Genomic DNA, 72,089 nt, shown 5'->3' with positions numbered 1-72,089 from the left:
GCAGTTTCGGCATAGCGCGTGAGATGATCCATGGCGACGATGATCCAGCGGTGCCCCGCGGCAGTGATGGGAAGAGGGCCATAAAGGTCTATTCGAACACGGTCGAATGGCCGGGCGGGACACGGTAAAGGTTGCAGAGGAGCAGGTGAGCGCGGTGGTGGGTTCTTGCGACGCTGACATTCCAGGCAAGAGCGTACGTACTGGCGGACGAAACGGTACATGCCCCGCCAATAATACCGAAGGCGTAGGCGGGTAAATGTTTTCAGGAGACCGGCATGAGCGCATTGCGGGTCATCGTGGTAACTGGCACAAATGGCGGAGCGGAGATGCCTTGGAATCACGAGCAGCCATTTGCGACCATCGGGGAGGTAGTTCCGACGGTACAGCAGCTGGTCGCGCACGGCAAAGTGATGGGCTTGACGTCGGAGCGCTCGAGAAGGGAGGCGCGCTGAGCGGTTGGCTAGGAAATCCAGAAGAGAAGTAATGCAAGGATCCTTGCGCTGCTCAGAAGCCATATCAATAGTGTCGAGAGAAGGTGTGAGGCCAGAAATAGATGGTGGGTCAGGCTCAGAGGTCACAGGGGAGCGCGAGAGAGCGTCGGCGTCGGAGTGTTTACGACCGGAACGATAAATGACCCGAATGTCGTAATCTTGTAAACGCAGAGCCCAACGAGCGAGGCGGCCAGATGGATCTTTGAGGGACGACAGCCAACAAAGGGCATGGTGATCGGTAATGACATCGAACGGGCGCCCGTATAAGTAAGGACGAAATTTTGTGATCGCCCAAATAATCGCTAAACATTCTTTTTCGGTGACGGAATAATTAGTCTCCGCTTTTGTGAGCGCACGGCTGGCGTAAGCCACGACGTACTCATTGAAACCAGGTTTCCGCTGAGCTAGAACGGCACCGAGACCAATGCCGCTGGCGTCTGTGTGCAGTTCTGTTGGCGCGGAAGGGTCGAAATGGCGCAAGATCGGAGGAGAGCTGAGGAGCTGGCGCAGCGTTCCAAAAGCCTCGTCGCATGCAGGGGACCAAGCCGACAAGTCGTGGCTACCAGCGAGAAGTTGCGTCAGCGGGGCGATAACGGCAGCAAAATTCTTGATGAAACGGCGAAAGTAGGAGCAAAGGCCAAGAAAGCTTCTGAGTGCTTTCAGAGATGTGGGCTAGGGGAAATCAGCAACTGCGCGGAGCTTGGCAGGATCCGGGAGTACACCATCCTTGGACACGACGTGGCCTAGGATAGTCAGTTGTCGAGCGCCGAAGCGACACTTTTTCAAGTTTAGCTGCAGGCCAGCGTCACTGAGACAAGCGAAGAACACTCTCGAGGCGAAGAAGATGAGACGCAAAACGCAAGCGCAAGCGCGCACCCGAGCTTCGTCAGCTTCGTCTTCTGTCTTCTTCTGTCATCTTCCTCTCCTTCGGCAGCGCTAGCCGCTGAGGCAGCAAACCCCAATTCTCTTTATTACAGAATAATTAACTAAAATTCACTGATAAACTATTTATTTTTGTTTTATAGGTCAAGGTTATGTTGCGAAATTGATGGCCTTCAGCATCGGGGTTTAGCTAGTGACGTCTCCGAGCGTGATATTGTCGCTGAAATACAATTCGCTTGTTTATCGTCAAATACAACAACTGCGCGTGTATTTGATGCATAACAAATATGAGGAACGCTTTTTTTATAAATATGGAATGTGGCAAGGACAACCCAATGAGCTTTCAAACATGTAATTTTGACTTTCCATATTTCGAACCACTTTGCAGATGTGGAAAAATTAATATACATCTCACCTGAAATAAAGCCACCAATTTTCTGGCTAAACTAGCCATTTTTTTGGCTAGTTTAGCCGCTTCTTTTGTTCCATTGTTGTATGCAAAATTTTTATGGGTGGTACTATTTTGAATTGATGGTCATCTGAGATACGAAACCAGCAGCTCAATGTGCAGATCTTTTTTTACTATTGGGCCCGATGAAGCATTTGACTCCGTCGAAACCTCAGGAGTACCACAGGCATTGCGCAATATAGAAGAGCCATCAGTCATGGTACTAGAAAATATATATAGTGTCTATAAAAGGATTATAGCGATTGATAGGGAAAGTGATGAAATACCAATCAGGAAGGCAGTCAGGCAGAGAGACACGACCTCTCTACTACTATTCACCGGCTTTTATACAGGAGGTATTCAGATAATTGGCTGAGGAATAGTTGGGCACAAAGTTAATGGAAAATATCTTAGAAATCTCCGCTTTGCTGATGACATTTCCTTCCCATGTAACTAAGGGTCCGAACTTGAAAACATTATCTAGGACATTGACAGACAAAGCCGAACGGTGGTAATGAAACTCAATATGAAGAAATCTAATTTAATGTTCAACATTCCCGGTAGACAGCTACAGTTTACGATACGCACGAAGCATTTGAAGCGGTAGGAGAGCACATCTACATATAGCGTAGGTACACAGCCTAGATCCGGATCGCGAGAGTGAAATAACATGGAGAGAAATATTGTGCGCATTTGGCAGGCACTTTCAAGTGATGAATAGCAGTGTATCAATACCCCTGAAGAGGAAAGTATATAGGAGTTATATCTATGTCCAATATTTTCGGACAAAAAGTTTGAAAATCAGAAAATTGTAAGACACTCTTATGGAAATATTGAAAATAATGCTCCATTCTTTTGATATGTAGCAAAATCTTTCTTTTAAAGGGTTTCCACCGATCGCAACGAACAGTCAAGACTGCCATACAATACCAATGGGGAAGCTTTTGACGATAGCAAAAACGTTTGCCAATCGAAAAAAAGAAAACGATGCCGCCGGCTGATCTGCAGATATAATGATATTTATAGTGAAAACGTTCATTACATGAAAAAATTGTCTTCATAAATGGTTTCCCGCTGAAAAATGATTTTGTACAGAATTTTTCGAGGCACGGTACTCACCTATTGGCAGAAACGTGGAAGGTAACAAAATGGGTCAAACTTAAGTCAGGGCAACGCAGCGTGCTAGAGAAAGCAAAATTATAGGTGAAACGTCAACAGACAGGAAAATGGCAGATTCACTGAACAAACACGAGTTAATGGTATCGTAGTCGAAATCAAGAACGATTTGACATTTCCAGATCATACATTGCGCATGCATAACCCATGCTTCTCGAGATAACGGGGTAGATTGCAAGAGAAGCTAGCGTAGCAGAGGTTGTCAGGGGGTCAGATGGGTGGATGAGGTTAGAAAGTTTGCGGGGATAAGTTTGTCGCAGCTGGCACATGAGAGGGTTAATCGGAAGGATATGGGAGTGGCCTTTTTCCTATAGTAAACGTACTTATGCTGCTGATGATGATTCTGACGAAGAAATTGCCCTTTCCGACAGTTAAACTTTATTACCCTGTATAGGCAGCTTCCTCTTAGGCTGGAACCCTTAGTTCAAAACCCCCATTGGCACCACCCATCTTGCCCGCTGGATCAGCCGTCGCTGATCCTGCCGGTCTGAGCTAGTGGACGCAGTCTCCCCGGAGAAAATTGTGAGTAGAATAACAGGCAAGTAGCCAGGAGGGTGAGTTCATTCGCAGGTGCCATGGTAGACTGCGGCTTTTGCTTCACAGAAGGGTCAGGAACGGGGATGCTGTGTGGGGTGAAAGAGCGAAGTGCAAATAGACAGAGGGAAGAATTATAGGCTTTTAACACTAGCAAATTTAAGGTCGTTCTAGTCGAATGACCTTACCATCTAATGTCATTAATCGGCTGCTACACGAGAACATGTAATGTCGTTAGGTTCGAATGACATTCGCCATCTAATGAGTTAGGGGAACTCTTTCGCATTCGATCTCGAACCGAATGCGTTGTCTGGACACCAGATACGCAGCAGAAAACCAGCGAGGCGAAAAAAATAATGCTTAGTTCTGCTGAAAAATGGTTAATGTTGGTGAGAATCTGTTCACACTAGAGGCTGCCGTGGATAGATACTCACTCTCAGGCTCAGCAGCAGCCAACAGCCGCGGCCGAGCGCGAAGCAGGGTCTTTCCCGCGACCGTCGGTCATTTTGGGTTGCGTGTTTCTTGCTGGTTGCCGTGCCGTGTTCGTTAAGCTCGAAAGTACTTAAAGACGTCACTGAGCCATTCACCTTTTGCAAGCAATTTCCATGCTCCGCGCGTGTCCGCGCACCGCCATGTCATCCATTTTGTTTGTTTACATTTAACGGATTTGTGGTTTACTTTGTACTCGATTTGGCTTTTGATGGCTAGAGTGCTGCATAATGGCCGGAAATAATATTATAAGCGTATAATACTGCACATAAATTTTCTCACCGCTTTTGAAACACTGCACAACAATTTCGAACATCTTTTATGCGTGCTGATGTCTTTGAGTTGTACTATTTTTTTTTCACTGATCGCCAATGCCATCATTTTCTAATGACATTATTCTTTTCCGTGTAGCACTGAAAGAGACCCAACGAGATTCGATACATCGAATGCCATTAGGTTCGAATGACATTAAATTTGCTAGTGTGACAGGGGTATTACATTGCACCTGCCGCCATATGCGACGGCCTGTCCTTTTAAAGGAACTGCTGTCCGTATTCCCAAAAAGCAGTCGATAGCAATGGCTGTTGGCGAATAACAACTTTCGCGGCGCATTAGTGGAAGCCTCTTTGTAGTCTTGTCGAGTGCAAACAGCCAAGTGTGGCCCATCGCTGGCGTCCCTCTTTTCTTCCCAGGCCAAAAAAATGGCGGCCAAGGCGGACCCGTGCGGTGAAGACATCGGGGTGCGCCCGACCGCCGCCGTCGGCGTGTTGGACGAATCGCAGCCTGTGCTCATCGCTCGGCCATCGCCGTCCATCTTGGCTCTCAAGGAACAGGTCCGTCCATGGCGGCGTATGCACGCTTGCGGTGATTACGCTGCTGCGAAATTCTTGTGACGATTAACGCAAGATGTATTTCTAAATGATAAAGGATAAATTTGATATGTGTTACGATTTGTCCTGAAATGGGTGTTTTCAACGAGATCACAGTTGTCGTGGCACAGCACAGTTTCGTTGTGTCGCTCTTTACACTTCCGCTATACTCTGTTGGCATTCAGCGGTCTGAACTGCCAACCTCGGATACTTGTTCCCATTTCTACCCCACAGCTCTATAATACTGACCACTGCTCTGCCCTACGAAACAGACCCTTTCCACGTTAAGTAAATCAAACATATGTCTTCAAGAGCACGCATTGTGGACTATGCAAAGTGTGTGCCACACAAACACGGCCGCTCCCGTTTGGTCACCTCCGCAGTAACGGTGAATCCGACATGCCTTGGCAGCATAAGCCGCTATGGCCGCGCATTTAGTATCCACGCTCAGATATACCACCAGAGCAAGTTTTGATTCGGTACATGAGTTGCTGTCTGCAAGGTTTCTGTATGAAACTGCATAGGCGGAGTCGAGACGCGCCACCGAAGCGAACACTGTCCCCCTGGCGATGTTCACGAGCCTCACACGCAACTCAACGACTTAACGCGGTGTCTTTTACCACACTGAGCATTCGTCGCTGAGGGATGCAGTAAATATCTCAATAAATTCGTAAAAACGGGGCACTTCTAGGCTGTTTCATGTCTGACCGAAGTTACGCTTACATCAAATACGTACAGTGCATGAATGAATGGAAATCCAGACTCCATGCGCGTATTGAAATGTAAAACGCATAAGTGTCGTAGTTTAATGAGTTGTACAGTTTCCCAAAAGTATGTGGTGTTTTGCTTCAAGCATGGTAATATGATTGTGCCATGATCGTTGCAGAGTGTAATACTAAAGTATTTATCGAACTGAATGGAGTCTAAGGAGATATTAGTGATGTTATAAATGAGAGTTAATAAGTGGTTGTCGGCGGCGACGAAATGAAACAACTGAATGCTATTTATAATCGATATTCGCCAGAGATCCCACCATCACTGCACCGGTTAGTGTCGTCTTGAAGGTGAGCTATGTTGAGCAGCTATAAGAGGGATGCGTTATGCTCAGCGCTATTATGTCCTCTGTTCTCGTGTCGTTGCCTTCTCGCACATTTTCTTTTCATTAAACACGGCTGCTAGAAATTTCACAATCCTGGCTAATATATCGGGACATTAATTTAAGTGCGCAGGTTTCAGAAGCAGGCTTTTCATCAAGTTTTCGCCATTCTTGCGTAATTTTATCTCGTCGAAACGTCTGCGATAATAAAAAAAAATCTCAACAGAAGCAAGTTTAGTAATATTTAATAATCGGCAGTCCATTACGTTCCCACCAGCAGATTTTTTTCGATCATGGATATAATTCGTACAGCGGCGTACAATCCGCGATTCGAGTTATTAATGCAAAAACATTTTATATCCCATTAGCACACGAGCCAGCGTCCGTCACCTTCCATGGCACAAAATTCCACAGTGACGTCACCACGCTCTCGTATGACGTCAGGCGTATGCCACAAGGTAGTGACGTCTACTACAAAGAAAAAAAAAAACAATAAAATTTCTTCCCAAAGCGCCGGGATTTGACTCATGTACCTTGACCACTGCGAGGCGAGCACGCAACCCATATGGCACAAAACCACGTGGCATATTGGCTAATCTTGGCGAATATAGGTGAACCCTGTGTATGGGTTTCCTTACAACTGTATGCTAATGAGTAGGTGTATATCGTCAGAAAGTAAGAAATCTTTAAATCAATCTCGCAACAGAGCTCACGTTGAGACGGTGCTTTCGTATTCAAAGGACGTGGGTGGCCTTAAAGGGACAGTGAGGAGAGCTCTAGTAATATTTTTTTTTAAGCAAAATCCGATAGTTCGGCATGTCATGGCTTTGTTGCCACTTGGCCGGCAGCGAAAGATGCATTTATTTCTAAGAAATTTGGATTCGAAGTAGAAAAAGTTTTTCCCGCCGCTCTGATTCAAAGTAGGGATTTTCTTATGACGACACAGGACTAAGTGGCGTGAAACATGACGTGCACATGACGTAACGCAGCCTCCGTGATTCCTGCGGCCAGCACAGCAGCCTAGCAGCAGCCGAAAAGAAAGCTACCGTCGGCCGCACGTTGAAGGCATCTATCGGCTATTGCGGCCGTCGCTTCGTTTACGTTTGCACCGGCGCTTTGCCAGCGTTACGATGGATCCCGTTCTCGAAGTCGTCAACGAAGTGCTCGCAAATAGACACCTTTAGCATACCGTGTACCGTTAGCGGAATACCGGGAGCCCGCCTATCACCGGTGAGCAGGCGCTGATTGGTCCCGAGCAACAATGTTTTGTCCCATGACGTCATCACGCTTGTACTTGCGAGTTTGGCCTGTGGCGGAGATACCTGTATTTTGGTTCTCACTCTTTTCTACGTTACAAGAGCTTTGTTGTCAGTATGAGTGGCATTTTTGTAATCAAGGGCTGGTATTCTGTCGATACAAGCCAACTTCAATTTCTCCTCAGTGTCCCTTTAAGTGCCCTCCGTAATTGTTGATGCTGTGTAAAGGTCCTTATCGGATTTGCGTTAAAAAAAGTGGCTAAGTCTTGGTTTTATGCTTGTTGGTGCTCGCTGGCTGCTTCCCTGGTCACATTCGTTGTTGCGATAGTGCACATGTGACACATGTTATTTAGGTGCCAAAATTAGGTGAAGCATGTAAAAGCAGAGCAGTTAGCCATAAGAACAGCAGTCAATTCGCATCCTGTGCTGCATAGTAGCGATTCCGAGATCATTGGTTTGAAATTAGCTTCAGTCCATTTGTGGTTATAGTGAGCTAGAACGTCTGAGAGCTAGAGCATACTGTATTTTCCGAGAAACTAAAGTTCAACGATCCTTCTTTACCTTTTATTAACACATTCCAATTACCTTCGACTGATGTCTCAGGAAAAGCCGCTACAGGAACGGGAATGAAAGCTTGCAAGCCGCACTTTATAGCACGTAGTTAACCTTATCGTAGAGACGAACTGTGTTACGGAGAATTCGGCATGTTCCAGGTGTAATATGAAAAACTAGCATAAAAAAAACTGCAATAAGGAAGTCGCAGTTCATACGATCTCCGTATGGCACGATAAAAAGTCACTTCGAAACAGTACAGAAACGATGTCGAAACATGCACAAATAAAATATAGAGAGCATACTAAAAGGACCTCTAAAACCGTACTGAAAACGTGGAAAGCAAGCTGTTTCTATATTACTGCGTTCCCAGTACTGCGACCATTTCTCAAAGCCACGGGGCATTCGTTGTCCGAAGCCTTCACCCACCTGCAGAAGCTTCAACCCACCACACAGTGAATGAGTGAAACACAGTGGGAATGCGCACTGCGTTAGCAGTACTGCGCTTCGTAGGGCGTCCAGCGTGAGTAACAGCCTTGAGTGAAGCCAACGCAATCAGCATTCTTAGAGTATGACAGAGCAACCAGCGTTCTTTGCGTTAAAGGATCGACGCGTGCGCGTAGCGTGGAGAGCATGACGCACTGCTCGCCCGCAGACTCTTTCCAAATTGCTACTCGCTCTGTTCTCCTGTGTTTCAAGCGCGCAGACTTGTTTGCTTCTCCTGCCAAAGCGAATGTGCAAGACGTTCAAGACGTGCAAGAGTTGAGCGGAGCACCACAGAAGAGAGTTTTAGTATGGCGTGCGTACACATACGCAAAGGCATAGCGAACGCTATAAAATAGCGTCATTCGTACTGCGCGTGCTCGGAACAATTTTTCAAATCCAGGTTTTACGTACGTTCGCGTTACGCACGCTGTTTTTCGAATTTAGCGTGCGTGCTCTTGCGTACGCTAGCAAAAACAGCGTTGTCAACATGGCGGCCCCCACGTCAACCGCTTCAGTGAGAATTCGTCAATGTTTTGGTTTGGTTTGGTTTGGTTTATTGGGGTTTAACGTCCCAAAGCGACTGAGGCTATGAGAGACACCGTAGTGAAGGGCTCCGGAAATTTCGACCACCAGGGGTTCTTTAACGTGCACTGACATCGCACAGCACACGGGCCTTAGAATTTCGCCTTCAAGAAATTCAGCCGCCGCGGCCGGGATCGAACCCGCGTCTTTCGGGTCAGCAGCCGAGCGCCGTAACCACTGAGCCACCGCGGCGGGGCGTCAATGTTTTGGGTTTTTAGGCATATTCATTGCCTTTAAATGGTACACGTGCCAATAGCAATACGAATGAGGGATAAACTAGCCCTATTTTCAATTCTGTGTAACGATCCCGCCGTTCTTAGCCCTATACTAGGATGCAACTTAAAAAAAAACAGCAGTTGCTAACACTGGGCCGCGGTCCGCGGCGTCCTGTATTACTCCGCTGGCCAATCGCAACTGTAAACGAAATCACCTTTTCAATGTTTGACTATATCAAACAATCAAATCCGTGTATAAAAATTCTAGAGCTCATAATTTTTTTCTTGTCATAAGCTTCTTGTTTACGTAACAAGAAGCGTTTAAGCAGCGGACTACTTTTTCGTCGTGGAGTAATTCTGTGCGCGAAGGCTGAATGTGGGCGGAGCTTCACTTCAGACTCAAGTTGTACCCGACTATGACAAGACACCACTTATAGTGAATTGGCTTGATTTGTGTTTTTGTGCCAAGGTAATCATAGCATTGCCAAATGTCGTTTCGGTGGTAGGCAGAAGGGCCCGAAGGAACTTAACATGGTGTTATTAAAAACCTTGCAAAGTTCAGCGGCATAAAAAAAAATAAGCCCTGGCTCGACTGAGCTGGCCATGGAACTGGCTGCATACGCGATACGACTTGGATAACCTTGGCTAAGTGCGAAAAATGTGTCACGAAATATTTCCACGTCATAACACCAGATGGCGCCACTGAGGCCTGCGCTAATGTTCGGGTCGGCATCATCATCATCATCAGCCTGACTACACCCACTGCAGGGCAAAGGCCTGTCCCATGTTTCTCCAACTAACTCTGTCCTTTGTTAGTTGCCGCCACTGTATTCCCGCAAACTTAATCTCATCCGCCCACCTAACTTTCTGCCGCCCCCTGCTACGCTTGCCTTCTCTTGGAATCGACTCCGTTACCCTTAAGGACCAGCGGTTATCCTGCCTTCGCATTATATGCCCTGCCCAAGCCCATTTCTTCCTCTTGATTTCAACTAAGATGTCATTAACAAGCGTTTGTTCCCTCACTCACTCCGCCCTCTTCCGATCTCTTAATGTCACACCTATCATTTTCCATTTCATAGCTCGCTGCGTTGTTCTTAACTTAAGTTGAACCCTCTTTGTTAGCCTCCACGTTTCTGCCCCATAGGTGAGTACCGGTAGGATACAGCTGTTGTATACTTTTCTCTTCAGGGATATTGGTAAGCTACCATTCATGATCTGAGAGAACCTGCCACATGCGCTCCACCCCATTCTTATTCTTCTAGTTATTTGCCTCTCATGATCCGGATCTGCGGTCACTACCTGCCCTAAGTAGACATATTCTCTTACTACTTCCAGCACCTCGCTACCAGTTGCGAACTGCTGTTCCCTTGCTAGGCTGTTGAACATTACTTTGGTTTTCTGCATGTTAATTCTTAGCCCCACCGTTCTACTCTGCCTGTCTAACTGATTGATATCGCTTTGCAGTTCTTATCCTGGGTGGCTTAGCAAGGCAATGTCATCAGCGAATCGCAAATTACTGGAGAATACCTGAGAATTAATTGAGAATACCTGAGTAATTCGGGTCGGCATATGATAAACTAAAAGTGTTCATGCTATTTCCACTGTAACCACCCGCTAAATGCTCGCGTATAACGTACGTAAGCGCTCATACGCTATACTAAACGCCTCTAGTCTTCACCGCCAGCGACACAGAGAAGGACGACTTCGGCATTTGCAAACGCAGAGTTGTCGTATCACATTCAGTGATCGTTTAGATTCTTTTTTCACAGTGTCTCGAGGCGTTTTACTCTTTACTTTTTAGTGTTAAACGCCGCCGGCGCGCGGCTTCATCGCTTTATTTGTGATGCCAGACGCGACCAGATTTATCTCGAAGGATCGTAGCCAGGATAAAGTGATTCTACGTTGTACCACACTATCGTGGTTACATTGCACGCCGTATTTGGAAAGTTTACTATAAGATTTAAACTTAGCACGGCCGAGAGCGGCGGGCATTCTGTTCGACGACCGCCGAGCACGCTTGTTACTACGCCGCCACCGGGTGATTCAGTTCATTGTGGGCGCAAATCAGCCCCAATAAACAGTTTGTTTTGGGAGCTTTCTTTCGCTGCCGTCCTCACTGCCTGCACTGCCGTCACCACTACGTGGAAATATTATATGGACTTCGTGTTCCCGTAAAAAAAAAATTCAGGGGGGCACTTTGTTGACCTAAAGTGCTGGGAGGCGAAACCCTTTAGCGCGGTGTTGCTGCTTGTGTCACTGATGTGTGGTTAAGATGTTAATTAAGTACACAACTGTTTGTGAATCTTAAACGCTGTAGACACTGGAGGGCTTTTGGAGGCATCCGTCTGATTCGACGCCGTTCTGCAAACACTCTCCAGCGTCCTGGACAAGGAGAACTACATATGCGTTGGCAGGAAGTAGCGTAGCCATTAGCACGCTCGACTGCTGAACGGATGGTGGTTCGTTTATCATCGTGCACAAAGATTTTTTTTCTGATCTGACTAGAAATAGCGTGACAACCTTCTGCTGACAACCTTCTCTCGACAACCTTCCGTCGACAACGATGACGCATTAAAGGCTTGCGCCTTAATACACATGTCCAGCTCATATGGGACGCTTCAGTAAGGAAGGCGCGGTAACTGTCTCACTCCCGGTGTTGTCCTGGACTGTGTCTTTGAGGAACACATGGGACGGAAACAGTGACAACCAGGGGATGGAAAGGAGTACACGCACAGGGCCTATGGGGAATGCGTGGTTGTTTCTCACCACTGACGTACTCAAACCTGGCGCAGATGAAGCGCGCCGCCCAGCGGGCCAACCTGGAGGAGAAGAAGGCGGGCAGCAGCGGCCAGCCGTCTGTGCTGACCGCGTCCGACGGTTCTGCGCCCAAGAAGCAGCCCGCCAAGCCGCCGGAGGTCCACAAGTGAGGAGGGGCACCATTCACTGACGCGCACTGCGCCACGCGTGAAATGTGAATAGCTATTAAGTTAAGGACAACGCAGCCAGCTATGGAAAGAAAGATGACAGGTGCAACGTTAAGAGATCGGAAGAGGGCGGAGTGGGTGAAGGGAACAAACGCGGGTTAATGATATCCTAGTTGAAATCAAGAGGAAGAAATGGGCTTGGGCAGGGCATGTAATGTGAAGGCAAGATAACTGCTGGTCCTTAAGGGTAACGGAGTGGATTCCAAGAGAAGGCAAGCGAAGCCGGGGGCGGCAGAAAGTTAGGTGAGCGGATGAGATTAAGAAGTTTGCGGGGATACAGTGGCGGCAACTGACAAAGGTCAGGGTTAATTGGAGAGACATGGGAGAGGCCTTTGCCCTGCAGTGGGTGTAGTCAGGCTGATGATGATGATGATTGAAGCGGTAGCTTCACTACGAGAGGGCTCGGGCTGAGATCGCCGTGCGTTGCCGGTGACCTTCAAGGCTCAGCCAAGGTCAAAACTTCAGTTTATTAGTTTGGAGAACCGGTGGATGGTCAACGGTCAGACAATGGTCAAGCAATTGGACAGGTCGAGAGTCAAGGTTAAGGCCAAGATCATTGTTAAGAAAAAACAGCGCAAACACAGGACACCGGGAACGTACAACACAGGTGCTGTGAAGTTTAGTCGAAACGGGCATACAGAATAAATAGTCTCGAGGCAAGCTGTCAGCTGAGACAACGTCAGGGGCGGTGTAAAGGGCCGGATACAAGCGATAAAATCGTAAAAACTATAAAATTTTAGCAAGGAACGATGCCTGTGGGAAGAGTGACACATAAGAATATGAAAACAAGATGCAAGTGAAGGATGGAAAGTGGGCTTGCGGTTGAGTAAAAAAGGAACGTGGCTAGCGCTATATGCAAAAGGGTTAAATAGTTAAAAGTGTTCTACGAGTGATAGGATCACTTCTTCAGATAGGCAGTCTCTTTCGATAGATAGATTGATGGATGGACTACTGACACACGTGTCACCACGATCTTAAATTAGGTAAGCTTCATGTATCTCACGTGTGCGCTTCCCGTGATATCAATTCAAAATCTTTGTCTTGTCGAGGGCTAGCATGCAAGAGCGTTTCTTGCAGTGAATGACAAGGCTGCAGCCTGTGCCGGTCTTGAGTGACTTCGAGTGCTTCGTCAGACGCTTGTTGATGCACCTTCCTCTTCGTCCAATGTAGGACGCACCACACGATAGCTATATCTCATATACAGCCGAGGTCACTCAGGATTTTAGATATGCTGCCTTGTGCTTGATCTCGCACGCGCTTTTCGGCTGATCCTCTTGATTGACTCTGTTACAGAGGACTCCTAATTTGTTAGGTGCCGAAAAAGCTACGCGTATTCCGTGTTTCCTGGCTATTTTCTTGAGTCTATGGCTTGCCTCGTGTACGTAGGGAAATACCGCTGGTCTTGGCCGATCCCGGATGCTGTTGGCGCGGCGAAAAGGGGCGAACCTTTCGCAGTCATTTCTCTACCAAGCTAGCGAGGAGTGACAGGGGGAACCCCGCGTCTGTCACCGTCCGACTTGCGCCTGGAAGCTGCTCGGGATGCAGTGATACCATGATATTTGAAGTGCGTTCCTTAGAGCTGATGTCGCGATGCTGCGCTTCACTACTTTCGAGTGCGGCGACGAAAAGCGCATGTGTTGTACGCTCCTGCGTCCTGTGTTCGCGCTGTTCCCTCTTAACAGTGTCCAACCAGCTACCCCGGATAAGGCGTCGTTTAACATCCCAGGAATATCGCAACTTTATGATAGCCCTTTTCAGAGCACCTTTAGGTGGCCAAACACAATTTTGCAGGGAAGCTCTATTACAACTAAAGCGATGCCACTTTAATCACTCTGCCTTGACCGCCCACAGCTTTAGAATGGACCGTTTTCTTGCATAGCTTGTTCATTCATGCTTGGGCCCTCTGCAAGGTAAATGCCTCTTCCAAGCCGGTGGGTTCGGATCCTACCGGCGGCATGTGGTTGTTTTTTCTTCTGCTTTTCTAATCAATTAGCTTTCAGCGATAACATATTCTGTAATATTCTAAATTGATCCACACCACAAAATAATTAAAAAAATTAAAAATTCCCTTTGCACCTGGGTTTCTACGGCTGTTGGCTTCTCTCATATGTATGTATAACGAGCCCCTCAATCCCCTTTCCTTGTTCGCTTTATTTCTCTTATAGTGTATTTTAACTGTTTTTTGTCCCATATACTGGTCCATGAAGAGTGTGTATATCAAGAATATATAGGCCATTTTCATAAGGGCTCAGCTGTGGTCGTGGGTGTCACAGGGTCTCCGACCGGACCTCGGAGCGCACCAGCGACAAGAGCAGTGACAAGAACGCTTCGCGCGCCTCGCCCATCTGGTCGGCGAGCACCTCCGGGCGCGAGTGGACTGGCAGTGGCGCCCCTGGCGGTGGCTTCGGCGGTGGACTTCGGCTGCTCCTGCTGGGCGACGAGGGCGACTCGTTGGCGTGCGTGTACGCCGTGCTGGCCTTCGTCACCCTCGCCAGCGTCGCCATGATCGTGGCGGCCGTCGTCTCCCCGGAGACGGTGCGCAAGATCTTCGCCTTCCTGCTCAACATGGACTCCGCCGTGGTCGTGGCCGCCGCCGCCAGTGCTGCCAACACGTCCAGCGGCGAACGCCGGCATGAGTGAACACTCTCCTATTCGCGATGCTCTTTTGCAATTCATTATCCTCATCATAATTTGTCTACATTTTCCCGCTCGAGCATTAGGTAATAGGGAGGCAGAAAAATATAAATGTTCAAACATTAATAGCTGATGGACGTTCTGCGAACTCGTTTGAATAAATAAGCAAATAAATAAAATAAGAGGGCATGTTTCAAGAACTGTTCGCAAAGTCATGTGTGTTTTAATTTCGTGGAATTCTGTGCTGTCATTCATTGGTGGAAACGTGGTAACTAACACTAAGAAATACAACGGACCACGAAAGGATACTGACGGGACGGAAAAGCATCAGCAAGAGTCTTTGTTCTGTCATTTGCGCAGTGAGGTTACGTTCACGAAAAGCGTTCCACCCCGTGATAGTAGTTCGTCGGAACGATAGAAATAACTTGTTCCAATGTGGCTCTCAATGTATGAGCCCAGACCGCGCTTGCTGTGACAGATCAAAACTAGTGTTCTCATTGACGCAGGGGTGTCACTGCCTTTCCATTGGACAGTCCGCAATGTTGTCATTCCTTTTTGATGTCGTCGCCCCTGCTGTTAGCCTATACCTGTGCTCTTTACAATAAATGTTTAGTTGAAAGTCAGCATCTCTCCCGTCTTTAGTTCGCTGTCGTCTGCCGTTTAAGCTGCCCTATTTTTCATCCAGACCGAACCATGCTCAGCACCCTTAGATATAATTTCTATTGGAGGAGGTAAGCACTCCTGTAGTGATAGCCCGGACTAGGAAACATAAAATATGCTACGTTCCTCGTCTCCTGCAGCAAATCACAGAAAATGAAACTCGGTAGCATCTTGCCTAACGACACTACAGCGAGCTATGGGAGAGAAAACGCATGTAACGATGAGAGTTAGAGCGGCGGCAGCGTGGATTTGGGACGAACACGGGTAGCATGAAGAACAGAGTAAAGCGAAGCAGTTCTTCACCACGCTTCTTCAAGATATACGTGATTTGGCTGCGTACGCGTAGCAGGCAGCCGGACGATGGACGAACGAACGACAGACGGAAAATCAGAAGAACTAAACTTTATAATAACACTTCAGCAATAGCACAGAAACACATATACATGACAGTTGCAGTAGCGTCACACACTGCAGCCAGAGGTGCTGAGGTTAAGCGATGCGCCACTCCCCCGCGATAGTAGGTGCTGCCACAGAAGGGACTTGTGCGACCCAGGTTGCTGTTCCCTAGGAACCTCTAGTGGGTAGTCATTAATTTCACGTCCCCTGCCATGGTGCGCAGTTTGCTCACAATTAGGTGAGCAGGGCTTCAATCCTTGGGCTTCAGTTTCCCCGCGACATGTTTCCTCTAATGCTCACGCATAATAAAAAGAAAAAACACTGCGCCAGAAGCGCGACAAAGCAAAACCAGCAATACACGAAAATTTCCTTGTGCCTTGTTTGCAGTGCACATTCTCACCTTGTGATATATTGTACACTCGGTGAATACATACAGCATGTCGGCTGATTAAAGTTTAATGTTAGCATCCGTCCTGTACACCACCAAGTCCGCGCACATGTTCCTTCGCGCGGCTTTGATATGGCAAAGTTCGACATCAATGTCGCGAACAGTGTGTCCATAATGTACAGCTAGCAAAATGAGCTAACATTCCTTCAGCAAAGGTAACTTCACTTTGATAAAACTTTTTCCGCACCACTTGTGGCGCTCGATTTTTGACACTAAAAGGCTGAGTCGTAAACCACAGTGCGTTTTTTTTTCGGACTGTCTGCAAACGGCATGCACGCGGTCGCAGTTGCTCCCTTCGCGCTGCTCACGGCGTCTAAATGCTGCTATTGCTCGCACGGGACTAGTTTTGGCTATGAGTGTAGGTGAGAATTACTAGTAGTAGTTTCCTAATTTGGCCCGGCAACACTGATCGCCCTTTTCATCCGCCGTTAACTTGGTAACGGTACCCATTGCTCTGACAGCCTGCGCTTTCTTCCTTGCTTGATTAAGGGGCGATGAAGGTCTTAAAAACTTGTTTTTTTATTTGTCGTCATAACTAGTTAAAACTTGGCACGCATTCTGATTTTAAATATGCATTTAGATTTCAAATATCTCTCCACGAAAAAAAATGAAATGAAAAATAACATCCCAATTAGCCCATTTCTTACGGGCCTTTATAATAATTTATCAGTTAAAACCCTTTTTTAAGAATATGCAGCTATCTCCAAAGGTCCACCGCACATCCTAAAGCATTCTTTTTTCCTTTAAATATGATATATTAGCAATTAGGCCAAGTGTGGACTAATTACTGCCACATCATTTTTTCTTTCCAACTTTGTTATTTATTTATGATCAACAAAATGACTTTATAGACATGTTTTTAGCTTTAGGATGTACTTTCGGCCTTTGAAAATGTCTGCTTAATATTAAAAATCTTTCTTAAACTTATAAATTACTAATAAAAAGGACCGTAAGAAATTATCTAATTGGAACAATTTATTTTGCCATATATTTGTTTCCAGCTGAGATATTTGAAATGTAAATGCATATTCGAAATCAGCATTCAATAATATATGTAGGTGCTAAGTTTCAGAAAGATATGTTAACAAGTAAAGAAAAAGCTTTTAAGACCCTCATCCCCCTTAAGCCTAATCAGCTAACATAACTTCCCTTCGTTAGCAATGCTGGTGGTCGAAAAGCCTCTCCCTCATCCAGAAAAGCCTAGCCGTCGACATAATGGAAGATTACAGCTCTTCAAGAAGCCTCGGCAAGTAGAAAGAACAGCGCGACCACAAGTTTGTCGCCGAGTGCTACATTCAGCTCGCCTACATCGAAACGTCATCATTCATCATACGGTAAGCTGCAACATTTTAGGACTAATTATAAACTCCAAACACTGCAAGACAATCTTCCGCATGCACTCAACAAATATAAACATACCATAAATTTGCGACGGTGTTTTGTTAATATCTGATGTATTTTTTTTTACATTCATTACTTTTGATTCTCTAGGTGCACTATGATCTACAGAGACAATTTTGTGCATTTCTCTAAAATTTTGGTTATTTCATAGAACTTGATGTGTATATTGTGCTTTAATGTGTGCATATATGTCCAAATATCTATTAGTGAACACTAAGTACATGTTTGTGATTCTATTGCATGTGTATTTCTTAATTAGGTATTTTGCACTAGACGAGCCCAGAAGCTATAGTTTTAACCACGCAATTGTATTTATTCAGTGTAGTTCATTGCTTGTATTCTATAGTGTGTACTTTTGTTCTCCATTTGTTGTATCTTTCTTATGTTTATTTCCATAACCTTATAAGTCGAAGCCACTGCTATCTGACGGTTTTCCGGGCCCAGTCAAGCTGCGAAAGCAGCTTTTTGCTGGAAATCCGTCTAGTGTCTAGTTGTTCTGGAGAAATAAATTCAATTCAATTCATTACTGCGACTTTAGCTCGTGTCGCAGAAAATCCGGCGTTGTCTTTGGCGTCGTTGACCGCAGGCACAAAGTTCATGAAAATCCGCCAAGAAGCAACCTAGGAGGCAGATGGGCGACCTAGGTCACGTGACATGGCGGCGTCATCGCAACCTACCAAACGGGTTGTGAGCAAACTGGCAAACTGACCACCGTGGCAGGTGGCACTGAAATTAATAATTGCCCGCTCAAGAAAAGCAACCTGGGTCGCACATGCCTGACGTTGGCGCCACTTGGCATTTTCACGGCAGTGCCGCATCGCTTCGGCACCATTGCGTCAGGAGTTTGGTTTATGGGGTTTAACGTCCCAAAGCGACTAAGGCTATGAGAGACGCCGTAGTGAAGGGGTCCGGAAATTTCGACCACCTGGGGTTCTTTAACGTGCACTGACATCGCACAGTACACGGGCCTCTAGAATTTCTCCTCCAAAGAAATTCCAGCCGCCGCGGCCAGGATCGAACCCACGTCTTTCGGGTCTTTCAGGAGTGGTACGAAGACTTCCAAGCAGCTATGGATGTAAGTTAGACAATGGCCAATTAAGTATATATGGACATTAACCCATTGAAGCCATCGCGTTATACCCTTCAGACGGAGCTTAATTGTTTCCTTCATTTTTTGTTGTTTTCGAGTACTTTTGATAGGGCGTCCGTCATAGCCTGCGTCGCTTTGGGATGTTAAACCCCCCTAAAACCAAAACTTTTTATAGCATACAGGTACAGTTTTTGTCAAAAGTAACCAGGCTGCATGGTTTCCTTGTAGCTGATACAGTGGAGCCCTTGCAGCTTCCTAGAAGCTGAAATGGTCGTTAAAGGTAAGGACTTGGGGTCTTCTTACCTTCCAACACGTCTTGATCTTTAGGAAAGCAACAAGGGCTCTAGTATACAAGCTGGGATCTAGTATACAAACCATGCAGCCTGGTTACTTTTGACAAAGACTGTACATGACGAATTATGTTAGTAAACCGTCAACACACAACCTCATTCGAGATTTTAAGGTTCAGTGCACTAGCTTTATAGGGCTGCACTCGAGGGCAGCCGTAGCCAGCTAAACCGCGTTCCTGTTATTTGTTCACTCCGATTGCGCTGTGCGCAACAGTAATTAAAATGTCATGGCTTTATTTTTTTCTGCGTAGCGACTCCACGTTCGTGTGTGTGTGTGTGTGTGTGTGCGCGCGCTTGGTGCTTTAGGAGCCAGAAGTCTGCGTAGCCGTATGAAGGCAGTGTTGCAATAACGGAAGATTACTTCACCGACGGCTCGACATGCAGGCGCGCTGCGGGAGAGATAGGTGCGTGCTATCATGCTCTGGCACTGCTGAAGATGCTGCTGTTGCTGAAGGAGAAAATATATAAGAACCACCACCTCAGCTGTCCTGGACAGAGCTGCTGCAGAAGTGTATAGAAGACTGCATGAGGACAAAATATCGCCGAACGCGTTAGGTGAAGCAGACTTCAGGCCCGCGTGGACTGGTGAAGGTTTGAAGGTTTGAAGGTTTATTAAAACGAAATACAAATGAGTTGTAAGTTTCATAAAAAAGTTAGTACAGTAGGAGGTCCCAAAGTGAAAACTGTCTGGGGGACCTCCCATCAGGAATACATAAGGAAAGTGCATAAGTTTGGCAGAGGAGCTATAAAAGTATACAATCAAGTTAGAACCTATTAATGTAATTTGCGGCAATGAATAAGTTATACAATAGTTAGCGGGCATAATTTAACAAAAAAGGCATAAAATACCAAAACATAAGAGCAATAGAAAGAACACAAAAAGACATCAGATAACAATGGGCATTGAATAAATGCAGATATAATACACAGGCGGAGAAAGAAAAAAAAAGAGGTTCCAGAAGATTAACAATATGACCGTTTGTTGTCAGAGTGGGGAACATAAAATAAGATGAAGGCAAACTTAAGCATGGCATGAAGCTGAATGGGTTGATAGGAGATGTTTTTTTAGTAAAGTGTAGAAAGCGGGCTGCGAACGTGCGGATTTGATTGCTAGTGGTAATGAATTCCAGGTTTTGATGGCGGAGAAAAAAGCAGTTTGTTTTCCATAATTTGTGTTCACTTTTGGTAGAAGCAGATTATTTTGTTCAGAGAATCTAGTGTTATTGCTATTAGAAAGGAAAGATACGGAAAAACAGAGTTGATTGTTATTATTGCGAGCGCGTTAGATTAGAAGACCTAACCTAAGATTAAGGAGGCATTTCAACGGCAGAATGTTTAGGTCAGAGTAAAGAGGTGAAGCAGTGGCTGTGTATGGGCTGAAAGATAAAATTCGAAGCGCTTGATTTTGAAGATGAGAAATACATGACATATGGCATGAATAGGTATTACCCCATGATGATAGGCAATAATTAAGGTGACTGTTAATGAAAACATAGTACAGGGATAAGAGAACATGGCGTTGAAAGAAAAGTCTAGTTTTTATTAACACCCTTACTCCAAATGAAATTTTTTTACTGATAGATTTGGTGTGTAGATGAAATTTTAGATGACAGTCAAGCGTGATGCCGAGAAATGTAACGGATTCGGAGGCAGTGATAATATGATGTCCCAGATAAATGGCTGGGCTCGGGATGACATGCTTTTGATGAGAGCGGAATATCATGAAAGTGGGTTTTGTAGGTTTAAGTTGTAGTAAGTTATTTTAGCACCATAAAACAATATTCTGTAAGTCCCTGTTTAATTTGTTTATTAGGCTTGTGAAATTGCTATCCTGAGTGAATAATGTCGTATCATCCGCGTAAAGTATACATCTTGTGTTAATTAAGGACAAAGGTAAGTCATTGATGAAAATGAGAAAAAGAAGCGGACCTAAAATGGAACCTTGTGGCACTCCTAAATTAATAGTTAAAGGGGAAGACAATGTTTCTTGTAGCTGGACAACTTGTATACGGTTAGTGAGATAACTGCGTAAAAGAGCTAAAGCAGGCCCACAGATGCCTAGAGATTCTAATTTAGTGTACAGTATAGTGTGGTTAATTGTGTCAAATGCTTTGGTGAAATCTAAGAAAACAGCACCGGCAAACAACCCATTATCAATATATTGCTTAATACTGTCTGTGAATTCGATTAAAGCTAGTTCTGTGGAGTAATTAGGCCGGAATCCAAATTGCTGATCTGCTAATAGCTGGAATTTAATGAGGTAGTTCATTATGCGATTAACAATTAACGTTTCTTTTATTTTACTAAAGAAAGGCAATATAGTTATTGGACGGTAGTTACTTAGGCATTCTTTGTCGCCTTTCTTGAATATCGGCGTCACCTTACCTTTTTTAAGTTCAGTTGGAAAAACACCAGTCCTAAATACTAAATTAATAATGTGACTAAGAACATTAGACAGCTCACGACCCACCAGCTTTACTTTGAAAGAAGGAATTTCATCGATCCCAGGAGCGGTATTTTTTAGGCTAGAAATTATTTGGAAGACTTCGTCTGGTGAAGTAGGGCGCAAGTAAAAAGAGTGAGGGCATCGACGAGGGCCACAGTAACTACTTGGAGGCGGGGAACCGCGGCGCGAGAAGAAGGAATTAAATGCATTAGCAATGTCAGTTTAATCAGTTAAAGTACACTCACCGTCAGAGACTTTCGTTATGCTCGTTTTGTTTTCAGCTATATTCAGAAATTCCTTAATTGTTACCCAATTCTTACGAGTGTCATTTCCATTTCTAAGTATTTCATTTTGGTAGTAATCTTGTTTGGAGCGTTTAAGTGCTGCGGAGAGAGTATCTGAGTATTTTTGATAGCGCTGTTTTAGGTGCACGTTAAATGGCTGCTTTCTAACCTTTTTGAGAAGGTTATTTTTTTTATTTATACAGCTTAGAAGGCTTTTGGTTATCCATGGATTCCGGGGAACTGAATACCAATGAGTGATGGGAGTTACTGATGTGCATGAGCTAATTATTTCTTTGAGCTTCGCAGAAAATTTACTGAACGCTTTATTGGCGCATGTTTCTTGTAGTATGCTATCCCAGTTAGTCTCAGCCACTATCGCAACAAACCGGTTTCTATCAAATGTTTGCTTATAGCGTTTTCTGGGGGGCGTGTTATTAGGGCATTCAATTAACAGGAAAGTGGGATAATGGTCTGTGATATCAAAGTTGATGACTCCTGCGATTTGAGGCGTAATGACATTAGACAATATATGATCAATGAGGGTGCTAGAGCCTCGATGAGCAATGCGCGTTGGTGACGCCAGTAGTGACTCCAAACCATGGCCGAGAAAGCAGTTTGTGTATACAGAACAAGAGCTGTCAGAAATGTCAGTTATGTCAATATTAATGTCACCTACGATTACAATGTTCTTGTTTTCACGATTTAGAATTTGGAGGATGGCTTCTAGTTCGTGGCAAAAGTGCTCGTAAGACGCGGATGGTGAGCGATAGATACTACCAATGACAGTGTTTCTGTGTGAAGCAAAAATTGCTTTGTCAAATTCTAACCATACTGATTCGCACTTTTCTGTTTGAAACGCGATGTCGTGACGGCGTTTGTATGATATAGCGTTAGAAATAAAGATAGCAGATCCTCCGTGTCGATCAGCTGACCTGTGATAGTATTCATTGTGATAGCCAGGAAGAGCAAAGAGCCTATCATCGTCGGATGACAGCCATGTCTCAGAAAGACAAATGATTGAAAAGGCGTGATCAACGAGCGTTAAAAAGTTTACTAAGTCATCGTAATGCCTTGGTAAACTGCGAGAATTAAAATGAATAATAGACTTATGGGTATCAGCTGAATTAAGGAGGAGGCTTTTAAAGTGGTCTAGTGAGAAGTGCATGATGATTATTGATATGTGGTGCTCCTTTTACGTGAAGACTGAAAGATCATCAACTCCAGAGATACGGTAGACGTCGCTATCCTTGGTCTCCCTTGCCTTGATACGGCCATTGTCTACCCACACAAACTCCCAGTTTTTTTCTTTTTTCAGAGCCAGTGCTTTGCCAAGAAGACGTTTGTTCTCTGGGGTTAGGTGATCGTTCACGTAGATGGGCTTGTCATTGTCAGCATGGACCTTAAATCCGATGGAGCTCATGGATATGCGTGCTTTTCTTGCTTTGGAAATAAATTCTGCCTTCTTGACGCGGGAAAAAAATCGTGCTATGATGTTGGTGTCGGTTTTCGCAGGAACTCGATGCGCAACTTCAATGTCAGTGCTAGAAACTGAACAACCTATTTTCGAGCCAATTTCTTCCAGAATTGCGACGCAGCTCTCACCCTGAGTCGAAGGAACTCCCTTAACCTCAACGTTATTTATCCTGGAATATTGCTCCTGTTCAGACAATCGCTGTGATAACTGCTTATTGCAACGAGCAAGTTCCTTATTCTCTTTTGTCAAGTCAGCTTGCTTGATTTTCATTGCCTCGTAGAGTTCATTGAACATAGCAAGGCCGTCTCGCAATTCGGACACTTCTTTTTTCAGCTCTTCAACATCTTTTGCCAATTCTGCATTGGTGGGCATTGTGACAGAGAAAGGACTGGTATGGGCAGCAGTGGTTGCGGCAAAAAAAGTACACGTGGAAATCAATGAAACTAACTAACCTGCGTGAGGAGTACAGAATGGTCAGGGCTTGTTCACTGCCGCAACCCCGGCTGCCAAATGGTCGATCTTGTGCGGTGTCGATCCTTATGTAGTAGTCGTTCTGGGGGGCGGGAGGGCACGTTGAACGTCGGTGGCGCTGTCGGCTGATTTGGTTATCGGTGAAAGATGTCTTTTCTTGATGCTGTGTCACTGTGATCGTCACACGTGAGTGCTGCAGTGGACGGCTTCTTGAAAGGTGAAACGGACCTGCGTGAGGAGTACAGAATGGTCAGGGCTTGTTCACTGCCGCAACCCCGGCTGCCAAAATTGCAGGAGTACGCCACTCCTGCTCGACTTTACGAAGCTCGCAAAACGAAAAGGTTTGCAGAGGGTGTCAAACAATCCACTGTATAATTGAGACAATACCTTGCAGCAATCGTGTCAAGCCCTTTTTCAATGCATTTACAGGGAATGACAGTGAAACCAGCTAGTTCTGCCTATGGAAAAGCATGGTATGGCTGCATGTCATGGTTCCAGAAGCCGTTAGTCTCTCATCATTTCTCAGTCATCTTAGTCCAAACATCAAGTCGGGTTCCATACCGAGAGGTCCCGACTCGGTGCTACCAGAACCGACCATCATATCTTCAACATCAGTGTATATGGCTTCATCTCTGCACCTCCCAGCACCGCAGAAGGACATAATTGAGGTAAATACATAGGTTGTAGTTGGACAATCTGTACGAATGAGAATGTGGGTAGGAAGCCAGAAAACCAATATCTGCAGCTGGAGCTGTGAGTGTTGTACTTTTTTAAGTGCATATAACATACACGGTGCAAACACGGGGCAAATTCTACTAAAATTAATTGCGCTCTTAAAGGGACTATGCAATAAATTAATTCAGATTACGTAAAGCAGGCGAGAGATAGACCTTCCATCACACGTCACCCCAGCGCAAGAATGTTTGAGCTAGCATCAATAACAACGAAGTTATAGACGATTAAAAATCACGCTCCCCCTCTCCCCCCTCAACTCGTACACGCGGGGCACCAGAAAAAAAATAAAGAAAAAAATCTCTGGAATAAAGAAAAAAAGCTCTGGAACTGGACCCCGCCCGTGATTACGTCGTTCGCTGACATTCGGTTTGCGACTTCCGGTTGTGGCACCCAGCACCCCAGCAGCAGCGTCGGCAGCGTCTCTCCGGTCTCTCTTCACATCCCTGGATTATCGCGATTGGCTCCGGAACTCCCGACACAAAGAGGCGCCAGAGGTAAACTGAAACCACTAGGGCGAAGGCAATGCCTAGCTGGCTCGCGCTTGCCCGAGGGGGTCACGCGGCTGCACGAGCAGACAATTTTCGCGGCTACCGGAAGCGTACCCGTGACATCGTGGCTGCCGTGGCTCCAGCGAATGCCCGTGACATCGTGGCTGCCGTGGCTCCAGCGAATGGCCGTGACATCGTGGCTGCCGTGGCTCCAGCGAATGGCAGCGTGCGGTGGCCTGCCGACATCACGGGACTAGTGACGTCTATTTTCATGATTTTAGTTTCAATATTGGTCACTACGAGCATAACAATCTGCCCGCGAATTTTAAAAAACGCGGTTTTTAAGAATTCATAATAAATTGCCGGCTCAGTTCCGAAGGCTCATATTTGGTGTGAAGCTTCTTAGCATCATGTGTAAGCATTGAAAACATTTGCAAGCGACTTTTAATTCGTTACATAGTTTTTTAAATGCAGATGTGCTAGTAGAAGTAGACCTGCTTCTATAGTCTAGCTCGAAAATGTTGGTTTTTACCTGTGGAAGGCAATTTTCTTGTTTTTTTTTCGAATAGTAACCCATACTGTCACAGATGCTCACCAGTTTTAGAAGGATAGCCGTAGGCGAAACAAGAGTGCTGTATCGACAAAGACTGATGGCATATGACTTCGGTGCAGCTATGAGATGTGATAACTGGGCACTGAACGGGCAAAAAAACTTCACTGTTGAGAGAGATCTGTCCCCATTAAGAGCTATACAGCAAGCATCCGTTGTTGCTCTTCTGCACGCAAATACAAGCACTTTTTAAACTGCTTAGTTTTATTTGTAACTTTTGTTTGGCAACTTTTATTCGTATGGACACGAGGCTATGTCGAGACTGTAGTAATGAATCACACAGCAACAGAAAGACAGCAGTATGGGCTAGTTGCATCGAAGCATGCAAAAATAACAAAAACCCGACACATGAAAAATCTTTATTACGGTCCAGTGCTCCCCAGCTTTGTACATTCTCATTCGTACTTGCACATAAAAATATAAAATATCAAATGCTGAGGGCCGACCAGCTATACTACTATTAACTACTTCAGTTCGTACAACCCCGGAAGCTGCAAATTTGCGACAGGGAAGGAAATTCTACTTATCCTCTCCGACACAATAAAAGACGCACGCCAAAAACTATAACCAATTACGTTAAACAAACAGTTCCTTACCAAATGGCTCCGATTCTTAATAAACTTGAAGGTACCTTGAATTTCACATCCAGTATTAGCACATTCAAAAAGCACATTAAAGATGTCCTAATAATATCAGGTGTTTTTCATTTCATTTCATTTATTGATCCCTTAAAGGCCCGAAGGCATTACATAAGGGGGGGCATATTGGTTTCCAACGGCGATGATGGGAACATGCATAACAATAAAAAGAACAAACATACAAACAAACATAAAAGGGGTTGCAGTCATATCAGGGTTTCCCAGCAGGTGATACATCATTTAATAAGATATGTCAAGCAATACTCGCTACAAAGAGCGGAGAAGTGATCAAGATTTATGTGAGGTGAATTTTTATTTTCTCGCGGAATGTTTTGTGATCAGTGCATGCAGCGATGTCGTTAGGCAGTGAATTCCATAGTGCTATTGCGTTGGGGAAAAATGAGTTGTTGTAAGCTGACGTGTGGCCACTGATGCGTGCTATCGGGTTACCGTGACTAAGCCGGGAGGACGTTCGTAGTGGGGCGGTTAATAGAGCGTGCCGTGATCTTGTGTTATGATAAAATGTATGAAGTAAGCATAGGCGAGAAACGACGCGGCGTGATTCCAGTGTTGAGAGACGGAGGGACTGCAACCCTCCGGAGAGTGACGAGTACTTTTGACATGCATACACAGGATATATCCTTGTCTCGTGCCATGATTTTTCACTTTATTTTTGTTATAGCGTCCTCCAATGTATTGTATACTGAACAAAATCTCTGTATAATATCCTTGCATGTTATTGTACATGTCATACTGTGTTAATGTTGTGATTATATTGGCATAATATATCCACATTTGCTTTAATTATGTGACTTACCTTCTTGTTATGCGCCAATTATATTGCACTTCCGTCGACTGCAGAGGGACAGAGGCCTCGTCAGGCGCCACAGCCTTTAGCCTCTGCCTCTGCAGCAGATGATGTAACTGCTCTGCTCAAATAAAATCTTTTCAAACACGACTTTCTCACATCCATGAAAAGGTTATTTCTCTCATAAGCGCTCATGCTGTGTTATAACAAAATTTATTTTCATAGGAACAATTTTTGGCATCATTATTTCAGGTGTGGCATTTGAAATTAGCAGTATGTCATACGTCGACATGTGACAGCAATGCAGGCACTGCGGCATTATGTGCAGACTTTTCTCTGTGGTCTTGCTGTAAGTCCACCTTGCCCGAGGCCAGGAGCCTCACCATATAGAATAGTTTGGGACCCAGAAGAAGGCAACCATGGAGTTATTAAGGCCATGTGTTAAGGCCACTGACTGGAGCCACTAACTGGAGGCCACTAACATTAAGGCCACTAACTGGAGCATTTGAATTTACCCAGCCTGGAAGGGTTATAGCAGAACGGCAGATCGGGCGAGTTGGTGTTCCATGGTGACGAGTACACTCAAACAGCGCTAGACAACAGGACCAGAAAGAGGAGTAGACAAACACGGCGCTGAATTTACAGGCGCTGAACTTACGGCGCTGAACTTACAAACCCGGCGCTGAACAGACAGGCCGTTCCATTAATGTTAGGCTTAAGGAGCATGCCAATTCATTGCAGAAAAAAGACACGAAGCTTTTAAGTCATTGCAGTGTATGTAAATGCGTGCTATTCTTTGACGATGCAGAACTGTTATTTTTTCACAGTGACAAGACTACAAGAGATCGCCGAAGCATTCCACATCACCAGAAAATCGAATGGTTGCGTTAGCAAAACTTCTTTAGCTTTGTCAACGAAAGAAATGACATTGCTGCACAAAGGGTAGCTTGGAGGCAGGTACAACACGTGTGATTGGCGTGGCTTCTTGTTGATTTTATCTCAACTTTGATGTATGACTATGCGCACGTGTGCCCATTTTTGTTCGTATATATTGAAATTTTCTCTCCCAATAAACTCAGTTGTAAGTCCAGCGCCTTGTTTGTCTCCTCCTCTTTCTTGTCCTGTTGTTTAGCGCTGTTTGAATTTTCTTGTCGCCATGGGAGAGTTATGCCTCTGCAAGGACGCCACCGGAGTGGCTTGGTTGCCAAGATGGTTAATGTTATCAAGTTCTTGGCCAAATGATACCAACTGGCCTCGCCTGGACAGTCTGCGCGGTATATTTACCACATTTTATTGTCCTTCAAAAGACTAACGTTCGATGAAGCTGCGTGGCAGCTAAGCACTGACAGACTGAACAAATTCTAATTTAGTACCCTTCTCCCATTTTTGGCCCAACGATAAACTGGAGGGCATAAAGGACGTAAAAAATGAGAACAGAACTGCTTCACAGTATTTTACAAGTAGACATCATATACTGGTGCTCAAAACCTACCAAAGAGTACAGATGGACTACACAGTACCTTCCCACCCTCCAAGACGCCTCTGGAGATTGGTGAAAAATGCAGCAATACCCTACATTTTATTGATGAGAGGCGCGGACTGTCATTCTAACTGCGCCCAGGTTCAGACAGCATAACAGAGATATTAAAGACGGCACAAGAAAGCACTAACCTGAACACGTGACCACTTGCCAGTGCACTGCCACTTTGGTCCGGGCAAAGGTTCTTAAACGCTACAAGAACCAGCTTGAAAGCGAATTATTTGAATCGTATGCCATTCATCAACGAGCAGAGAAGTGCGTCAGCACTCCTTCTGTTAACTTGAAACGAAAAGAGTTCAGATTTCTCAATGGCTGATTTCCAAGAAACTTGTCAAATAGTTTTAATGCTTTCATGTTTTTTATCATGTGGGCGAGATATGGGTTTCCACATATTGCCGTTGCTGCAATAAACTTCTTTCAGTTGACAGTCAGCGCCTGTGTTCGTGTCTTCTCTTCTTGGTCCCGTCTGTTGCGCTGTTTTTATGCAAATAATGTACGAACTAGCCCGACTGGTTCCTCTCTTAAATTGTGTTTTGTTCGTTTACCTCTGTCTTGTGTTAGTGCACTTTAGGTGCAATATCCCTTTTGGATTGTAGTCTCTCTCGACTGTAACTTTGCATGAGTTGCATTATTTTGTTAATCACTTTGTATGTGTTTGTACTAGTGATTGTAAAGTCCTCTGTATCGTCTCATTGCTGTATGACAGAAGCCAACAACCACAGAAACCAATAATGTTTATTTTGTTTGTGGACCTTTGGCTCCGACCCATTCTCTGGCTTGTGACCGGTGAAAGCTGGGCACCAGACGTCCAAAAAACCTCTTGTCACTTGGTACATGGTCTCTGCTGAGCTTTCCACGCTGAGTCGAGGACATCTCCTTTGACTCCGAGACCTCTACCCCCCCACTCTCTAAGGGAACGCACGCTAAAGAGCGCGAACCGGTGACATTCACCATTGTCAAATCTTATGATCGCCACTTGATACAAAAAGTGACAGAATATTATGATAGCCGACAATGCAAAAATTGGGCGCAGCTCTTTAAGGCTGGCACGCGGCGTATTACGCTGCTAGTCACCTCCGGGAGTACCTGTGGCAGCCACCTTCCAGGGGATGTTCAGCTCTGCTACTTGAACAACGGGGTACGCTGACGACTCGTCCAACTACGACGCAGGAGCCAGGAACGGACACCTAAGAGCTACGCTCTAAGAGGCCGAAGCAAGCAGCATCTGCCATTTAAGCTGCAGCCACTCGCCCATCTGTTCATTCTGCAAAGCGACATAAATTAACAGTAACGGGGCTTAAGGACGCATACTCGATGAAATTGCTTGGTGTGAGGGCAATACGCGCAGGAGTATTTCACAGACGGTGCTCGCTAGGCATTATCACCTTTCTGGTTTTATGCGTGCAATAGTACGAAGTGCCATTCGTTGCCCATCAGTATGCGCTCTTTAAAATTCCTGCGGCAGCAAAGTCCACCCAACAGCGCTGAAAGCTCCTGCCAGATCCCAATGAACCATTCTATAGAGTACCTCGCTAATTGCCCGTGAATTGCCACAGATGCATGGCGACAAATAAAACAACCTGAAACGGTAACAAAAATATCCGTAGAGTACAGTCTGATGCCAGAAACCAATGAGAAGCAAGAGATGTCAGTGCTTCTAGAGTCAGCATTGACAAACAGCGTAGGCCGATGCTGCGATTCGCTGCAAACCCATGGTCCGAGGTTGTTTTTTTTTCTTTCCGGCCAGGACACGTTGAACATGACAGACATTTTTAAGAAGCAGGCCACCTTTACCGTCATCGTCATCATCTCCGCGAAGTTGTCCCCTGGAATTAAAAACTTTCCCAGAGGAGTCCCTCCCCTTGTGTGCTGCAACAGCTCTGGCGGCAGCTATAGATTAAGGCATGCCTACCAACGGCGCTTGCCACTGATTGCGGACTACGCCGTATTTCCTCTTCTATTTACGCGGCCGCCACCGGAGACCACGCGTTTTACCCCTTCTTCGTTCTCTTTATCTTTTGCCCTTCTCCAAATCCCCTACCAGCATAACAAGGAAAGCCCTTCGTCCTATTGTTGTTGTCTAAAACGTTTATTGACTAAACTGAGCATGAACCCCGTGATCGGGGTCCCTGTTTCAGGATTCCATTAGTCGAAACTGCTACGGCGGCCTGCTGGCGTGACCACGCATACAGTGCGCAAATAAAAGACAGCGACTCTTTTTATTGCTGCCCAAGTGAACGCCTCAGAAACCTGACATACAAAAGCCGTTTCAAAAGCGCATTCGCTTTCCTTTGTGCATCCCCAACCTTTTACCCTTTCGGGGCGCGGAAGAAGCTGAGGAGTGGGCCCGTGCTCGCGCCGAGGTGGAGCCGGGCAGCAGCCGCCGAGCAGCCAGCACGTAGCACCGCAAGGAGCCGCCGCCATGTCTGACGACGATGACTCGGACAAGAGCGCCGCGGACGCGTCCTCCGTGGCCAGCACGACCGGCGACGCCGGCAAGGCGGCGGCGGGCGGCGGGGGCCATTCCATGGTCGTGCTCCTACTTGTCTTCGTCTTCCTGGCACTGTGCGGAGGCGCCGCGGTCTACGCCTTCGTGCTGAGCAACAACGATCAGACGGCGAACGGCTCCAACGCTTCCGACCCCGGTGCGAACAATACCCCAGCGGCAGAGCCGGCCGCGGGTCCGGTCCCCGCGGACCCGAGTACTGCGCATCCTGCGGAAGTCACTCCTCCGCCCGGCCCTCCGACTCCGCCTCCGGCCGGCCCTGCGCCTCCGCCTCCGGCCGGCCCTGCGCCTCCGCCTCCGGCCGGCCCTGCGCCTCCGCCCGAACCTGCGCCTCCGCCGCCCAACCCTCCGCCTCCGGACAACTCTCCGCCTCCGCCTTCTGAGGGTAAGCTGCCTGAGGGCAAACTCGAGGACAAACCCGGCGACACGGCACAACGTGGGCGGCATGGCGTGCCACCAGGCCGCCGAAAGCAACCCAGAGCCAAGAAGAGCCGCAAGGAGCACCGTGCTCGACGTGCGACGACCACGACTGAACGGGGCGACGAGCTTTCGGAGAGCACGCCGCCTGCGACAACCACGGCGGACGAGACGTAGCCGGCCGCCACTGGTATCCTGTTGCTTCCCTGCTGGACCGCCATCGACCCCCGAATAAACAAACTCGAGACGTAAGCGACGCACGCCTGTCATCAGATGTTTTTCTTTGGCAGCGTTTCGTGGCGCTGCACCACTGCCCTCGAGAGTGGCTGGTGTGTGCGCCAGAAACCGAGTTTTCGCCAGCGGCCGATGTCGTAAAAGGGGACACAAGAGGCACGCTTATACCGTTGTCACACTAGCAAATTTAATGTCATTCGATTCAACCAATGTCAATCGGTCTCTTTCGGTGGTACACGGAAAAAGATAATCTCATTCGAAAATGATGCAATTGACGGTTCGTGGAAAAAAAAATAGTACAACTGAAAGACATCAGCACGCATAAAAGACGTTTGTAATTCTTGTGCAGTGTTTCAAAAAGGGGTGAGAACATTTGTGCGACGTATTATAAGCTTAAAATATTATTTCCGGCCATTCTGCACCACTTTAGCCATAAAAAGCCAAGTACAAAGTAAACCAGAAATGCGATAAATGCAAACAAACAAAATGGCTGACATGGTGGTGCGTGGACACGCGCGGAGCATGGAAATGACTTCCAAAAGTTGTACTGCTCAGTTACGTCTTTCAGTACTTTCTAGCTTAAAGGGCAACTGGCTACCCTCTGGTCGAAAATATTTTCTACCTCTCTGGTAGCGAAGCTCCTCTCCTTCCGTTCTCTCCTCGAGATTTTTTCTCTTGCGCCTCGTCGTGTAGGCTACCCAAGGGAAAAGCACTCTTCTTCCTCCGATGTTAGCGGGAGGCGTGGTGTCTGGTGGAAGGCGTCACATGTCTACGTCATGGCCCCACCTTGAAAATAATTTTCTTACTTTTTGCTACCCTGTCTATCTGAAAGGGGGGGGGGGGAGCTGCGGGCTTCCCAAAACCCTCTCTGTTTTGGTCTTTGGGTCGCCTCGCGGTGTTTCGTCGCGTTTTTTTTCTTTGTCCTTTCTCTCCCCAGTTGCTTGGGTCGTGGACGTAGTCGTCCGGAGCGAAGTGTCTTCCGCAAACCACCACATTCTTTACCGTTGTCAGGAAGGCCGATGCGTTAGAGCCAGACACGACTCAACTCAATCTCCTGGAAATCTGTGCCAGATAGTGGTTCGACTCCAGTCGCTGCGTGCGCATCCAGCGACGGAACAGCGTCATTGCATTTTCTCCGCACACGGAACGATCGAGAGGCGCGATCAGCTCGACCGCCTAAACTTGTTAGCGAGCGCATCCTTTCATACATCTGTTTCTCAAACCCATTTAGCGAGCCATCTTTTCATTTTTTTAGGTCTCCCCTTCATTTAACTACCGGAAGGCGGGAGTCGGTATTGTTCGAAACACACGGCGAAGCGCGGACCCGGTAACCGCCCGTTTGCTTTACTCCGTGTGTGTTTATGTGTTTTGTGTGTTTGTGTGCTTTCTCTGCTCCAAAGCTCATGTTCAATGGAAGCAAGGTGTAGACAAGATGCACGAACGATAAGCGGTGTGTCTGCGAAGCGGTCGATGTGCGAGCGATAGGCTCTACTACACACGACACGGCATACGCACAGAGCACGTTGAAGCATACATGCACTGGCACAAGTAACTAAAACCTTGTTTTGGGGGGCTTGCATGGAGAGAAAAAAAACTGAGGAAGGAGCGCGCACGCAGAGGGCTATCTCGTGACGTGATCACGGCAAGGGGGGGGGAGGAACCGACTCTCTCAGTTTTGCTATTTTTTTACTTTTTATGACTAGTGTTCAAGGCTGTCACCGGACGCTCCCTCCTCAGTTTTTTTTTTCCTTCATGCGGGTTTGCAGCCATGTGCCAAAACGGAAGGCGCTGACGAGTAGACGACGCGACGCCCCGGCTACGCCCACCCTTCGCCCGTCAGTCAGAACGCCGCACCAATGGAGTGCTTTTAGCGAAAGCTTTCCGTATGACGTCAAACGAGCCAGAGTAGAGGATGAGGACGTTTCCTTGTGGAAGGAAAGAACCAGCGGGCTTTGATTGAATTTTGAAGCGAAAAGCTTCACTAGGCTAGTTAACACCGGGTCTGGCGTATGCTCCGCGATCAGAATTAGCCACAGCTGCGATTGCGCAGAACCGAGTGACGTCACAGAAGAGGCGCAGGTGGTCGGAGCGGCCGCACCGCATGACCTTTCGGCGCAGCCGCGCGCTACTGCTCATGTGCGACGCCTCCACACCGCCGCTACTACTGCGCGCTCGCCTCCTCGCCACCCTTCGATCTTTCGTTGCAGCCGCTTGTTTATCACAGTTACTACGCCGCTTGTTTATCACCTTTCGTTGCAGCCGCTTCTTTACCACAGTTACTACGCATGCGCAAGGAGGACTATATAACGCGCTTGCCTACACCGTTATCGTAGAGTATCTGTTCTCGCTTCGGCGAGCGCGGCTTCGGCCGCTTATCTGTTTTTTGAGAAACGGACGCAGTTGTTGCTGCGACGCGCGTCTTTCCTATCTCTCCTTCCTCTGATCTTTTAACTCTCCTCTATCTGCACGTGGCAGCGGTGGTGGCTTGGCTCGAGCCAGTAGCAGGCCCGTGCAATTTCCTTTTCATCCTTCTCTCAATCACAACAACAACCGTTATCGTAGTGCATTGTGCGCTAACTGCAACAGCCATGACGTCAAACAAAGCATAACTGCAGCTTTTCGCTTGTATATCCAGGCTTAACCAGAGCTAAGCCACTGCCAGTTTAAAGCTTTTCGGGGCGCGCATAGCTCTAGTATTTTGCAGAGGTTATCTTCGATGCCTCATCTATGCAATGGGCTTCTTTTTCAAAAATGTCCGGGCCCTAGGCAGTTCCCCTTCAACGAACATGGCACGACAACCAGCAAGAAACACGCAACCCAAAATGACCGACGGTCGCGGGAAAGACCCTGATTCATGCTCGACCGCTGCTGTTCGCTGCAGCTGAGATCCACGACAGCCTCTAGTGGGAACAGATTCACACCAACATTAACTTTCTTTAGCAGAACTAAAAATATGCAGTTTCTGAGTTTGGCGTGTGCACATTATTATTTCGCGTCGCTTGTTTCTGCTGCGTATCTGGTGTCCAGAGTATGTATTCGGTTCGAGATAGAATGCGAATGACTTCCCCTAATTCATTCGATGGCGAATGTCATTCGAACCTAACGGCATTGCATGTTCCCGTGTAGCAGTGGATTAATGACTTTAGGTGCTAATGTAACTTGATTAGAATGACATTAAAGGTGCTAGTGTGAAAGGGGTATTAGTCTCGCTTCGGAACCAAACTAATTTCTACTCCCATATTCGAAGAAACAGAGGGATAAATTGACCCTTTGGCTCATTTTGGCTGAGTTTACGCATTGTCAGGCAAAAAAGCACATTTATGCGCTTAAAAATTGAATAGAGAATTGCAGATTTAAGCTAGCCGGTTTAGAGCATTAATTAGCAAAATCTGCTTGCCATACCCGCGTTTCGAGCACGTGCTTTGGCTGATAGGGGGCCCGAGGGAGCGGACGCGTTTGTTATCAGCTCCGCCACTTTCTGGTTCCCGTGCCCAGATAAGTCCTTTCTAGGACTCACCAAGGTCCTCAACGGATCCTAGAAGGCACAAGGACCCCAATCGCTACCATCTTTTGGATGTGCCCAAAGACCTCGGTGAACTACCCGGTGAAAACGGTTCTGGCAGCCACGCCGCTGCGCTCAGCCTCGCCTCATCGAGGCGAGCCTCGTCGTCGCGCCGCGTTCCTCACTCCCCAACAGCCATGGAGGAGCCTGTGGATGGAGAGGTCTCTAACCCGTTGGACTATCACCCTGCTGAGTGGGCAACTGTGCTCCATGCTTACTGAAATCGGACCTCGGATTCGACTTCGCCCCCAAAACACCCCGCATCGACCTCTGTCCAACCTAGGCCAAGCGCCAGCAACGCCGGCACGCCACCGGACGCTACATCCGCAGCTCCTACGCATGACGCGCGCGGTCCTCCATAGAAGTAAGCAACTCGCCGCATTGCCGGCGGGAACCAGCAGAGTCGTGTTTCGCCCGCGAGGCGGCCTCTCCCTGGAGAAGATCCCGGCTCCCAGTATCCTGCAGGCACTTCACTCGACGCTCAGCTGTTCAGTGATTGGCGAGTTGCACATCAGGATCCATCCAACTAACAACACCTTCACAGTGGCGATGGTAGTGGAGGCAACAGCTCTCTCTTTGGCAAACATACAGCAAATCACTTTAGATGGGAAGCAATATCTGATAGCCGCGTACACCACGGCCCCTCCAGCGGCAGTCAAGGGTGTTAGTTCCCGGGCGTACTGGAAAGAGACACCCGAGCAAATCCTAAGTGACTTGCAGTACTGAAACCCGGACGCCAACATCATAGCGGCCCGACGCACGGGAAAAACGACGTCGATCCTAATAACCTTTTCCTCTGGTCCCGTGCCTCACACCATTGAATATATGTGTGTGGTACACCGCTGCACCAAGTACAAGGGCAGCCCCGATGCTTGCACAAACTGCAGAAAACCAGGTCACAGGTACGACGTGCGCCCTCTCCCGAAGGCTGGACTCTGCCCGCGGTGCGGCGAGAAGCACATCATTCAAGAGACCCCATGCACGCCTATGTGTATTCTGTGTGGTGGTTCCCATCTTACCGGTACCGGCTCGTGCAAAGCCAGGACCCCTCCACCTCGACGACAGACCGCGCCGAAACCCAAGCAACCAGTGCCCACGCCAAAGGACTTTCCACCGCTAGTGCCTCATCAAGATCGCCAGCGAGCCTGGACCACACCCACCAGTACACCCCGAACCTCACAGCGGGAGGAAGAGATGGCTCTCCTGCGGGAAGAGGTAAGGCACCTTAGGGCAGCCATTAATTCTAACCCTCCTAGTGTTTCTCTACCCACTCCTTCACCAACACCCCAATCCTCCACACCCTCTCCTCAAAAGAAACGCAGACCAGAGGACATTCCAGACATGGATTCTGAATTAAAATCTTCGCCCAACAGCTCGAAGCCAGTGTTCTGGCTCAGACTCAAAATTACATCGAGCCGCCATCACTAATCTTAAAGAAACGATTATCAGTCAGGTAACCAACGGCATTCTGCAACAAATTCCACAAATAGTTGCTGTAATGTCTTCACATATCTCAGCCAGCAGCACCATAGCTGCTCCCATCCTTCGCCTCCCCCCCCCCTCCGGCATGGCCGACGGGCAATAATCTCCAATTAAGCATACTACAGTGGAACTGCAGGAGGTTTCTCCGCAAACGAGACCCCCTGCAGCAGCTCCTCTCTGTTTCCTCCACACCCCCTGATATAGTAGCACTTCAGTATGCTGGCACAAATTTATCGCTGCCAGGATACGCTCTGGTACCCTCTGACATTACTCCAAACCCCAGGGTTACCACGTACTATGTCCAAAATTTTGTACCATACACTTGTCATGTACTAACCTCGCCGGTAGCTCACACATCCCTAGAATTAATCCCCTCCACTCACAGATCTAATCCGCTCTTCATCCTCAACTGTTACCTCCATCCGAGGCAACCTGTCTCAGATTTAATTTCTCTCAATAAAATCGTCTCTAACGCTGCAAAAAAGGGCCCCCCCTCCATTATATTACGGGATTTCAACTGCGCACATGTATACTGGGAGTACACACGCACTAACGAGAGAGGAGCGGAATTCCGAAACACCCTTAAGATGCATGGCCTGTCGATAAATAATGATCTACGCACACCTACAAGAATCGGCAGTAGTGTCAGCTCGTTCCCCTTCTCAGTATCGCCTCTCGACTTCCCAGCTGCCACCTGTGCGTAGCTGTTCCTGCCTGAACATGTCTGATCTACTGGCTTATCGCTGTCCATGCCAGTGCAAGCCCCATCCGCGTGGCTGGCGCTGGAATGCCCGCCAATGTGGCTTGCAATGGCGGTGTCAGCCGTTTTTGACTCCAACTGACAAAGCTGTTCTTGAAGCTTGTGCTTCTCTGCCCTCTCTATCTGTAACTGTTTCTAGAATATCCATCCTTAGCACTAGTTTGCTGTTCGCCTGTTCAGCCCTGTCCAGGCGTGCACCTAATACGCAGAATTTGCACATAAAATCTGCGCCTTCGGCCTCTTCCACTGAATCGAACCGCGTTTCTTTTAAATTCACCGATGCCTCACACTCCATACATCTAACCTTCAGTAGCTTAACCATCTTAGCAACACTCGATTATTGCTTCCACCAAATGCTAAGATATCTACAGGCTCAAGACAAAAAACACTTGAAAACACGTGCACAAATAAAATAAAAGTCTGCCTACCACAAATACCGATCGATCACTTAGAAAGAAATAGTTATCTCCCTAAAAGTTAATGCACAAAAAACCACTGAAACAACTGCCGGACAAATAGTCCCGGCCGAATATAGGTCTCTGACCTAAATTCTATTCCTTAACCTGCACTTCCCCTAACAGCCTAAACACACTTTTAAAACTTTTTACGCAGTCGCTCTCGCGGTCGGTCCGGTCCCGGTCTCCACGCGTGATCCGAAGAGTACCTAAACCTACGTCCGCACAGCACGGCTGTCAACAGTTGACGTTGGCGAGAGCGCGGCGAGGGCAGCGCCTCCACTCGACAGCGGCGCGGCTACAGCTGTAGTGCGCCGCGCCCAGCGCTGCCCTTCAAGGTCAAGCGTGCCTCGCGGCCGCCCCGACGCGAAGGGCTGAAACCTGTCGCAATATTGCTTACGCATTAAAAAAGCAGCGCCGCGCGGACGGCTCTCGCCGGCGCGCGTCGTAAAAGGGGGGAGAAGGAACCCCTGGAAAGCGACTAGCCTGCCCTCTCTCCCACCACTCGCAGACGCGGCGCGCGGGGGGATTGCCGTCGATTGTTCTGACTGTCCGAGTCGTTTCTACGCGATGTTGACGGAAAGGGCGTAGCCTTGCGTGCGCTAAGTGATGCCCTCCACCTCTTCACTCGCGCGACGGCGATGGCACCACGACAGAAAGTTCCAGATGCTCCTCGAAGCCACTCCCGGCCTTTGACCAATGAGGACGCGCGCCCAGCGCGAGAAGGAATAGGTGACTGCACAGCCGCCACTGTGTGTATGTTTTTGAGTTCGGCGAACACGGCCCGGGTCGGAATTCCAGGAAGACTTGAGTCTTGCAACAAAGGTGCGGCGTGGACTGGGGACGGCCGAAACAGCAGCGACGGCGGCGGCGTCAGGTGGCCGAGTCTGCCCACGGATCACCGGACGGAGTGACGTGGTGAAAGGTCACGCTGTTGATTTTACTTGAAAGGCGACTGCGCCATTGACAGAGGGCCCGCATTTCGGACATCAGGCGGGGGCGTACAAGGCTCCTCATTCACCTGCTGGGAAGCGCAGCACAGTTTATTTCCCGCGGAGGCACCGATCTCAACACAGTGCTGAAGACAGCACGACAGCCTTCGATGACGTGTCTTTCCCCCCCTGCCCACCGGCTGGGAAACGGCAGGAAATTCCTTTCCCACGATGGCGCTGCACCTGGCAATTCGACACGAGAGTGTTCGAGGACTGCTGGCTTTTCCCCTTCCCATCGACCGAGCCGCAAGACAGCGAGAGAGACCAGCGCCGCCCCCTGACGTGGGTGGTATCGCCAGTGCCAACAACTGTCCACCTGATTGGACATCGATCTCCGAACTTTATTCCCCAGTCAGGGATCTGGAGAATACGAAGAGCATTTAACGCGATGTTGTTTGGTGACCGGAGCATTCCAATCTCGACTGTAAAATGTAAAATAAACCCTCAGCACAGTTTTCTCTATATCGGAGTTCAACCCCGTCCTTCGGAGCCGGGACCTGCAGGGCTGAACGAGTCAGTCAACACCAGTACCCCTCCGTCTCCAACAATGTGTACGCCTGCCTTAACGCGAACAGACAGACGCGGACTAGCCAATATAAGAAGGGCGTTGACCACCCGAGCCGCCGTTTAAGCTTCAGTGATCAAATTGTGTTTTGTTTGTTTGCCTCTCTCTCTTGAGGTAGTGCACTTTAAGTGCAATAATTCTTTTGTACTGTAATCTCTCTCAAGTGTAACTTTGCTGTTTGTGGAGTGTCTCTTGAAGAAGGAATGTGTCTGAAAAATAAAAAGCTGTCTGCAATTGTACATACATGTCTTGCTCGCATTGTTTGCCTCAATCTATAGAAAAGCTGTAACAGCTGATGAGCGGCGCTCAAATTTCTGATTAGGAAATAACGTAATCATCGAGATTTCTTAAAAAGAAAGACTAAAGATAAAGATGAAAATACTTTATTACGTACCGCTCATGTACCAAACCGGACACACCAACTTCACCCAGTGTTCCCTCCTGGCTGTCCGCAAACAAATATATGAGAATCTAACAACACTTGATAAACCAACCATTCGGTGATGCAACGGAGCACAAAACATAACACAGAAAAATACGTGGTAATCGAAACTGTGAGGACAGGAAAAAGACGTCTGATCTAAATTCAGAATTATAAAGCATCCTTCGGAAGCTCAGCAACGTTTAAACGTAGCACCTAGCTGTATGAGCGTAGAAGAGGGATAGGCCGGAGGCTCTGGCTTTGGAAGTGGCCAGTAGCTGTCCGAGGAAAGGTGTCTACCTCGGGTGCACCTAAGGGGAGGTCTTCTCCCCCTTCACTCGGGGATAGTCGACGTTGCTGAAGCCGTCGGGCAAAGGCAGCGAACCTTTTTTCACTATGTTGCTGAAGACTGCGCGAGCCTCGTGGTCGTCTAGGATTCCCCACAGGTTCGGTCCAGTAGCGAACTCCTCGGCCGAGAGCGCGAGGAACCGAAGTTTGGGGAAGAAGGGCTTCACGAGCACTCGGAGCTCAGGCTCTCCGTCAACGACACGGGCTGAGTGAAGCCACTGCTCCTCTGCCCATCTTTGGAGGGCCTGCATAACCGAAATCTCGGGCACTTCAACGACGTGGTCGATGACGTAATCGACCGTGTACTCCGAAGAGCATGCGAACGCATCTGAGGACAGCACGGTGAGGCTATCTGCCAGGATGAGATCCAATGCAGGGAGGTCACTGTGATCTTCACCCATAGTGATGGCGTAGTCTAAGACCGTGCACACATCCTCTGGCTTCATGTTGTGCTTCACGTAAGCGATGCACTTTTCTCCGATTTCCGGTACCAGGTACTTGAGAGCCGCGCTTCGAGTGCACAGGGCCTGATGCACGGTTCCCACTTCCAGCTGGCCGCTGTAGAAGTACCTGCATTGAACACAATGGATACCAGTTGTTTAAGAGTTCACGACACTCAATTTTCGAACATAAACTCCTTGCACTTTATTTCCGATATGCAAAAATTTAGTTCCTCGAAATTTGAACTTAATACGTCAGGGAGATGCTTCGAGTGTGATTTATATTTCGCTGTTGTTTTTTAACCGCTTCCTGGTCTGACACCCTTGGGATCAGTAACGCAAGGAAGGGGTAAGGGCCTCGCATCATTTGATTCACTACCCATGTGCTGGCAGGCCGGGGAACAGCGTCTATTTGATAAGCTTTGCAGCAGAAATAAATTTTCTTGTTTTTGCGGAACCCTACTGCATAGTATGTGCGCTTTTTTTATTATATACCCTAAAGGCCAATGTGGGCATTACATGGGGGGAATATCACGCAAGAAAAGCAAATAATAAAATTCAATATGTCAGGGCGCTTAAAGAACATTCGAGAATACATCGTAACAACAAGTCTAAGCAGCCAACAATAAGGACATTATGAACACAATACGCCAAGACTGAAACATGCAAGCATGGAATACAACGTACCCCAAGGCTTTAAAAAAAAAGTGCAGAGATTCCAAGCAAACCAGTCAAAAGATAAATCTTGCACACCTACTCTGTTAAACTCTCTTTTACTGAAAATAACTTATCGCAATCAACCGGGTTAAATATAGAATAGGGGAGGGTAATCCTTTTTCTTAGTGTCTGGTGCAAAAACGAAAATCTGACTGCATCTGTGCAAGTGGAGGTTCCATTTCTTATTGTGGTTAAAACCATGAAATGTACGTATGGCATACACAAGACCGGCCTTTCTCCCGACGCACTCATTAATATACTTAGAAACACACATACAACTCCCGGTACCTCAAACCCCCTGCCCCCCTATACAGGCGAGCGTATCGCGTCTGTCAGACGTGTGGCGCTTCGGCTCCGTCATTTTTTGACAGGAGCCACGACTGAAGTCGTCGGACCTCATCAATTTTGCTCACTTTGGATTCGGCAAGCTGATCGGCATCCGTGGACACCAATTTCATTCAGGTGGGCCCAGTTTTTCAAATTTTAAAGCGGGTTTTCCTTCCCGCCTCCGGTGCCGACGATAAGCCTAACGGCTGCGCCGGCGTTCGGCTGCGAGGGAGCTCCTGCTTTCTGCAAGATGACGGAAACGCCCGTTCAACGCGGTTATGACCCGGACGCCATGTCTTGGTCGACCGTTCCCGTCACTGCGGAACCCAAATCGGCACCCGCGGACCCGATTCGCAATGAATCTCTCCTCCGTCTACTTGAGCGTCGCTCCAGACGAGAGGCCAAAATAGCGGCGGACGCCTCGGCAACCGCCGAAAATGCTACCCGCCAAGCTCCCGCCTCGCAAGCGGCGAAGGACTCCGGCCGTAAGGGCCGCAACCCAGTTACCAAGTGGAGGCCCAAGCCTTTACCAAAGTTTCAAAAGGACGACTTTGTCATCGTGATCAAGCCCCGGAAATCGTTCGCCATCCGGGACGCCTTTCAACACGGCGAGCTCGGTGCCGCGTTCGGCGCTTTCCTCGGGGCGCCTCAGGCAGCCGAGTTGAGCCTCCTTTTAAGCAAGGAACAAAATTTGATCCTCGCCAGCACCCGGAACGCTCACGTCGCAGACCGTCTGCTAGGCGACTTTTCTATCAAATCGACCAAAGGAGATGTGCCTCTCGCCGGCCATCTCAAAGAACACGAAGCGGACATCTGCTATGGGGTCATTACGGTGCCCAACGAAGAGACGTCTGAGTCTCTCCAACCTTGCGTGCAGTGGAGGAGCGACACTTTACTCGATATCCGAAAATTCGGCTCCTCAAACAAGGCTCGGCTCACTTTTGCCGGCACGGTGAGGCCTCGATACGTACACTACAATTCTGAGATTGTCACAGTGCACCAATATTTGCGCACTATTCCGGCCTGCAGTTTGTGTGGAACTGTCGGCCATCGGGCGGACTCTTGTCCCAACCCAACACAAGACAAGTGTGGCCTGTGTGGACAGCAGGCACCCATAAAAGAGGGGGTGCGGGCCCCTCACCAGTGTATGCCAAAATGTGCGGTTTGTGGTGGTGGCCATGCCACGAACTCGCGGGACTGCAGTGCTAAATATCGGCATACCAAGCCAGCCGCCCCTAAGGGCGGGAACTCCAGCGTGACGGGCAGGCAGCCACATCACCCTGGTAGCGTCGGCAGCGACGCTTCAAAACGACAGACGCCTACCAGCGGGAAGGACATCAAGGGCTGTCAAGTGCCACCCCCGCCCCCACACGGCGGCCAGGAGAAGCAAGCCCGCTCCCAAGACAAGAGTGGCGCGGCCGGTTCCTGGGCCAACGCTGTCAAAAATGGCAAACAGGTGAGCGGTTCAGGCAGGGTTGCCTCCTCCTCCCACCCCCTCTCCCCTCCCCCTCGCTCGGCGGCTGACGCTGAGCTCCACAACCTTGTAGCTTCTCTCCGGGCACAAAACGAGATGCTACTTGCCAAAATTGAAGCCTTAGAAGCTAAAACAACTCCCCCTCCCCCTAGTACCCCCGACACGGACGCTATGGAGAGCGAGACGGCGGTGGCGCCGGCTCTGGAACCTTCCCTTGCCGAACTCGAAGCCCGTCTTAATGCCAAATTTGACACCCTGTTGGAAACTGCGATGGAACGCCTCATCGCTAGAGTCATGGAGGCCATCCCCTCTATGATCGCTCAACACGTCGCGACTAACACCCGCCTTTCTCGAAGAACCGGTCCTCTTAAGGACGTATCTGGTCGGCCCTCCAGATTGTCCCGCCGAGTAAATGACCTTGACGATGACGAAGATAGCTGCCCCCTTCCAGTTGCTGAGCTTCAGCCCCTGGTGTCTGGCTCGGGGGCAACCTCACTTCCACCTCTCACCTCTAAATCTGAGCATGGCGGGACACCACCGGTGTAGGCGCTCCCCTCTTTCCAAATCGGCTTCCCCCATTACGATTACTCAATGGAACTGTCGGGGGCTCCGGTCCCGTTCCAAGCGGGCCGACCTCCGACTTTTCCTTTCAACTTTTCAGCATTTGCCTGCCGTAGTTGCCCTCCAAGGGCCAGGGAAAGGCGCCGTACTAACAAATTATACGACGTTCCAGCAGGACCCCTCGTCTTGTCTATTAGTCCATAGAAATTATACAGCCAACCAGGTCGACTTAGACATTCAGCTTGAATACTCCTATGTAATGGTGACCCTCCTCCCACTCCGCAAACAGGACCCACCGCTACACATACTCAATGTATACTGCAATCCGAAATTGCCGAATGTATCATTTGCGGACCTCTTTAGCCGCGCACTGAGAGTTGCGGGTCGAGACCCCCTCCTGATTGTGGGCGATTTCAACGCTCCCGCTCGGATGTGGGGTTACTGCCGTGAAGAGAAGCGGGGACGCAAGTTGGCGGAGCTTGCGTCAACGCTGGGCCTCACTCTTCACACTGACCCAGTCCACCCAACTCGTATAGGCAACTCCGTGACTAGGGATACATGTCCGGACTTGACCTTCACCCGCAACATTCAATATGCAGACTGGGTCAACACCGAGGAAACCCTCGGCAGCGACCACTGCCTCCTGAATACTACGATTAGGACCCTTCCTTTCGCGCGACCAACAACACAAGCCCGACTCCCAGATTGGACCAAGTTCAGGCAGAATTATAACAATGTCACACCCATACATGAGCAGGGCTACCAGTCTTGGTCACAACAATTGGTCTCTGGCCTTCGCTCCTCCGAAACTCAAATTCAGCTCTCAGAGGCGGTCTCGGATGTGGACAACCACCTGGTCCATCTCTGGGAGGCCCGGCATTGCCTCGTCCGTCGGTGGCGCCGGCAAAAGCACAACCGGAAACTTAAAGCTCGCATCGCCGAGCTCACTCAACGAGCGGCTGAGTATGCGGTCCAACTCGCCGACTCCAACTGGGTGGCCCGATGCAATACGGCCGCGCGGCAAATGTCCAGCCGGAACACGTGGCGACTCTTTCGCGCCCTAATTGTCCCAACGCAAACACGCACGGAAACTCAAAAACACCTCCAAAGAGCAATACACAGCTTTCAGGGCAACACAAATCAATTGGCGCACAAGCTCCGGGACCAGTACTTGTTCACCACCCAGGACTCCCGCGGGCCGGCGTACTCTTATGCAGGTTCTGAGAACGTTGAGCTGGATCAACCGTTCCAGCTCCACGACCTGAAGGCGGCCCTGGCAAAAATGAAACGCGGCACCGCTCCGGGTCGGGACAAAATTACAGTCAAATTGTTAGCCAACCTCCCCGACCCAGCATACATGTCTTTATTGAATTACATTAACTCAATCTGGCTTGGGGAAGTGCCACTACCCATCGAGTGGAAGACCGCCCTGGTCACCTTCATTCCTAAAGCTGGCAAGGCCATCAACACGGACAACCTCCGCCCCATCTCTCTGACTTCCTGTGTGGGCAAACTCATGGAGACGATGGTACGTGACAGGTTGTCCGAGTTCATGGAATCCAAACACCTTTTCACAGACACCATGTTCGGATTTCGCCCACACAGATCTGCACAAGATGTCCTGCTACAACTCAATCGGGCTGTCCTCGACCCCGTGGAATGCCCTCACAATGACAAGGTCGCACTCGCCTTGGATTTGAAGGGTGCATTCGACAACGTTACCCACGAGATCATTCTCACCCACCTCTCTCAAACTAACTGCGGCAGAAATGCCTTTCAATACATTCGGCAATTTTTAACCGACAGACAATCTTACATTCGGATCCAGGATAAAGAACATGGCCCTTTTCATTTAGGAACCAGGGGTACACCCCAGGGCGCGGTGCTCTCTCCTCTCTTATTCAATTTGGCTATGATGCGCCTACCGGCCCAGCTGGATGCTGTCGCCGGTGTGCAGCATGCGCTGTATGCTGATGACATCACCCTGTGGGCCACGCACGGTTCCCTTGCAGACATTGAGGCTAACCTGCAGGAGGCGGCGACCATAGTGGACCGTTATGCTCGCCGCTGCGGCCTCCAATGCTCCACCCAAAAGTCTGAATTTGTGCACATACGCCCCTCACCAAAGTGCACAGCCAAAATTTCATTGTCTCTTGAGACAGGTCCAATCCCTGAAAATATCGAAGTCCGGGTACTGGGGCTCTTTATACATCAAGACAGATGGTCAGAAACAAAATTGGCCAAACTCCGTCAGGTGGGGGACCAGGTGGGCCGCTTGGTCCGCCGGGTTTCTAACAAGCGCGGGGGGTTACGATGTAAGGACGCCTTGCGGCTGGCGCATGCATTTGTAACCAGTCGAATTCTATATTCGACTCCATACCTCCACCTGCGGAAGCAAGACGAGGATTCACTCGAAGTCATCCTCCGCGAAATTATTAAGCGGGCTCTAGGCCTCCCCGTGACCACCTCCAACAAGCGCCTCCTGGGCCTAGGCAGGGTGAACACAATTCGGGAGCTCCGGGAAGCCCACTTGACTAACCAATACACACGTCTCTCGAAGACATCGTCGGGTCGCCGCCTCCTTGCCCGGCTACACATCCAACATACCACTCTCATGGAAGAGCGCGTACGTATTCCATCCCAGTGGAGATGCGCCCTCCACGTGCGCCCTCTTCCCGCGAACATGAACCGTGAGGACCATAATGGCCGGCGCCTGGCGCGGGCGGAAGCCCTGGCCCGCCACTATGGATCGAAACCCGGCGTATTCTACGTGGATGCCTCAGGCCCCCACCATGGGGGATGGTACACAGCCGCAGTCGTCCACCAATCCAAAACAGTGAACGGCCTTACTTTCCGAGCCCGTGACATAACACACGCGGAGGAGGTCGCCATTGCGTTGGCTGCATCTGATTCCAATTCAAAAACAATTATTTCCGACTCGCGAGGGGCATGTCGGAACGTCGAGCAGGGCTGGGTACCGTATCTAGCATACCGCATTCTTCAAAACAGCGTCTACACCGGTGACCCCGCGCACCGGCGTATCGTTTGGGCTCCCGCTCACATGGGCCTTGAGGGAAATGAGGCAGCTGACGCCGCCGCCCGCGCGCTCTCTCACCGGACATTCCCCTCCGACCCTGACGATCAGGAACTCGAATTTATTCCAGCTTACACCTTCAAAGACATCGTTTTACTCTATCAATCTGGCCATGGTCTTTATCCCCGCCCGTGTAAAGGTCTGTCAAAGGCGGAGGAGCGGCTTCTGCTCCGCCTGTATACTAATACTTTGCTGTGCCCGGCAGCTCTGAAACACTTCGACCCTTCTTTCTCGGGCAGCTGTCCGCACTGTGCGGAGAAGTCTTCGGACATCTACCACATGGTGTGGGCCTGCCCCTCCAACCCTGCTATCCCCCCTCACCCCAACCCAACCCGGGAGGACTGGGAGGCGGCCCTGCTCGGCTGCTCTGACCTGCAGGCCCAACGGGCCTTGGTCGCGCGAGCCTGGGCGGCGGCCGATGCCACTGGGGTCCCGAACTAGGGACCTCCACCTAGTATTTGTAAGGGCTGGCCCCCTCTGGGTCAGCTCATGCATAACCTCCTGTATTATACCTGTACATAAATGTTTCCCACCACCACCCCGAATGCCAACCTCGACGCAGAGATCACGGAGACAGAAGTCAGAGCGGCCCTCCTGACTCTCCGCTCTAACTCCACCCCAGGAGTTGACCGGATCTCTAATGCCATGCTCCGCAATTTGGACGATCAATCGATCGCCCAGCTCACGGAGTACTTCAACAAATGCTGGCAGGAGGGCGCTCTTCCCCAATCCTGGCGTCACGCCAAAATCATATTCATACCAAAGCCCCACAAACCACTTACACCCTCAAATCTCCGTCCCATTTCACTAACCTCATGCCTAGGCAAGCTTTTCGAACACGTCGCACTCGCTCGACCCACCCAACACATGGCGGAGCAAGACCTCTACCCGCACAGCATGGTGGGTGTGAGGACTCTGTGAGATTGCAGGTCTTATTTTCAACAAACACCAAAGTACAAACAATAAACGAGGCGGATTTTATCAAAACGGAAACCAATTTCAATATGAGCGAGAAAAAAAGGAAAGGAACATGAGAACAACGCAACGACACACGGGAAAAACACACGGGGAAACAGAACAAGGTGCTTACGAAAAATGCAGAAAAAAAAAGAGTCAAAGAGGAAAGTCACACTACTTGTCTTATTCGAGCAACGAGCGGAGAGGACTGGCTGGGTGTCGGGTAGTCAAGGAGTCTCTTGGCGTTCCAACGTCGATGTAAGGCTACCGCAGCGTCAGCGTTCGTGGGCTCCCGGCACGGTTTCCAGGTCTGGTATCCCGGAAAAGTCACGTAGGCGCCCGAAGCGGCCTATGTAGAGCAGCTGACGGATGGACGGAGAAGAGTAGCGCCTGAGCCTGGTGGTTGAGGCTCTCGACGATGGAAGTCCAGGTCTGGTGGCCCGGACGTCTGCGGCTAAGGCCCAAGCCCGGAACTCGGGGAGCCAGCAGAACTCGTCCACGTCCGTCGCCCACCGCGCTCTTCTCTTCTCTGCCACGTAATCCTGTTCGACCTGTCCCGGCGTACCCCTCAGCACGCGCTCCTCGTGCTTTGTCTTCTCCTCACGAACGCCGCTGGGTGGCGCTATCTCCTTACAGAAGGCCCCTCTTCGGAAGTTTTTTCCAAGGGAAAGAACTCAACTTCAGGAGAGCGACACCAGACGCGTTCGACGATCGCAACACAGAACACCGCACCACAGCGCGCACACTACACACCACACACAATACGACGGTCGTCAATGTTCGAAGCGTTCACAGACCTTCGCACACACAGCACAGAGAGCACATGGAAAGTCAACGTAAAGCGTCCATAGAGGGCGAAGAAACACGGAAAACATAAAAAGTAGATAGCCGACACTCAAAAACAAACATGAACAAACAAAAACAATTCCAACAATAGGTGTGGGCTACATTCTTCCGTATTCCATTGTTCCCATCAAACCACATCACCGTCGCGAGAACTTTTCCGGCTAATACTTCCATTTTCCTTTGTGAAACCGTTTTCTCCACACCGACCTCAGTTTCCACCATGATTTTACATGTTCCCGTCCTATGATGTTATTCACTCTGTTCTCCCTTGCCTTCGACACAGTCTGCTGACACATATCACACGATCTGACATAACTCTTAATGTCAGCCTGTACACCGGGCCAGTAAAACTCAGTGAGCACCCTAGCTATTGTTTGCCGTATTCCATGATGGCCGGATAATGCACTCTTATGTGCCAACTTAAGAACTTGCGTGCGTAAGCCCTTCGGTACCACCGCTTGCTCAACGACCTGGCCGGGACACACTTGGTATGTCCGGAAGAGAACACCGTCATCAGTATCAAAGGAGTGGGCGGTCTGTCCCTTGCCATGAAATATTTGCCCCAACTTCCTGCGACACACCTCTAAGGTCGGGTCTTCTTCCTGTTTGAGGCGAAACTCCGGCAGTGACCAGTGGAGTGTGTTCAGAGTGGGGCTTTTACTACTCTCTGAAACCTTTGCTGTCACCATAAGGGAAGGAACATCGACCGCACCCGTCATGGCAAGGGAAACTGCCTGATCAGTGAGAACTGGCGGGTCAACCGAGAATGGAGGTTTAGCCCCGGGGACATTGCCTATTATAATGTCGTACAAGGGTGTAGACAAGCAGCGCGCGATGGCCTTACCCGAGAAGTATGGAGAACAAATCACCACCTCCGCTTCCGGAACTTCTACACGAGTCCCATTGGCCAAGAATAATGTGGCCTGTTTCCCTGTAAGCGCCGCTGCCGGTACAAGGGACTCACGCACAACAATGCCGGTGCTGCCCGTATCCCGTAAAACCGAACCAGGCTGGCCGAACACCTCGCCGTGCCCCACTGGCATAGCAACTTCCACCGGGTTGGAAGGACAGACCATCTCCCCCAACTGGCCCTCTACGCGCGTTACCACTGCAGTGCTATCGGGATGTGAATATCGAGGTGTCATGCAACAGGCGGACTCCTCACGGTCTCCTGGCCTCTTAGCTTTGCACGACTGGGCATCATGTCCTACCTCGCGGCACCAGGTGCAATACGATTGCTTCGGCTTCGTCCGACAATCCGCCGCCTTGTGCCCAGTCTTCTCGCAAAGAAAACACCGCAGGCGAGATTGTGAACCTGAAACCTCGTCCTTGGCTTTATTCATCGTATGCTCCCACTGTTCTTTGAAGAACAACAAGTTATTTTGCCGCTGTGCTTCAAGAAAATGATCGGCAGCCTCCGCCAGCTTGGCAACTGTCTTGCCCTCCCGCTCACGTAAGAAAAGGGCTAAACGAGAATGACAGTTGTTCAGAAATTGTTCGCTCACGACCATCTCGCGAACCACCTCAAAAGTGCGGCCTTCTCCCCGCATCTCGACCCAACGGTCAAAGAAGCTAAACAACCTGGCAGCATATTGCGAGGCCGTTTCTCCATCCTGGGGCTTGCTCTGGCGAAACTTCTCTCGGTACCCTTCCGCGGTGAACCTAAACCTCTGAAGCAAGGCAAGCTTCGCTTTATCATAATCCACGGAATCCTCAGGCGAGAGCCGACCGAAGACCCTAAGTGCTTCGCCGCCAAGGCACAAGCTCAACGCCGTTGCCCACTTTTCTTTTGGCCAACCCTGCCCCGTGGCCACATGCTCAAACCTCTTTAAGTAGGCATCGAGGTCATCCCGCGCTTCATTGAACTGTGGTATGAGGCTGTGCGGGTTAATGGAGCTGGTCGATGAGACGCTACGCTCTCCACGGTCACTCGGAGGATTTGCGCCACCCTCCATGAGCCTTATTTGTAGCTGCAAGTTCCGCGCCTCTAACTCCAAGCGTTCCTTCGCAGCCTCTCGCTCAGCCTCTAAATTCCGTGCCTCTAATTCCAATTTCTGCTTCGCAGCTTCACGCTCAGCGGCTCTCTCTTCCCGTGCCTTACGAAGCTCGTCCTCCACCCACGCTCGTAACTCCGCGCCGCACAAGCCCATGCGCTCGCCTAAAGTAACCAAATCTGAAGCGCTCATATTGTTCCTAAATTAACACAACAGGCAAATAAATAAAAACCGACCTCGTCCTGTCGTGGACGCCAAATTTGTGAGGACTCTGTGAGATTGCAGGTCTTATTTTCAACAAACACCAAAGTACAAACAATAAACGAGGCGGATTTTATCAAAACGGAAACCAATTTCAATATGAGCGAGAAAAAAAGGAAAGGAACATGAGAACAACGCAACGACACACGGGAAAAACACACGGGGAAACAGAACAAGGTGCTTACGAAAAATGCAGAAAAAAAAAGAGTCAAAGAGGAAAGTCACACTACTTGTCTTATTCGAGCAACGAGCGGAGAGGACTGGCTGGGTGTCGGGTAGTCAAGGAGTCTCTTGGCGTTCCAACGTCGATGTAAGGCTACCGCAGCGTCAGCGTTCGTGGGCTCCCAGCACGGTTTCCAGGTCTGGTATCCCGGAAAAGTCACGTAGGCGCCCGAAGCGGCCTATGTAGAGCAGCTGACGGATGGACGGAGAAGAGTAGCGCCTGAGCCTGGTGGTTGAGGCTCTCGACGATGGAAGTCCAGGTCTGGTGGCCCGGACGTCTGCGGCTAAGGCCCAAGCCCGGAACTCGGGGAGCCAGCAGAACTCGTCCACGTCCGTCGCCCACCGCGCTCTTCTCTTCTCTGCCACGTAATCCTGTTCGACCTGTCCCGGCGTACCCCTCAGCACGCGCTCCTCGTGCTTTGTCTTCTCCTCACGAACGCCGCTGGGTGGCGCTATCTCCTTACAGTGGGCTTCCGTCCCCATCTGTCAGCACAGGACGCCATGCTCCAACTCACGCAGGACATTTTCGACCCCCTCATTCCGGGTCACACAAAAGCTGTCTTAGCCTTGGATCTCTCCAAGGCCTTTGATCGCCTGGACCATCAAGCGATCATGGCGGCTTTCTCCCCCTTGAACATAGGTGAACGTATGTACACCTATATTCAAACATTCCATTCTAACCGCACGGCCGAAATTCACTTCGGTCCCCACATCTCCCCCCCATACACCCTTAGTGGGGTCGGAACACCCCAGGTGTCCGTCCTCTCCCCTTTCCTCTTCAATGTCACTCTCATTCCCCTTGCCCACAAGCTACAAACTATCCCTCACCTTCGGCATACACTCTATGCCGATGATATCACGCTATGGACCACCCATGGCAGTGATGGAGACATAGAGAACACCCTACAGTCCGCGGCTATCCTCACCCAAACGCATGCGCGGAGTATCGGACTCTCCTGCTCACCGGAGAAGTCGGAGCTCCTCATAATCCGCCCTACAACACGAAACTGCCCCACAGCCCCCATCACCGTGACACTGGAAAACCGGCCCATCCCGGAGGTAAACACTCTCCGGGCACTTGGCCTCCACATCCAGAACAACGGGAAAAACACACTCACCATACGGAAACTCAAGCAGACAACTGTGTCGATATCACACCTAATCCGCCGCGTTTCTGCACACCACCGGCGCATGAAGGAGCATGACCTATGTCGTCTCATTCATGCCTTCGTCCTCAGCCGCTTTATCTTCACGCTCCCCTACCTGAAACTCCAGGCCGGGAAAATCTCCACCCTGGATACCATGATTCGAACAGCATTTAAGACAGCATTACACCTACCCCTAAATACCTCAACCGAAAAACTCCTTCAACTAGGCCTACACAATACGATAGGGGAGCTTATTGAGGCCCACCGACAGACACAATACATACGTCTCGCGAGAACCACCACCGGGAGACACATCCTACACACCCTCGGTATACGCTTACCAGTTACCGATCCCACACAGCTCCAGGTCCCCCGCCTCATTCACCGCGATTTATTTATTAAACCTCTCCCCAAAAACATGCATCCCACCTACCACGAACCCCGCCGCAGAGCTCGCGCACGGGCACTCCACAAACACTACGGCACGGAAACGTATGCCGTTTGGGTGGATGCCGCATGCACGGGCGAGGACGCGGTTGTAGCCATCCCGAACCCCTCCCTCCAACCCATTGCCACCCTTCACATAACCCCTAATGCCACTTCGGAGGAGGCCGAAGAGGCGGCCATTGCCTGGCCATCACCCGCACGGAGGCCCGATATATACTGTCAGATTCCAAAACTGCCATACTAAATTTTGCTCGCGGGAGAGTTCACATCCCTGCATTTCGCATACTGGACTCCCTCGCCGCGTACTCGCCCCGCCACGTGGAGCTGATATGGGTGCCTGCCCACTCCGGGAATCCCGGAAACGAGGCCGCCAACGCTTTAGCCCGAGCTTCTCTCAACCGGGCACCGGCGGCCTCCGACCTGGGGTTCTCGTGGGAGCGCATGCACTCATTCAGTGAAATGACGCAGGCCTGCAAAGCCGAGCGTCGGCTCTACCCCCCACCTCATCCTTCCCTCGGCAATTACCATCAGACACTTTGGAGGCGGCTCCAAACATGCACTTTGCCTCCCCTTATATACGCTCGCGATATCACCCAGTCCACACGAACCCTTCCTGTACCCTCTGCCACCACCCCAAAGCCACTCTCGACCATATTTTTTTCCTCTGCCCGGCGGATCCTCCCCCGCGGGGCCTGGAGCACCTTACCACTTGGGAGGCTTGGGAGACCCTACTGCGCTCCGAGGACCCGGCCAAGCAAGCCATCGCCTCCGGCCGGGCTGCCAGCGTTATGAGCCTCCGGGACATGAACGTTTGAGTGCAGTGGGGCCATGCGGGGGCCCAAGGACCGACGTGTCCAAAACTCATTTGTTACAAATAAAGGTTTTATCATCATCATCATACGCATGGCAGGCCTAACTGGCACTGAGGAGTATACGGTGTTGGGTTAAAGTATAATTTATGAAGAAAGGCAGGACGTGATATCTTACGTCTGCTTTCCAACGTTGGGAGGTTAAGGTTCTCTTTTACTGCAGTAATGCTCGAGTAACGCGAGTATCGACGTGCGAGGAACCGACTGGCCCTGTTTTGCACTGTCAATAAGGTTTTTTAATTAGAACACTAAATGAATGACGCATATTCAAGCTTTGGTCTGACTAACTTTGTATAAGCAATTAGTTGCGTATCGTTATTACTTTTGGAAAGAATCCGGCGAATAAAACCTGGGGTTTTATTTGCGTTAGTGAGAAGATGATTGATATGAGTTCTTCGCAAATGATTAGGGGGTTAAATGCACTCCTAAAGACGGAAAAGATTAAACAAACTCTATTTCAGCGTTACTGATTGTGTACGTGTTCGAAAGAACGTGACAGCGGACATTGAAACGCATTAAATTATTTTTTAGTCTTAATAGAAGTTTGCTATTCAGAGCACCACCTGTCTAATTTAGAGAAACTAATATAATACGGTCAGTAAAATTAGAGTTTGGACGGTTACTGACCCAATAATTGGCAAATAATATGTTTGATTATATAATGCTAGATGCAGTGTCGTCAATGTATAATAAAAATAATGTTACTGATCCTTAGAAAAGTGGCAACATTTATTTATTTACTGTGATGTGCCCTGTAATATGTCAGTAATGTCAGTGATGACGTGATGTCGACCAAGTGCGTACATAGATGCGGAAGATGGTCAGCACAGTACCGTCCCCCTCAGTCGCATCGTCAAAGATATATCTGCGTTATGTATGAGAAAAACGCAATCGCTTGAGGATTTTTAGTTTACCAGCCCAACAGTCATGGTACATGTCACGCGACATAGTGGTGGATCAACCGCATAATCTCTTGAGTGAACGTACCGAAGAAGGCCAAGAACGCCCTCCGGGTGCAAGTCTGTGATGATTACACGCTCTTCCTTGGGGAAGTCTCCATAGAACATGGCTTTGAAGACATCGTTCTGCAGCGCTAAGATCGTGCGATGCGCCTTGAATGACTTCCGCTGGTCGGGAAAGTGGGCACAATCCACGACGATCTCTACGTCGGCAATGTCCCCAGTTTGGAGAAATCTTGCAAAAGAGAACTGAGAGTGAAGGATAGACGTTAAGATTGTATCGTAATTTGTCAACGACCTCACATGAACAAATCTAAGAACACGCCTATATAACCCTGTTCCACAAACAACAAAAAAACTGAATAGGAGGCACACATCCTCGTGTACCGCTGCTGGTGAAGCAACAGACTTTCTTGGTCTGCAAAGCACAACGCATGTTGGCTAATGCAGACGCCCGCCTCCCCCTTGGCTATTTATTGCACTGAAATTTCAAGATGTGTCGCACCGACATGCACAATTTTAAGCTTGTAATCACGAGGTATCTCACCAAATACTTTACACAATTTTAAAAAATATATAGGCTTTTTCAGTCAGAAGAGCTCATTTCGTCATAGTCAAGTTTCGAACTCTTACGCTCCTCAGTTATTAATTACTCTTAGGCACCTTAATTATAGAGTAATGTAGCCCACCGTATGTAATGTGTACGTCAGTTTTTAGAATTTCTAAAATGCGCGTACCCTCAGCGCAGTGGCCCATCAAATTTAGGCTACATCGCGCCAAAATATATGCGCTTTCGAGAAGCTTTCAGGCAAAGAAATTTCTCCAGTGCACGTAAGACATCGAAATAGCCAAAATTTGTTGTGCTGCAGCTCCGAGGCTAACTGTATTTCCGAAATCCTAAAAACTGATATCGATATTTCTCACGGTCGGCTACACACCTCTCAATAATTAAGAAGCCCAACAGCAATAGCCACAATTTTAACCACTCTATATTAGTTAACCAGGCTGCTGTTAGTATGTCATAGCTGTGATGTACTACACCGCTCAAAGCTGTGCCGAAAGAAGCGGTCTTCTAACTGAAGAACCCTATTCTAAAAATTGTGCAACATCTTAGGTAAAAAATTCCACACACACACACAGCTACCGTAAACGTCTTAGGTGGTAGATTTGATTGTGGCTGGAAAGCGAATGTATCGACGTCTCGTTGTCACTTTTTAGGGTCAGCGCCACAAAGGCGTCATGGCGGGCGAAAATCTTATTCCACGCCACTGTTTCCCCCTTACATGGACGCTACCTCACTACGAGTATGCTAGCACCGTTCCTATGTCAAGGATGAGAGTGCTGCTGTGGACAAATTAAGGTTGGATTCCAGAGACTGATTACTACCTTCTAATGACAAAGAAGCTACATCAAACTAAGCTAGATCAAACTAAAATGGAGGTTTATGTAGCTAGAAAAGCCAGAAAATAAAATAGAGGTCTCAAGGCCAGATGGTCGTTTCTACAAGCCGACTGCGATGACTTCAGGTACTCCTGTTGCCAGATCTGTGACGTTAGACCACGGCGTCACTGACTTCCTAGCGACAATCGTGGATGTGTAAATGCTCTCGGTGCCGTAATTAATCAGACGAGTTTCAATTGCGAGAAGAATACTTCGTTTCTAACTGCACACTTCTCACGAATCAATATGTCTTTGCTTCCGAGCGATCGCCAACGACGCCACAAAACACGATTCTCCTAAAAACAAAAACGTAATGGAGTTGTCTCCAGTGCCATTTTTAGAACCAGCTCACATTTTTTTCGAAGCATTAAAAATTATTTTATGGCAATTATGCTCGCAAGGCTTACCTCCTGTATCTTCTCCGTCTGAGTAGAACATTGGACCTTGACACGGTCATGATACCCTGCCCTTCTTCTGTACTTGCAGTCGGTGTAACTACCGCAATCGTCGCAGTAACCTAAAAGTGATAAAGGAAAGAAGGGCGTACTGTGATTAAAACGTGAGGTACTTGATGCACAGTGACGTGATGTACACAAGTGCTAGTTTTCCTTTCCACTTCCCATGCACTGCGATGGGCCACCACGACGTCAGAAGCTGATCATGAAAGGGGCCCTCCCAATCGTTATGTCATACAGCAGTGTACGAGCGAGCAAAATAAGGGCTGCGGGAGGCGTCCAACTTGAGCTCGAAGCTCCTTTTTCTGAGCCTTTTCAAGTCAAAACACTTTGTTTCTCTCTGGTACGTCGCCATTTCTATTGCTCCTATCACTGCTGAGGTTCAGCTCTTTGATAGGCCAACTGCAAAGCAACCCATCGGGCTAATGCGTAGCAATATGGCCCTCTGACCGGACCGAAATTCGGCGGCTGGCAAGCTGTCGTACTGCCTGTGGCATTTGCATGAATATCTCATCCCGCGAAGCACAGAACGTTTTCAAAACGTCTTGAAACAGACACAAACGTGCGCTTCACACTAGATCGAAATGTCTTAAGTGATGTATGCAGGTAGCCACAGGGAAACCATCGTCACAAAGCAAAGTCGAGTCGTGAGGGGGGGGGGGGGGGAGCGGGGAAGAGACATGGCCTGGCACACTGATTACTCTATTAGACTGGCCTAGTGGAGAGGAGGTACGGCGTGTCACACAGTAGTAGTAGTAGTAGTAAAAGACTTTTATTCGACCAAAATTTATAGGCCGAGCATTTCGACCGCCTGGGCGACCAGAAGCCGCTGTTCTTCTTCCCCTTCAGCGCCAAGCCAGTCGAGCCAGGTGGTGATGGATAGAGAGGGTGGCGGGAAGGAACCCGACTGCTGAGCAGCCGGGCAATAGAAGAGGCAATGGGCCAGGTCCGCATAGATACAGGGGCAGTTGGGACAGGAAGGGTCCGATCGATAGCGATAGAGGAAGAGGCGGGACGGGGTGATAACTGCATTCATCTGAATGTGCCGAAGAAGGCGAGACTCCGGCACCGTGAGTGATGGATGAGGGGGAGGGTAAAGGCGTTTGTCGAGGCGGAGCTCAAGGTAGACCTCTTTTGTGGTGCGGCGAAGGGTGAGTCTCCCACCGTCCTCCGAGGGCTTGGGCCAGGGGATCAACAGTGCCCGGAAAAGTGTGTCGCGGGCGAGCTGATGGGCCAGCTCATTGCCGTCAATCCCTGAATGCCGAGGGACCCAGCGGAGGAAAACGATGGAAGGCTGCAGTGCGGAGACCGCTCGTTCGACCTCCTGTTGGAGAGAAGGGGTCATGGTGCGTTTCTGTATGTGGTGTATAGCGGCTTGTGAGTCTGAATAGACTGTGTACTCTTGGAGAGAGGGAAGGAGGGCAAATGACTGGAGGGCATGCGCAATGGCGAGAACCTCGAGGGACAATGCGTCTGGAGGGTGTAGATACGGCCCGCTGGTGTGGGTTTCAGGAGCAGGGAGGTGTGGATGGTACAGGGCGTAGCCGCAGGAACCTCGAGGAGCCACGAAAGAGGCATCCGTGTAAGCTACACCCTGGGTATCAAAGAGAGGGGAATGGTGCTGCGCGGCCGCATGACGACGTCCGGCGTGCAGGACGGGGGACATGTTGGTCGGGAGGGGAAGGATACGAAGATTGGGGGCGGGGGTGGGAATAGGAGAGGTAAACGGGGAGATTGGAATGGGCGAGATACCCGCTTGAGTCAATAACCACTGACCCTGACGGGTAAGGGAAAGCCGGGCAAGCTGCGAGTCACGATGGAGACTGAGAAGAGAACGAAGAGGATGGAAGAGGCCTCTGGCAAAGAGCTTAGTGGTAGAGGTAGTGATAGGGAGGTTGAGAGCTGCCTTGTAGAGGCCCACAAGGGCAGTCTCGAGAGCGTTAAGTTGAGTCTGAGTGAAGGAAACGTAGGGTGCAAAGTACAAGACCTTGTTGAGGGCCAGCGCGTGGGCAACTCGGCACGCGTGAGCCTCGTGGAGACCTGACACAATGATGGCATACAACGCAGGCGGAGACAGGACTCATACCCATACCGTCTGGCGGAGTTTAGAGCAGGTTTAGTCAAACCCGCACGAGCCAACCCGGAGCGCGAGCTTCACAGCCACGCGGATCGTTTGTCTTCGTCTTCCTCCGGCGGTCCGCCGAGATGTGGCGGTGCTACAACTCTCTTGGTCACGCCACCCTCCACCGTCAGGGGGCTAATGCTAACTCATACTCGACCGCACGAATTGCATAGGTTGTGTATCATTCTGCCGTTGACGAATTATCGGGGACAAAAGTAGAAGTGTCGAGAGCGGCCTAAAGGAGTGCATCTTCAGATGCCACCCGCACGCAGTCCTCTTTATGCTACCTCCTGCGCCTTTATCGCGTAAAGTGATTTCTTTGATGATCTCTCAGACGCCCTCGGCACATGGAGCGTTCGTTATTCCCTTCGGAGAAACCTGTTAATAATCCCTAATGCTAAGCAACGATCATTTCCTAATTCGTTGTTTTTATTTGCGCAGTGAATAAAGTCACTGGTGAAGCGCGTTTCCTTTTTTCACTTAGTGCAGCACAGTTTTATACGCAGCTTCGAACCAAGAAAGTTGATTTTGAGAATGCACACCAATATTAAAGAGTTCATGGGCTGTCAAAAGTTATGAAAGCGGCATGAAACTCACTAGTAAACAGGCAACAAATCACGAATATAGGAACAAACTGAAGGACGGCTAAAAACATTTTGAGTCCCTTTTGGTCTAGGTCATTTCTCGCTTCATTCGAAAACCGCGCACTTGTGGCAGGGCACAGAGGGAGGCAATCAAACCGCGGCACTCCGCGACGCGCGTATAACGTGATAGTAGATGTTTCTAGCATACAGGAGACATACTGATCATCATCATCAGCCTGACTACGTTCACTGCAGGACAAAAGCGTCTCCCATATGTCTCTCCAATTAAGCCTGTCCTTTGACAGCTGCGGCCACCGTGTCCTCGCAAACTTCTAATCTTCTTAATACCGTACTGCTCTGCCTGTCTAACTCATTGATCATGTTTTGCAGCTCAACTCCTGAGTGACTTGGCAAGGCAATGTCATCAGTGAATCGCAAATTATTCACGTATTAACTCTTATACCCTACTGTTCCCAACCCAGACCTCTGAATACCTCCTGTAAGCTGGCGGTGAATAGCATTGGCTAGATCATGTCTCCCTGCCTGACACCCTTCCTTATTGGAATTATATTGCTGACTTTATGAAATACTATGGTAGCGCTGCAGCAATTATAGACATCTTCCAGTATTTTCACATTAGACTCTTCTACACCCTGATCCCGCAATGCCTGCATGACTGCGAAGGTTTCAACCGAGTCGAAGGCTTTCTCGTAATTAACGAACGCTTTATACAGGGGTCTATTATATTCGGTGCATTTCTCCATCACCTGTTGGATAGTCTGAATATGGTCTACTGTCGGGTATCCCCTACCAAAGCCTGTCTGGTCATTTGGTTCATTGAAGCTGATCCGTCGGTAATTTTTCAGGTCCTTGACGTCTCCTTTTTTTTCATGAATTGAAGTAATGTTAGCTTTCTACCAAGCTCCTGGTACGCTCGAGGTCATAAGGAATTGCGCTTACAGGGTGCCCAGTTATTCTAAGTGCAGTGATGGCCTAGAGGTAGAGCATCCGCCTCGCGTGCTAGAGGCCCGGGGTTTGAATCCCGCTGCCGCGCAAATCTTCATAGGGTTTAAATAAATAAATAAAAAAAATTCCACGTGTCGATGGAATTGCATAACCAGGCCTGGGGTGCGGCCTGATCTCGGTGACCAGAAACGACAACGCACTCCCTCAGCAGGGCAGGATTTGGCCGCCCTCGTGCAGTACGTGTCCACAACCTTCTATAAACAAAACAATTAACCCTCGGCCCTCAGTCCCCAGCGGCTGCGGAACAACTCACCAAGGCGGTGCTGAGACCTGTGACGCAGCGGAGGGTGCTAAGAATATCTGGCTGCGGACAGGGCGCCATTGGAAACTGAACCTAGCAACGTTTAACGCTAAAACCTTATCTAGTGAGGCTACCCTAGTAGTGCCGTTCAAGGAACTAGCGGGTATTAAATGGGATGTCATGGAGCTTAGTAAGGTTAGGAGGACAGATAAGGCGCATACAGTACTAAAGGGCGGGAACGTACTGAGCTATCGTGGACTAGCAGACACACGAGAACTAGGTGTGGGATTCCTTCTCAATCGGGATATAGCTGACAACATGTAGGAGTTCTATAGTATTAACGAGGGTGGCAGCTATCATAATTAGGCTTAATAAGAGGTACAGGCTGAAGGTACGTGGCATAGGCCTGCGCGCCTATATTCAGCCGTGCTGACCAGGTCGTTTAAAACTTCTATGAAGACGTGGAATCGGCAACGAACCAAATAAACTTGCAGTACAAAGTACAGATGGGCGACTTCAATGCGAAGGCAGGCAAGAAGCACGCTGGTGACCAGGCGGTAGGTGACTATGGCATAAGCCCAAGGAATAGCAGGGGAGAGTTACTATTTCAGTTTGCAGACAGAAATAATTTACGGAACATGAATACCTTCTTCTGGAAACGAAAAAATAGGAAGTGGACGTGGAAAAGCAACAGCGTTTAGACTAAAAATGAAATAGACTTGATACTATGCGCTCATCCGAGCATCGTGCAGGATGTCGAGGTCCTCGGAAAGGTCCATTGTAGCGACCACAGAATGGTAAGGTCTCGAATTAACTGAGATTTGAAGAACTTATAATAATAATAATAATAATAATAATAATAATAATAATAATAATAATAATAATAATAATAATAATAATAATAATAATAATAATCTTTATTTCCATCGGTATGATGGAGGAGGTTGTGGGTAAAAGCTGCTCGTAAACAGCAGCTTGACAAAGGCCCACAGCCCCCCTCTACAAGGCAACAGCAGCAAGGCATGGAACAACATATACACATCTAAACTCTTCGCGATTTAGCAGAGCCAAAATAAAGTACAGTAGAAAGAAAAAAAGAAGAAAAAACAACAACAATGCAATAAATACAGAGTGCACAAAGAGGTACAATAAACAAATCATTAAATATACACATCATAGGAACACGGGTACAATTTTTAGGAGTGTATGCAGTGAAGCTGTCGTAATTCGCGTTTAGATATATTAAACAGGTCAGTCCCGGATTTTTTATAGTTATTTAATAGTGTTGGAAGGGTGAAGGATAATTTTTCGATTGCATAGTTGGTTCTAGGAGTTTGTACAATCCACTCCTCTTTATGACGGGCAGGGTAACAAACAGTTCTTTTTTCCAGTAAAGACAACTCATGCAAAGATTCAAGATGATTTTTTAATTCGCGCTGGAATGCAAGTGTTAGCTTATAATTGTATAGATTGAATACTGGTATTATGTTTGCTTTTGGGAAAAGACCTTGCGAGTGACTGTTGTATGATTGACTGAAAAGTATTCTGATAAGTTTTTATGAAGTATGAAGATCTTTTGCAAATTTGTATACGTGGTTGTGCCCCAGATTAAAAAACAGTAATTAAGATGAGAGTAAAACAGGGAATTATAAAGCAGAATCTTTACTTGATACGGAAGAAAAGCTCTGTAACGGGAAATAATGTCAACTGCTCGAGATAACTTGGTTAAAACAGCATCAATGTGACCATCCCATTGCATGCTCTGAGAAAATGTAACACCCAGAATTTTGATATTATTTGTGATTTCTATTGGTGCTCCACTATAAATTAAGCTTACATGAAAATTTAACTGCCTAGATTTAGGTCTAAATATTACAGCTTTCGTCTTATTAACATTTATGCTTAAATGGTTCGCTATTGACCACGTTTTAAGCTTGGTAAGGAGAGAGTTCGCGTCGCTGTGTAAGATGTGGCAATCTGGAGCAGAAAGAAATATGCTAGCGTCGTCGGCATATAAAACATACTTAGGCTCAGTAGAGAGGTTAGTGAGATCATTGATGAAAATTTTAAAAAGAAGCGGACCAAGAATGCTGCCCTGAGGAACACCTTTGATTATGGATTTTAATTCAGAACGATACTGTTCAATTTGGACGAACTGCTGCCGAAAACTGAGATATGATTTAATAAGTTCGAGAAAATGTCCTCGGATTCCATATATTTCCAGTTTCTTCAGCAAAGTTAAGTGATGAATACAATCGAATGCTTTAGAAAAGTCGACATAAATACCAAGTATAAAGTTATTTTTTTCAAATTCGGACAAAATAAACTCTTTCTGTTCCCGCAAAGCTAATTCGGTCGATTTATTCTTCCTAAATCCATATTGAGCATCTGAAATTAGTTTGTGTACATCAAAGAACGAGCAGAGTTGATTATGGATAAGCTTCTCCAAGCCTTTCGAAAATATGGGTAAGACGGATATGGGTCGGTAATTATTCATATCATTGGGATCACCTTTTTAGAGCGCAGCTCTTAGGCGTCCGTTCCTGGGTTTCGCGTCGTCGTCGGCGTTGTCGTCGGCCTCGTAACCAGCTCCGCCCCCCTTTCATCCGCAGCTCGGGTTGACTCACTATCGGCGTCAGCGGCATCAGTCAGTCGCTGCTATCTCTTCCCTCCTCCCTTTATGGTGTTGTCCGCTTGCTGCGCGCGCTTCTGCCCCCATCGTCTGCCGCTGGGTGTACACGCCGCCCCCCTCCCCCCTCTTCCTGCGAGTCTCCGGTTGTCAAAGCGCCGGCTCGAACTTAATTCCTTTCTTCGCTCCTCCTCCAATGCAACCCCTGTGCGGTGGCAATCAGAGAGCCAGATCGGTCGCGGCGGATCTGTATATGTGCACCGCCCGAGCCGAAATTGCCGCTGCCGTTCGCCACTGCGAAATTATCTGCCAGTTCTTTCTGAGCCATGAGCGAGACGACCGATGGAAGTCCTCCGTCTGCTAAAAAAAAAATTCTGTGATAGCGCATACATGTGTTGCTCGATTTCTTTGCCTCAATCTATCGAAAAGGTGAAACAGCTTATTTGCTGCGCTCAAATTTCGCATTAGGAAGTAACGTAATCGTCGGTAATTTTTTAAAGAGCATAGTTACTTTGGCGATTTGCATTCGTTTTGGAAACATGCACTTGTTTTTCAAATCATCTTTTGAATCATTTCAAATCAACTTAGATTTCAAGGGAACGGAGGGAGCTAGTGAAGCGGAAGGCCATTGACGAGTTAGCGGTAAGAGAGAAAGCAGAGGAATTCAAGACATCGCTACAGAATAGTTGTTCGGCTCTAACTGAGAAAGGCGATGTTAATGCTGAAAGAATGAACGATAATCTCACAGATATCATTACGGAGTGTGCAGCAGAAGTAGACGGTAGGATGGCTCGACAGGATACCGGCAAGCTATCTCAGGAGACGAAATATCGTATTGGGAAACGCCAGAGATGAAAGCCTCTAACCCTACGGACAGAATAAAGCTGGCAAAGCTATCAAAATTAGTAAGTGACCCCAAGGTAGCCGACATAAGGAAGTTTAACATGGAGAAAATCGAGCACGCTCTAACGAATAGAGGCAGCCTAAAAGCCGTGCAGAGAAAACTAGGAATACGTAAAAACCAGACGCATGCGCTAAGTGACAAACCGGGCAACGTCATTAGCAATAGGCATAAGATAGTTAAAGCAGGCGAAGTGTTCTGCACAAATATATACAGTAGCTGATGTAATCAGAACGTTAATGAGACAGGTAGGAGAGCAGAGCAATGGGACATCCCGCCAGTAACGACATAAGAAGTAAAGAAAGCCTCAGGAGCAATGGAAAGGAGGAAAACAGCTGGTGAGGATCAGGTAACAGCAGATATCTCGAAGGACGGAGGGGAGACGCGCTAGCGGAGACGTACACCGGTTTACGGAACGTCTCCCGCGCATGCGCAGTGACATGGCTGGGGGGCGGGGCCACTGAGCGTGCACAGTCGGCGTCCGGTAAACTAAAGGTTAGCTGCGGTTACCTACTACTGAACCTGGTAGGGAGCGAAAGCTATGGCGTTTTGGACAACATTAAGCGGCTTGGCGTCTGTAACGTTGAGTGCGTTCCGGACACTGTGTAGTCAGCGCGCCCACCCTGCCACCCTGACAGGTGGCAGTAGATCGCGAGTTTGCTCACCTAATGAACGCTGCGGCCTATGCCGCGTGTCTGTCACAGCGTTGTCAGCGCTAACGTAAGCAGGCCACTTCTCTCTCCGACCACTCTACGCACCTCAAAGCGCGATTTGGGCATCCACTGACCCAGGGAGCCAGTTCCTTTCCTTGAAATCATCGGAGTCTAAAACGTTGGCAACGCCAACGCCAATAACGCAATGAACGCCGGCGGCCTATGGCTTCAGTGTCGCGTTTCTGGCACAACGCTGTCAATGCCAACGCATGCAGCGCACATCTGTCACTACCGCAACGTAGCTTAAAGCGCGACTGAGGTGTCCACTGTCCCAGGTTGCCGGATCTGCGCCTCTGCTTTCGAAACTGCCGCTGTTCATCGGTATCGTGTGCTCAAAGTGCAACTAAGGTGTCCACTGTCCCAAGTGGGCCTAGTTATGGACTTTCCTTTCTTTTGCCTAATCTGAGGTCAAATGAAGGTGAGAACCGCAAGCGCCGCGAAGAAAGCCCGAGGTCCCGCCGTGAAGCTTTCGCTTCAAAAAAACTAAAAAGGAAAACAAGACAGAGATGACAAATGCCCGCCTCGCGGAGTAGTTCCACTCGCTCGAGGAATCGGGGGTATCTGCTGCAGCCGGCGTCGTTGCTTCGGCGGACGCGGCTGTTTCGACACCCGTCTGTTCTTCCAATCTTTCCTCTCAGCCCGCCGCGGTGGCTTAGTGGATATGGTATGGTGCTCGGCTGCTGACCCCAAAGACGCGGGTTCGATCCCGGCCGCGGCGGTTGAATTTCTGTGGAGACGGAATTCTAGAGGCTTGTGTACTGTGTGATGTCAGTGCAGGTTAAAGAACCCCAAATGGCCGAAATTTCCGGAGACATTCACTACGGAGTCCCTCATAGTCTGAGTCACTTTGCGACGTTACACCCCATGAATCAACCAATCTTTCTTCTCGCATATCTCAGTTCTTCTGTGTCCGCACGTGGCAGCGATTGTGGCCCATCTCCAGCCAGTGGGCAATCCAGCACACTTTCCTTTTCATCCTTCCTTCAGTCGCAACAACACTCACTCGATGTCGCGCTCACAGATAGGAACCACGTGGACGCTGCCTGGCTGTACCACCACCTCGCCAGCACAAACGAACTAGTTCTCGCCAAATAATGGTTCCGATAAAGTGAAACTATTAAGATCTGAGATATAAAACGCAGATTACTCACAGGACATTGTTTCCGGCAAATCTTCCACAGCAGGACGATCGCTCTCCGACGACTAACCAAGCTGCTACAAACGCAAGGAACGCGCACGCTCGAACAACGCATCAAGCGAGCGTGAAGAGGCTGTGGTTTTCCAAGCTTGTCGTAAACCGTTTCATAGGACAAGAAACGCCATCTGACGGCTTTATTCTGCGTACTGAGGCTGTGAGTGAGAAAGAGGGCGTCATTGGAAATGTATTTTCGTTTTGGTTTCTTTCAAGCCACCAGTTTGGGCCGCCTATCGAAGCTGCGTATTTCAACTGCTGGTTGCGGCTGCCTGCGCATGCGGTTATAGGGCGCGTTAACACCAGATGCGGCTTGCTTACATTGCCTCCCTGCTTGCTCTGTCTGAGATACTTGTATCGTACATAACACAATCCGTGTTGGATGCTTACAGGTATATTCAGTCAAAACAACGTTAATATAAGGATACATTGCTTACGCAGTGTGAAAAACTCACCGCGATGCTTGGAGATAGTTAAACTGAGAAAGGAGCAGAGAGAAAGAGACTCGGGGCACAGGGTTGTTGTTAAGACCTTGGTTACTCGGTGAGAGCTTAGACCTCCCGCACGGCGTTTTCTTTCTTCCGTGCGTGTGCGCATCACGCCTTTTTGACACAACGAGCTGTGGTTCTCGAGCGAGCCCCTCTCCTCGAATCGCTCCCGCGGTCACTCTATTAGCAGTCCACCAGTAAAGCAGGTCTGGTACATACAAGACTAGGTCTGTCTGTACCCTTCGAAGCTGCATGTAGAAACCAGAGCGATGTTGAGTGTTGTATCGCCGTCTCTTCTATCAACGGTGAGCAGCTTTAATCATACGTCTTCGCGAGGTCCTTTCGAGCTTCGCCTTCGTGAATGATGCGGTTCTGTGTCACGTGCTGTGCTGTGGCGACGGCTCCAAGCGTATTCGTTTGAAGTCTTGAAATAGTGCGTTTGGAAAGACGGCTACATTAATCTACTAGCTCAACTAACCCATTCCCATCAAACTGTAAGCTCAGCGTAGGTTCCGGCAAATCAGAGCTTTGATTCTGAAAACTCTTCGCGATTCACAACGTTACGCAACTGTATAACACCGTGGAAAATGCACCATTTTGCATTCTCAACGCTTATGTTTACTTGTACATCATTTTGTGTAGCGTGAGCAGCTATGCACATCGTCAGCGGTAACAACCTTTCTAGGACGGTGATTAGCGGGCTAGAATTGCTAGATACCTCAAGTGTACGCGCCTTAAAGGAAGTGTGCTTTTGACGGCTCCATTTTCACATTTTTGGGCGTATATAACGGCGCATTCCATTGACAGAACAGGAGAGGCAACGCGCAGTGAGGAGCAAAAAAAAATTGGGGGACGCTTAAGCTTCGTCTTCAAAAGTGAACGCGACAGCGTGTTTCAGCGTTGCCAAGGAGTCCACGGAACGCCGTCGCCCATCCGGCACGACGCCTTGCCCAAAGGAAAGGACATGACGCCTCCCTCATATCCCGGTGAACACCCGAACCGCGCCATAAGGGAAGGAAAATGAAATGAAAATTGCTTCTAAGGAAACACGCCTGTCTCTCATATCTCGGGGTACACCAGAAAGGAATGGACACCACAGTGCATGTCTCTAAAGCAGCCTTCTAAGATTTACCCGCCGCGGTGGCTCAGTGGTAAGTTGCTCGTCTACCGAGCCGGAGTACCCGGGTTCGAACCCGACCGTGGCGGCCTCGTTTCGATGGAGGCGAAACGCAAGAGGCGCCCGTGTGCTGTGCGATGTCAGTGCACGTTAAAGATCCCCAGGTGGTCGAAATTATACCGGAGACCTCCACTACGGCACCTCTTTCTCTCTTTCTTCTTTCACTCGCACCTTGCTCACTTCCCTTTAGGTGTTCAGGTGTCCGCAGTTCAGGTGTCCGCCCAGATATGTGTGACAGATACTGTGCCATTTCCTTTCTTCAAAAACCAGACGCGCCTTTGTTCATTCCAAACAATCGGGCTGGCGTGGCGGAGGGGTTATAAATGCTCGCCTCGCACTCCGGCTTCGGCGAGCGTGGCTTCGGCCGATTATCTGTTTTTTGAGCAGCGTCCGCTCCGGCGGACGCAGTTGTTGCTGCAACGCGCGTCTTTCCTTTCCTCTCTCTCCTTCCTCTGATCTTTTAACTCTCCTCTATCTGCACGTGGCAGCGGTGGTGGCTTGGCTCGAGCCAGTAGCAGGCCCGTGCAATTTCCTTTTCACCCTTCTCTCAGTCACAACAACAACGGAGGCCCTGGTTCGATTCCCCAACGCGACCAATTTCCTACTCGATTTTATTTATTAATGCTTCTGGGATTTCTCGCTCACGTCCAACGCCGCGGACGCCGACGACCACACCGGCTTTTCTGCGACACGGGCTGTGTCGCGTTAATAAATTGATCGCGTTCTTTCGATGGAGGGAGAGAGAGAGAGAGAGAGAAAACTTTTATTGCTCTTTCAAGAGATTCGCAGAGATGAAGACTTCTTGGTCGTCCTGCTTGGGCGCTGGCGACTTGAGTCTTCGAGCAAGGGTGGGCCCTCAGTAAATAATTTCTACCACGTGAGAATCTTTAGCGTGCGCTGACGTCGCACGGCACACGGGAGCCTTCTGCGTTTTCCCTCCATCGCTGTTGTACATATACAGCGATGGAGGGAAAACGCAGAAGGCTCCCGTGTGCCGTGCGACGTCAGCGCACGCTAAAGATTCTCACGTGGTAGAAATTATCCCTCCACTACGGCACCTCTTCCTCACTTTCTTCTTTCTCTCCCACCTTCCTCCCTTCCCTTACGGCGCGGTTCAGGTGTCCGCCGAGATATGTGAGACAGATACTGCGCCATTTCCTTTCCTCAAAACCAACCAATTTATTCGCTCACTGGCTGCTGCCCTCTTTTATAATATGCGAATGCAACGCTGCGCGCGTTTCTCACGCGTTCGCGACACGTTTGAAACGCTCTCCAACTACCAGCAACTGCCACTGCTGTTGTCCAGCGTCTCAAGCACTTCCGCGATTCGACGAGGCTTCGCCACCGCCACTTTGCGCTCACTGTACGGCGGAGGCTGAACAGCCGATGCTGAGCAATTCGTGTCTTAACTGCTGTTGAGACGCGGGTCTGCTGTCGCCGACCGGCCGGAGCAATGATGAGACGGGGAACTGATTTGGAGCAGCATGAAAAAATTCGCTGTGGCTTAGCATGGTTAAGCCCGGTAATTGCGAAAGCAATATCCGTAGCTACGCCATGGTACAGATGGTGGTGTAGCTGGTGGTGGTGCTTGTGGTTAGACTTGTGGTGATGCATCGCTTGTACAATCCAACCCAAACCAATCCCATCCCATCCCATCCAATCCAATCCAATTCAATCCAATGCAATCCACTCCAATCCACTCATATCCAATCCAATTCAATGTAATCTAATCTAATCTAATCCAATCCAGTCCACTCCACTCCACTCCAATCCAATCCAATCTAATATAATCCAATCTAATGCAATCAAGGTCAAATGAAGGTCAATGGTGGTCACCGCCGCGGCACGGCAAAGGCGTGAAAGTGCAAGTAGTATTGCTTTAGCAATAAAAGGTAAATGTATTCACATATTTAGAAACAGCAGCGAGATCACGCTACATGTCACGATGTGTCACAACAGGAAAAGACACAGTTGGGTATGAGAGAAGGCTGAAAGGAAATTGCACGGGCCTGCCAACTGGCTCCAGCCGAGCCTATATTCGACTCCATACCTCCACCTGCGGAAGCAAGACGAGGATTCACTCGAAGTCATCCTCCGCAAAATTATTAAGCGGGCTCTGGACCTCCCCGTGAACCCCTCCAACAAGCGCCTCCTGGGGCTGGGCATGTTGTACACATTTCGGGAGCTCCGGGAAGCCCACTTGACCAACCAATACACACGTCTCTTGAAGACATCGTCGGGTCGCCGCCTCCTTGCCCGACTACACATCCAACACACTACTCTCATGGAAGAGCGCGTACGTATTCCATCCCAGTGGAGATGCGCCGTCCACGTGCGCCCTCTTCCCGCGAACATGAACTGTGAGCACCGTAATGGCCGGCGCCTGGCGTGGGCGGAAGCCCTGGCCCGCCACTATGGATCGAAATCTGGCGTATTCTACGTGGATGCCTCCGGCCCCCACCATGGGGGATGGTTCACGGCAGCAGTCGTCCACGAATCTAGCCTACCGAATTCTCCAAAACAGCGTCTATACCGAGGACCCCACTCACCGGCGTATCGTTTGGGCTCCTGCTCACATGGGCTTTGAGGGAAATGAGGCAGCTGACGCCGCCGCCCGCGCGCTCTCCGCTCTCTCACCGGACATTCCCCTACGACCCCAACGATCAGGAACTCGAATTCACTCCCCCTTACTGGTTTAAAGACATTTCTTTACTTTATCAATGTGGCCATAGTCTTTATCCCCGCCCGTGTAAACGTCTCTCAAAGGCGGAGGAGCTGCTTTTGCTTCGCCTATATACAAAATACTTTGCTGTGCCCGGCAGCTCTCAAACACTTCGACCCTTCTTTCTCTGGCAACTGTCCGCACTGTGCGGAGAAGTCTTCGGACATCTACCACATGGTGTGGGCCTGCCCCTCCAAACCTGCTATCCCCCCTCACCCCAACCCAACCCGGAAGGACTGGGAGGCGACCCTGTTCGGCTGCTCTGACCTGCAGGCCCAACGGGACCTGGTCGCGCGAGCCCGGGCAGCGGCCGACGCCACTGGGGTCCCGAACTAGGGACCTCCACCTAGTACTTGAGGGCTGGCCCCCTCTGGGTCAGCTCATACCTCACCTCCCGAAGTTTATCTGTAAATAAATGTTTTCCACCACCACCACCAGCCACCACCGCTGTCACGTGCAGATAGAGAAGAGTTCAAAGACCAGAGGAAAGTGAAAAAGGAACGAACAGACGCGCGCCGCAGCAACAACCGCGTCCGCCGAAGCGGACGCTGGCTGAAAAAGATAAGCGGCCGTAGCCGCGATTCGTCACCACCTCCCCTGATGATGGTTGGTTGCGACTGAGAGAAGGATGAAAAGGAAAAGGGCACGGGCCTGCCAACTGGCTCAAGCCGAGCCACCACCGCTGCCACGTGCAGGTAGAAGAGAGTTGAAAGATAAGAGGACGGAGCAAAAGAGAGAGTAAATTGGATTGGATTGGAGCAAACTTTATTTGCGCCTGCAGTTGGGCGCTCGCGCGCCCCGACAAGGGCCAACGTCGTCTACGAGGCTGCCGTTACTCGGCGCGGGTCTCCGCTCGCCGTTGCCGGCTCGCTGGGTCCCTGCCTTTCGAGCGCCCCGAGGACCTGCTGTACGGCCCATAGCTGTTGGTCATGGTCGTTGCTCTTCGTGGCTGCCTCCAGCCGCGGCGGTATTGTTCCTCATCTTGCTTCCTTTGGATTTCTGATGCAGTCCCACAAGATGTGCGTGTGATCTGCCGGCTCCCTCCGGCAGACTCCACGTATCGGTCGGGTAGGTCTCGGGGTACATGCGATGCATCAGTCCTGGGCTCGGTAGCGATCCGGTCTGGAGCTGTCTCAGTAGTACCGCCTCCGCTCGACTCAGCCTCGGGTGCGGGGGTGGGAGAGTCCTGCGAGCCAGGCGGTAGGCCTTCGTGATTTCGCTGTAGTCGGTCATGCGGTCCTTGACTCCGAACCACGTCGGACGGTCTGTTGCCGGGGCACGGTTGGTTAGCGCTCGCTCCGCTGCGTGTGCCGTCTCATTGTGGTTTGCACTGCGTTCCGACGCGTCGCCCGCGTGCGCCGGAAACCACTTGATTCTTACTCTTGTGTCTTGTAGTTTAGTCGCTCGTAGTACGCGCTCGGCCTCCCTGCAGACTTGGCCTTTGGCGAAGTTTCGCACCGCCTGTCTCGAGTCACTCAGCACCGTGTAGCAGTCTGCGTCGGCGATGGCCAGGGCGATGGCCATGGCCACCTCCTCCGCTTGTTCCGCTCCGGCGCTTCTCACGCTCGCTGCCGTCCTCGTGGCGCCGGTCGACGTCTTTATGACGACCGCTGCGAAGGCGTTCCGTTGGTATTCGGCCGCGTCCAGAGAGAGAGACGAAAAACTTTATTTACACAGGAATTTGGGCCACGCCCCAGGGTCCCCGCACGACCCCACTGCACTCAAGTGTTTATGTTCCTGAGGTCCATAACACTGGCAGCACGGCCGGTGGCGATGGTCTGCACGGCCGGGTCATCCGAGCGCAGCAG

At 49.2% G+C, this 72,089-nt stretch overlaps 2 protein-coding genes across 3 annotated transcripts in view; one reads left to right on the top strand and one right to left on the bottom strand.

The window, feature by feature from the left end:
- The window catches only part of LOC149328242 (uncharacterized), a 19,421-nt gene extending 4,721 nt beyond the window's left edge, over positions 1–14,700 (top strand). Inside the window, exons 4-6 of the mRNA XM_089558944.1 lie at positions 4,713–4,853; positions 11,869–11,999; positions 14,334–14,700. Coding sequence (XP_089415070.1) covers positions 4,713–4,853; positions 11,869–11,999; positions 14,334–14,700 — 639 coding nt within the window. The remainder of the gene's footprint in view (positions 1–4,712; positions 4,854–11,868; positions 12,000–14,333) is intronic.
- A 25,173-nt stretch (positions 14,701–39,873) lies between these two features.
- On the bottom strand, positions 39,874–65,987 carry LOC149328241 (BTB/POZ domain-containing protein 6-like). Of its 2 annotated transcripts, XM_089559714.1 has the most exons (4): positions 65,854–65,987; positions 56,439–56,548; positions 54,620–54,840; positions 39,874–40,845 (listed from the first exon to the last, which is right to left on the bottom strand). In XM_089559714.1, exons 1-4 carry the CDS (start codon positions 65,858–65,860, stop codon positions 40,239–40,241), a joined length of 945 nt encoding a protein of 314 aa, XP_089415840.1. In that variant the 5' UTR covers positions 65,861–65,987; the 3' UTR covers positions 39,874–40,238. The 2 variants fall into 2 exon arrangements, with proteins under 2 accessions (XP_089415840.1, XP_089415841.1); XM_089559715.1 differs by lacking the exon at positions 54,620–54,840.
- Positions 65,988–72,089: the final 6,102 nt, after the last annotated feature.

The sequence above is a fragment of the Amblyomma mixtum genome, chromosome 9 (genome assembly GCF_055824585.1).
Source record: "Amblyomma mixtum isolate Tamu chromosome 9, ASM5582458v1, whole genome shotgun sequence".
In the NCBI taxonomy this organism is placed as follows: domain Eukaryota; kingdom Metazoa; phylum Arthropoda; class Arachnida; order Ixodida; family Ixodidae; genus Amblyomma; species Amblyomma mixtum.
The sequence above is the reverse complement of the archived record's forward strand: the minus strand, read 5'-3'. Positions and strand labels throughout refer to the sequence as shown.

Excerpts from the sequence above, each read along its gene's own strand:
- LOC149328241 (XM_089559714.1), bottom strand. Across the intron at positions 54,841-56,438 it reads AGACGGAGAAGATACAGGAG|TTCTCTTTTGCAAGATTTCT; the intron begins GTAAGCCTTGCG and ends CTTCACTCTCAG. Across the intron at positions 40,846-54,619 it reads GGCGTTCTTGGCCTTCTTCG|GTACTTCTACAGCGGCCAGC; the intron begins GTACGTTCACTC and ends TGTTCAATGCAG.